The following is a 71,047-nucleotide window of genomic DNA, read 5'->3' on the forward strand; positions in this document are numbered from 1 at the left end:
GAATGTAGTTGTATTTTAATTTTCCTAAAATACTCTTATTCAATGTAAGTAGTTGTTATTATAAACCTACCCCATTTAATGAGAGTTGATTCTTTTTTTTAACATCAATTCAAGTTCCAATAAAGTTGTACCATATTTAATGTGAGGGTATTTTAGGAAAATAGCAATCTAAATTTACTTTTCCAATAAAATTAACTACTTTTTCTTAAACTGTGTAAAAAAAGAAACAGGACTATCAAAATGGGACGAAGGGAGTATATAAAAGAGCTTTCAATCCGATGGGGTTGATTGAATAGACATAACCAAACATATGTTCTTAATCTCTGTCTGGTACTGAAAAAGTCTCCCCAAGATATGCTTGTCGAATTCATCAAAGGTTAAATTGCTCCACATGTTTCTTGTCCTCTTTTCTACGTTTTGTACGTTGAAAAAATAAAAATCACCGACAAATGATTAAAACGGTGTGTTTGGATGGGAGATTATTTAAAATAATTATTATAACATTTTTTGTGATATGACATATATATATATATATATGAGATAAAAAGATGCGTTGAAAATTATGATGCAAGCAAATAAAATTTTTTTTTTTCAAATCAAGGTTATCTAAACACACAAAATGATTTCTTGAGTGTTCAATTAACCTAGACTTTTGACCAAAAAAAAAAAAGGGTTTGACCTAGACAGTTTCTTTGAAAATTCGAAAGTTAGCCCCCGAATTTGTATCACTATATACTAATCCCCTACATTCTGCTTCATAAAATGGTAGCTTTTGCATCACTGTTGAATTTTACTATTCAATGACAAATTTGAAAACGTTTTTGCTTCAAAGAAAATAATAGAAACAGCTGTTTCAATGGCCACCAGATAAAAGGGTCAGTAGCCGCGTCATATACAGGAGAAAAGTAGTTTATATATATATATATAACCAAGTTGACCAATCAATCAGACCTCGATGGGAGCATATCATTTTTTGAAGATATGTGCAATAAATAATTAAATATACATAACCCTGTCATGGATGTCTTATTTTAAGGGATGCCATCCCCTGGTGGCTATTTCTTAATATCGTTAGTTGTGCTTGGACGTCAGAAGCAAGTAAATTAGTCCATGTTGAATAGTATAAATAGTTTTGTTTATGGATATAATCTTGAGGTTGCTTGGGTATGGTTGAATTTGACCACAAATTGAGAAAAATTATGCCACTAAGAGTTTAGCAGTGCTATTTTTTTTTTTTTTTTTTTTTTTACGGAGTGGGTATTCGGACCTTTGATCCGACTAATTCCACTCTGACCCGGGAGAGGAGGCCCCACTCCACTCCGAGCACGGTAGCAAGGGGCTCGAATTCTGGTTGTCCAGGTAAGTCTATCATACCCTAACGAGGGGGAGCTGACCGCTCGATCTAACCCTTAGGAGCTCAATCACAAGAGTTTAATAGTACTAGACAAGTGAGTATTATTAAACTCTTAGTAGTTCAAATACACAACATTGACAAGTCCTTGTTTCGTGCTACAATAAATGATTTACTAGATGTGTCTTGTTTCCAAACTCACTTTTCAACTTTGGTTTTTTTTTTTTTTTTTTTTTTTTTTTGCCATATGGTCCCCTATAAACACAGTTCTTGAAAACGTGAATTGTATGGAAGGAGTGATATACTTCTTGGTTCCGGATTATTCAAAGTTGTTGCCTATAAATACCAAGCGAAACCCTCTTCCCTCAAATCATAACTTAATTGCGATAGAAGAAGTACTCAAAAACTGATAAAACTCTCTTCTAGTTTTATCCATCAAACTGCTCGATCTCTTGTTCGTTTTGTCTTGGAAAAACTCTTTGCATTCTTCAAAAATGTTTCAGAAGATTGTGGACGCATTGTCGGGCAACAACAAAAAGATCAAAGGAACTGTGGTTCTGATGAAAAAGAATGTCCTGGATTTGAATGACTTCAATGCTTCATTTCTTGATGGAATTCATGAGTTACTGGGGCAAAAAGTTTCTCTGCAGCTCATCAGTGCTGTTAATGTTGATCAAGGTACGAGATGACTTAAGCTTGTTTTGCAATTGCATCCGTGCATTTTCTTGAGTCTTGAACACCATGACAATTTACAATACCATGGAAGTTATAACATCTTCAGTTCTTGAATGAAAATATCATCAGCAGAACTTTTTTAGTATTGCAAAAACTTGAAAAAAGTCAAGCTTCCGGCCAACATATTTGCATTAAAGTGAAGATCCAACCACCTTTTAATTAATTAGTAGTTTAATGACTAGTGATCTTGTTTAACTTAGAAAAGATCCTTAGAATTGAATATTTCAACTAAGGCAACAGTAGGCTTTCATTACGACCATGACACATTTACCCGCATACTCTTCCAGTCAACATCTTAATCATTCATGATCAATTATTTCAGCTACCAAAAATTTTCACTAATGTCATACTAGCATGTGTTCTGGAATTTGGAGACCACCAACAACTGAATTTGAGAATGAATTTAATGCATTTTTCTTGGTACATGTACCTTCTCACGGGTTACAATTTATGTTAAAGGAGGTCAAAATTACATGTAAGGTGTGGTGAAATTTTGCAGGAACACTGAAAGGGAAACTTGGAAAGGCAGCATATTTGGAAGATTGGATCACTACAAACACTTTTCTAGCAGCTGGTGAAACAGCAGCTGATATCACATTTGATTGGGATGAAGACCAAGGAATTCCAGGAGCTTTTATTATAAAAAATAATCATCCAACTCAATTCTACCTTAAGACATTGACACTTGAAGAAGTTCCTGGACATGGCCGAGTTCACTTTGTCTGCAATTCTTGGGTTTATCCAGCTGCAAAGTACAAAAAAGATCGCGTATTCTTCTCGAATCAGGTAACTGCTTGCAAACTTTTATCATTCAATACCAGTACCAAGTGTGTATCCTTCATCATTTTCACATAGAATCACATAATTCTGCTATCACTAAAAAGGGCAAAAGTAGTAGAAAGCTCAGTCCATGTTGTACTTGTTTCAGGCATATCTTCCGAGTGATACACCAGAACCACTGCGCCAATACAGAGCAGAAGAATTGGTGAACCTGAGAGGAGATGGAACTGGAGAACTCAAGGAATGGGATAGGGTCTATGACTATGCTTATTACAATGATCTGGGAGATCCAGACAAAGGTAAGGAATACGCTCGCCAGAATCTTGGAGGATCCCAAGAGTTTCCTTATCCTCGAAGAGGAAGAACGGGCAGACCACCATCAAAGACAGGTTAGAGCATTTGCACTATGAATCTGCTATTAGGTATTAATGATAGTAAAACCAAAGCTTAGGACGCAGGTCTATACTACAAATCAAATCCTGAATTAAGAGCTTTATCAAGTATATTCTTTTCCATTTCTTTCAATCACATGTTTTACTCATGACAGATCCCACCGTCGAGAGCAGGCTGCCACTGCTTACCAGCTTAGACATTTATGTCCCAAGGGATGAAAGATTTGGACACTTGAAGATGTCAGATTTCCTTGGTTATGGACTGAAATCAGTCGCTCAGATCCTTTACCCTGCATTGAAGAGCCTTTTTGACAGCACCCCTAACGAATTTGACAGCCTTGAAGATGTGCTTAAATTGTATGAAGGTGGAATTAAGCTACCAAAAGGTCCTCTGCTCCAAAGCATTACTGACAACATCCCCTTTGAGTTGCTTAAAGAAATACTTCGAACTGATGGTGAGGCTATCCTGAAATTCCCAACCCCGCAGATTATCCAAGGTAGCCTATCATCCACAACTTCCTCTTATCTGTTTTCCATCTGTCCGAAATGTATTGATGATTTTATAAGGATGTTTTATATACATATATATCTTGGAACAGAGGACAAATCTGCATGGAGGACAGATGAAGAATTTGGAAGAGAAATGCTTGCTGGACTGAACCCCGTCATTATTAGCCTCCTCCAGGTATCTACTTGTCAAGAAAATAGATACTATAAAAACTTGAAAGTAGAAGATGATCTATACATCCTTCTATTTCTTTCATTTGGTCCATGATCTTAGTATAGATCCCTCAAATGTTTCGCAAGCATAATGTTTCAACTCTTTTCCCTGCAGGAGTTTCCTCCAAAAAGCAAGCTCGATCCTAAAGTCTACGGCAGCCAAGATAGTACCATAACCAAAGAACAAATAGAGGATAAGCTGGACGGATTGACAGTTGATCAGGTAACAAATGAAACAATATGTTTCTCTAGACAAACGTGTGATTTACATAGTGCTTCCTTAAGAGTGGCATACGCTATTCAGCGACTCATACAGTTCATGTATAAAAATTCTTGAACAGGCACTCAAGGCGAATCAGCTATTCATATTGAATCACCATGACACACTTATGCCGTATGTGAGGCGTATAAATACAACAAGTACGAAGCTCTACGCCTCAAGGACTCTGCTCTTTTTGCAAAAAGATGGAACCTTGAAGCCTTTAGCTATTGAGCTAAGTTTGCCCCACCCAGATGATGATAAACTTGGTGCTGTCAGTAAAGTATACCTACCTTCCGAACAAGGTGTAGAAGGTGCACTTTGGCAGTTGGCAAAAGCTTATGTTGCAGTTAATGACTCTGGCGTTCATCAGCTCATTAGCCACTGGTAAAGAAAAATGACATATATGGCGACACTTTAGATTTAGATTATCACAAAGAACTGGTTTTCTGAGAAGTATATGATATTGATGCAGGTTAAATACGCATGCTGTCATTGAACCATTTGTCATTGCAACGAATAGGCAGCTAAGCGTGCTTCATCCTATTCATAAGCTACTACAACCTCACTACCGTGACACCATGACTATCAACGCTTTGGCTCGCCAAATCCTGATTAGTGCAGGAGGAATTCTTGAGAGTACTGTTTTCCCTGGAAAATTTGCGATGGAAATGTCAGCAGTTATTTACCAAAACTGGGTATTTCCTGAGCAAGCACTTCCAGCTGATCTCGTCAAGCGGTGAGTGTGATTCCATTTTCTTATCAAATTGCACTTTTTGGGTCCAGATTATCCATCGCAAAGCTGTAACAACTTGTACTGGAAAATTTGGACAAAACAAATTATGAGTTGTCAATGATGAATCTTGCTCACATGGCTTCGTAATATTTTGATTCGACAGAGGAATTGCAGTTGAGGACTCCAGTGCCCCACATGGACTGCGTCTATTAATTCCAGATTATCCTTTTGCTGTTGACGGGCTTGAGATTTGGTTCGCCATCAAAACATGGGTGGAGGAGTATTGCAACCTCTACTACAAAACAGATGAATCGATCCAGAAAGATAGTGAACTTCAGGCCTGGTGGAAGGAACTCAGAGAAGAGGGACACGGTGACTTGAAAGATAAGCCCTGGTGGCCTAAAATGCAGACTCGCGAGGAGCTGATAGAATCTTGCACTACCATAATCTGGGTAGCTTCCGCCCTTCATGCATCAGTCAACTTCGGGCAGTACCCTTATGCTGGTTATCTCCCAAACCGCCCAACCGTAAGCCGAAGATTCATGCCTGAGCCTGGAAGTCCCGAGTATGAAGAACTCAAGACAAACCCTGATAAGGCTTTCCTGAAAACAATCACTGCCCAGTTGCAGACATTGCTCGGTGTTTCCCTGATAGAAATTTTGTCAAGGCATGCTTCAGATGAAGTTTATCTTGGCCAAAGAGACACTCCTGAGTGGACCATAGATGGAAATGCTCTGGAAGCATTTAAAAAGTTTGGAAGTAAGCTGGCTGAAATTGAGGGCCGCATTATACAGTCAAACACCGACCCTAAATACCGAAACAGGACTGGACCAGTGAAGCTGCCGTACACGTTGCTATTTCCCACCGGTGACCCCGGTTTAACTGGCAAAGGAATTCCCAATAGTGTGTCAATCTGAGCAATTTCTGGGATGATTTGATCGGGGATCAAAGCACGTTCACAAAACTTCCATCTATGCTCTGGTCCTTGTGAGCATATTACTACCCAAATAAATAGTGATCTTAAGCGAATGTAATGTCGTTTTAAATAAATCTACAAGTGTGTGAGGGTTGTATGATAATGTTCCATCAGTTTCAGATCATCATCATCATCATTTCTCTGTTGTAATGAGATCTCTTGAAGGAAGAAGTTCGTAAAAGCGATAATCATGTGCAGAATTATATACTTGCGCTGTTTTCAGACGAAGCTTGCCATTTAGTATTTTATAAGATCCTCTCTAGTTATAGTGAATTAATATGCCTTTTCCTTTGACATTCCTAGCCACATTACTCACCTAACTGTATATCATGTTGCCATCAAGTTCTCCACTGCATTATGATTGGATTAAATGCGAGACAACAAAAGATTTTCAGATATGTTTCTAGAGGTCCATACCCCAATAAATATAATTACTCAAGAGTCTTCCTTGTTTGGATTGTAATTTTTAAAAAAAAAATTTTTAATATTTTTCGTGAACACGTTTCTTAATTTTTATTTTATCTCACATATATCAAATTGTTACAATACATTTGTTTTTAACAAAAACTTCAAAAAATAGCAATTCAAACGAGCTCGGTACAAATAAAATTCGTGTTAGTACTTACAAAAGACAAATTAGAAAGTGAAAATTATCCCTAAGCTAGTAGCTGTAGAATATACCAATTACAACAAAGTATTCTTTCCCCTTTTGAATTTCTAGCGTTTTAGAAAGACAAATCAAAAAATTAAAAAAAAATCATATCACACAGCAATTGGGATATTCTTTTTTAATTTTCTTTAAAAAAAAACGTATATCCCGCAATTGAGATATTCTTTTTAATTTTATTTTAAAAATAAGATAGGAGAATATCTCTTGGTGATTAACATTTTTTACTTTTTGGTTCCTGTCTTATTGGAGAGGTCCACGGTCCACGGTCCACCCAATCTTCCCTACATCTTTCAATTACAAATATTACATTGTCATGAAGACTAATTGGTAGAGTTGGATTTCTTTTAGTGTCACTTTCACCTTCTTATTCATTTTCCTTCACATGGAAAAACTATGTGATAGGAAGCAAACTTAGTACTTTTCTTCAATTACTATGAAAAAAGAGTATATAATTCCCATCTAGAAACAAAAATGAATCCGTGCAATCAAGTACGTTCAATTTTCCATTTCCTTTCTAATTATGATAAAATCAATAAAACTGATATTTGATTTTTTTTCCCTTTATTCTCGTACATCTATAGATCAGAAAAGAAACTTCTTTTTCATAATTTGACCAGAAAGGCAAATAATGAATAATAGTAATGTAAGTAATCACTAAAATAGTGTTTCGGCTAATTTTAATCTAACTTGTGTATAACTTTGCCGTTTGGAAAAAATCACTAAAACAGTCCAATTATCAAAAGTCAAAATTATCCTTAAAAAAAGAAAGGGAAAGTCGAAATTGCTGAAAAGGTCAAAATTATGATATTATCCCAAGTTAGTACTAGGATATATATTTTTTGTTAATCGTCAACATCTATTTTTCTCCAACTCTAACCTATTCTAAGGAGTGATCCAATTGGATCAAGGGAAATCGACGAAAACTGAACCATCATCGAATCATACGAGTGCGTAAGAGATGATCCAATTGGGCCAAGAGAAATTGACGAAAACTGAATCACTATCGAACCATTTTGGTGCACTACACAACTATATGGATTTGGAGAAGCCACATTAATGGCAAAGTAATGGAAAGTAATATTTGAATCTTTGATCTTCTACCCCACAAAAAACTAGCATTGTTTAATAACTCAATTCAACATTTAAACTTAATGGATTTAAATTTTAATATATTCAGATCGTTTAATGACTAAAAATTGAACATTTGAATTAATTATGTGGCCCTAGGCAAAACTTGTTCAAATTAAGTAATAAGCTATTTACTTATCACTAAATGTAATATGTACTCAAATGTATTATATTTAATTTTTAACAATTCAATAGTTTAATAGATTCAAACTTCAAATTTTAAATTTCACACTTCAGTTTTTGGACTTCAATTTTATCAAATGTACAATTACCAGTTGATTTAGTATAAGGAGAAATTGGCCAAAGTCCAATTATCAAAAGTCAATTATCTTTAAAAAAAGGAAAAATGGTCAATTTAGTCCCTAAATTTTTTCTACTGTCAATTTGATCCTTATTTAATTTTTTTTGGCCAATTTAATCCCTATACTTATTTATCAGTTTCAATTGAGGAACCCCGCGCCGGTGACACCTTGTAATTTCGATCAAGTTTCTAATTGAGCACTTAAACAGGGGTATTTCGAGTATTTCTGATGGTAATTCCGAGACCCCATCGACTCCCTCTCCACCCTTGACCAGCTCCGCCTCCTCAACCTCCACGACAACCACCTGAACGGCACCCTCAGCCCTCTCACCCACTGCCTCAACCTCAAGCTCCTCTATCTCTCCAGCAACGACATCTCCGGCGAAACCCCATTGGAACTCCCATCAATAGAAAGAAAAAGCCCAAAAAGAAAAATATTAATATTCGGTAATTTCCCTCATGCTTTTGCCGCGACGCATCCGCTGCTGCTTTTTGCCTTGCCGGTCTTTTAGCCTAAAGTGAGAGGACATGTAAAAACGGAAAATGTTGAAAATAATCAGAAGATGAATGCTCGTTTCTTGCAAAGATCACTTTCCAGTTTTGAAACAACAAGCAGGTGCTCACATTTTATCACGACCAAATAGCATCCCAGTTTGAAACAATCGAGGTTCTCTCAAAAAAAAAAAAATTTTTGCTTTCCTTTTCTTTTCTTTGTCGTCCCCCCCCCCATTTTTTTTTGTTTTTAAGCAATCTTTTCATTTCCTATTTTGTAGTAAGTTGTTTCTCCGGTTGAGTCAAATTTAAAATCTCATTGGTTTAGCAGAGAAGGCACGTCTTTTCATCACAAGGAATATTGGAGCTAATTCCCTTTTTTATTGCAGCCTTTGCAAATTTTTTTTAAAATAAAATGCAGGCTGCCGGGCTGACTTGCCAATTTAAACAAACAATGAATTGATTTAAATCAACAAGAAAGTTTAAACAAAGATGCAAGACCCCGAAAGAAAAAGAAAAAAAAAAACGGAAGTCCACAAAACAACTGGCTAATATAAGTGCATAAGCACAGGTCATACCAACGAGGCCAGAACGCCTGTCACTGCAACTAACTTCAAGCATTTGCTCCTTGCTTTTCTAAACCAGGTATATTAGAAGTTAATTAGACAGCGACCAAATGCTTCTGCAATATGCCACACCTACCAAATTAGTCGCTAAACTAAGTTAAAAGTGCTTGATAGCTTCCTTCCTGGTAGCCTATTGTTGCGGGAGGTACTCGAGGGATGGCAGCTCACTTGCTGGGAAGAGGAGGAGTAGTGAGTTTGTTTGGATAAGAGTTTATTTGGATGATTTATTTGAGATATTTACTGTAGCACTTTTTGTGATGTGATGTATGTGAGATAAAAAGGTGATTGGGAAGATAAAAAGGTGATTGGGATTTGTGAAAACAAATTTTGCAAACCAAATTTGGCTTGCCCAAACAAACTCAGTTATTCTGGTGGTGAGAGGAGGGTTTATGCCAATAATGGAAGTTTGATTGAAATTACAAGGTGAAATAACTGAAATATCCAAAATACCCTTAATGCCAACAATGGTTTATCTTCATCAGTGAAGTACTTGAAATACCTCTGCTTAAGTGTTCAATTAGAAACTTGATCGAAATTACAAGGTGGCGTCGTCGCGGCGTTCTTCAATTGGAACCGATAAGAAAGTATATGGATTAAGTTGGTCAAAAAAATTAAGTAGGGATCAAATTGACAGTAAAAAAAGTTTGGGGACTAAATTGGCTATTTTCCCAAAAAAAAAATGAAAAAGTCAAATTTTCTGAAAAAGACCCCAAGCTTTCGGGCTAATTGATCCGAATATTGATGAAAAAAAAACCCTTCAGACACTTGCGGGTCTGACAGTAGTCCGGTATAAGTATATGGGTGCCGGGCTGACACAGCCCGGCACCTGACACCAAAAAAAATTTTTTTTTTTTAAAGACACATGGGTGCCGGGCTGTGTCAGAAAAAGTTGGCTGCCAGGCACTCTCTGCCCGGCAGCCAGTCAAATAGTAAAAAAAAAATTTCGAAGGGCCTCAATGCAATTCAGACAAAGTGGCTCAACTGCAAAAGCTGGCTGCCGGGCACTCTCTGCCCGGCAGCCAGTCAAAGTGTTTAAAAAAACATTCGGCAGGCTATATTTAGGGTTTAGGGTTTTGGGGTTTAGGTTTCAGAAATGCATTCTTTTTTAGGGTTTGGGGTTTGGGGTTTAGGTTTCAGAAAATATTTATTTGTTAAAATTTATCATTTGTTTGTCATTTGTTTTGTCATTTAATTTGTTTTAACAAATGATGAAACGTGCATCATATATAAAAGAAAATGTAGTGAAATAGAAAATTTTAGTTTGCGTATATAGTAACTTTAGTTGTAAATAGTATTAGGTATTATAATCGGTTATAATCAGGTATTATGATTAAAATAACAAATAAAGGTGATTACCAATATAAAGAACTCACATTAATTTTTAAAAAACTTCTTGCCATTTCTTCTTGTCTTTCTTGCATATTAAATCAAATATTTGAATCATACAATTTGTTTATCTTACATTTATTTTTTCATCTTACATTTATGTTTATCTTACAGTGATTTTTTATTGCATAATTTCAAATAATTATAAAATCTTTATTTCAATTAAAACTTAATAGACAACTACTTCAAATGCCAAAAAAAATAAATGCTTACATATTATTCAATCGACTTAACGATATATAGTTACTTATAATATAATAGAATATTTAATTAATTATTTTAATTTACCAAATATAAGTATTGAACATTAAATAATGAATAAATTTTTAAACGGCCTTTTATTATAATTTTAATATACATAATATTTTTCATCCATGCATAATTTAATTTTTTGAGTGTCCAATATACTTCTTTATGCATCTCCGCATCTGCTTTGCTTCTGCTTATTGCGCGCAAGAAAGTGAAATTTTCACCATAGAAATGTAATCAATGTTTAATTTTTACCTCTACTTTAATTCCGTGGATTGAAGAATATTGTCAGAAATGCATTCTTCTGCCGCATTTTTTTTTTAAAACAAGCCGGCAGCCAGCTTTTCACACAGGTAGAAGCCAAACGCATGGCTAATCTAACCACTTCTTCTTCATAAAGCGCTATAGCTTTGAAGGTCGTTTCATAGCTTGCCAAATGTTCTAGTGCTCTAACAGCTACCCTTTGCTCTAACCTGGGTCATCTTTCCTCCAAGAAGCTCCAATAATGGTGGTATAATTCCCCAGCATCAACAGCTTTGACAGCATACTCGGCATTGTTTATCGTGTAGGAACTAATAATATGGCTAATCTACTCGGCATTCATCTTATAAACAGTATGTGGCCCATTTTTTTTTTAAAACAAGCCTGCAAAAGGGGCAAATCTGAAGCAAAAAAGTGTGAAAAATTCACGGGAGCTACATTGTCTGAATTGCATTGAAGCCTGCCGAATATTTTTTTAATATTAATTATGCAATTCAGTTGAGCCACTTTGTCTGAATTGCATTGAGGCCCTTCGAAATTTTTTTTTTACTATTTGACTGGCTGCCGGGCAGAGAGTGCCCGGCAGCCAACTTTTTCTGACTTTGCCAGGTGCCGGGCTGTGTCAGCCCGGCACCCATGTGTCTTTAAAAAAAAAAAAAATTTTTTTTGGTGTCAGGTGCCGGGCTGTGTCAGCCCGGCACCCATATATTTATACCGGACTCCTGTCAGAACCGCAAGTGTCTGAAGGGTTTTTTTTTCATCAATATTCGGATCAATTAGCCAAGCTTTCGAGGGAAGTTTCTCAAACGTCTTCACTGAAAATTCCACTATATAAATTAAAAACCACGCAACGGCATAAAAGACTGAAGAGCGGAAACAATTTAATCCAAGGAAAAAAGAAAATGCAAATGGGGGATTCTCCTGAGTCGGATTCGAAGATTTTCAGTGTCCGAATTGTGTCGATTGACTACTACATGGCCCCGCCAATTGCCGGAATCGACATTTCCTATAGCAGTTTTCAAGGTAATATTCTAGTAGCTTTCTAGTGTGTGTGTTTTCTTGTTTAATTCTAGGGCTTGGAATTGTGTAATTCATTTGGGAGGTCAATTCGTAAATTTCTCGGGGGAAGTGAATAGCTTATTCATGGAGTATTTCCAATCCTGAGGTTTTGATAGTTTCTTTTTTTCTGGGGTAGCTAATGAGGTTTTGAAAGTTTCGGAATAGTAGGCAGTATCTGCAAAATTTTTTATAATTTTGTTTCCTCCATCTTTGAACTGTTTGGGTTTTAAATGTTTGATTGAATAAAACTGGTATAACTTGAAATGTATAATCTTGAAGTTACCAAGCTACGCTGGAGTTTATCATCAAATTCTTTTTCTAAAAAAAATTTAATTTTTTTAATTCCCCCCACAGTGGTTTGTTTAAAATCTGGGATAGATACGCTTTGCACCCAAAATGTTAAGCCTTTGAAAATCAAGGAGTATAACGTCTGAATCATATAGAAATGTACAACAAATGTTATAAAGTAAAGATAATTGTTTCGTTTGTTTGAAATGTTTCTTCTTTTTAAGAGATTTTTGCACAATTTTGAAAGTATGAAATTGGGCTTCGTGGAATTGATTTTTGCATAATTTCAAAGCTTGAAATTGGGCTTCCTGAATTGATTTGGTGCATTATGCATATTGCGTGATTCGTATAACGTGCAATTAAGTTGAGATGTTATACAGGTGGAAAAGTAAATGAGGTTCCAGTTATAAGAATATATGGGTCAACTCCGGCTGGTCAGAAGACTTGCTTGCACGTGCATAGAGTAAGATGATTTCTACTGTTGAGGTTACAAATGCTTTTTGATTCTAAAAGTTCTTTGCTTAAAAAGAATAAGGCAATTTTCTTCATTTTAAGTAGTTTAAATTTGTTTAGCTGAATGTAGAAGAATCATGTTAGTTTGAGTAGTGTCTGTTTTCAGTTTGTAGAAGTGTTTATTTTACTATGTTAGCTCTAGAGTGGAGCATTGCCCTTTGTTTAGCATGAATGAGTATATTGGCTATGGTTGACGGCTATTTTGTAATTTGGAAGACTTTCTGGATATAGTGCCAGAGTTCTAGTCATCGGAATTAGGTTTGTTTTGCATGAATTCTTTATGTTGAGAAAATTTGGTTTAGAAACAAGAGATCTTAGATTGATGAACTCAACAGTCAGATTGGTAGTTATTTTTGTCAGGTTTTCCACCTATCCATGTCAAGCAAAATGCAGTTGTGTTGCATGTATCTCGTACTAGGATGTTTCGAATATAGAAGAATTTGGGAGGGTTTTAATTCATGGAACCATTCCTTGTAAGTGCTTATTGGGCACCATGTTATGTTGCCATGTTCTGGTAATTTCAACTGTCGCACAGTTTTTGATGTCAGTACCACTTTGTTAATTATGATTGTAGGTTATAATGCTTCAGTTCTGTTTCTGTTTTCCTCTAATTCACAACAACTATGTTACTTTTTTGTGTCCACTTTCTGTCATGCAGGCTTTGCCTTACCTTTACGTCCCATATTCAGATGTATCACTTCAACTAGACGAAGAAGGTAGTATTCACTTTAGCAGCTGGTATCTTCACATGGATAATATCAATTGACTTTTATTGTTTGACTATCTATTTTACTGGAAATTATGTGACAACTAACAGGAATTGTTCAACTAATTGCTTTAAAAACTCATAATTTAGGGCTTGCGTGCTGTTCAATTTTTGCTCCTTTGAGCTCTTTCAACTTTTTTTTTTTGGGTCTTGCTGTACATTCACTGTCATTGATGTTATGATCTGTACAATCTCTGAATGCTATATTCGAAGTTACAACAATTAGCATCAATATGTACAGTTGATTCTTTACTTGCATCCATAAGTCTCTTGTACTATCTTTTCTTTATTCCCTGCAACTATAAACTTTAGTGATTTCCTTGGTTTAATACCAAATATCATTCTGGGTAGAATTCATTAGTATAGTTATTCTTGATTCCTTAGGATATTGTCCTCATTATGTTTCATTGGTGGTGATCAACTGAGAATGAGCCAGGTTGTGGGGTTGATTGTCAGTCAATGTAGCTTTAGGCTTTTGACATTTGTAATTTAAACTTTAATGTTTATTTTAGCAGGTTGTTTAGCTGATAATCTCTCAGTTTAGCTGTACTGCATTTGAAGTTTTAACTTAAAACTATTCTATTTGTTCTTCATTTGCTTTTTTTTTTTTCCGGTCTAGACAGTGCTTCTACAAATGCCATCTCTCTTGCAATTGAGAAGGCCTTGAAGGTTTGTCATTTTTTAAGTGGATTATATCCTGACTTGATGATAGGTAATACTTGCTGACATCATGAATGTGTATTGTGTCAAATTCCTGCAGCTCAAAGGCAATGCTGGCTTGAAACGGCAGCATGTCCATGGTTGTAGTCTAGTTCGAGCAAAGAAGTTATACGGCTTTCATTCTTCAGAGGAGTTATTTGTGAAGATTTATCTGTATCCTTATCTCAAAAATATTATTTAAAAGTGCACTGTTTGTTCTATGGTGGTTGACTTATTTTTGCTGATCTGTATCTCTCTGATTATTGTTAGTGGTTTTGAAATGTTCTTTTATTTCATAGCTTACCCTGTAATGATATGTTCATACTGTTATTCTTATAATTGCTTTTATCATCTTTTGCTCCTTTGGAAAGTCTATGATTTGGAGTTAACTCAGGATCACCTTGACAGAAGTTTTAGGTACTATCCACAGGATGTATCTCGGGCTGCCACTCTTCTTCTGGTATGCATTGTTGGCCATGGAACTATGAGTTTAGATAATCGCTTGACATCATTTTTATTTTAATTGAACTATGTAAGTCATTGTCTTGAATCCTTTTAGAAATTGGTTTATTCGACAGTCTGCTTATCTCTTCAAAATATGCATTAGGCTATCATGCAGTTTTTGGAGAATTTTTTCCTACATTTATGATTATGTAAATTGGATGGTGGTGGATCTTCTGTTGAAGCAGCATAAAGGTGCATGCTTAGGCTTATATTTGATACAATTAATGTGGAAGTGGACCGCTTTAGAATTTCATATGGTTTTTAGGTTCTTGTTTCTTATCATCATTAGATTGAGAAATCACTATTTCAGGTATTTCCTGCATTGCAAGGTATAAATTTAAGCAATCATTCAGGTATAGGTCGACTGAATTTTTTTTTTTTTGGTTAGTGCATCATAAATTTTGAATCTTTCCTTGTGAGTTATAGGGGACAGATTGGTTGTTTGTAATACACAACTAATTATGGAATTTTATTGCTCTTTGTCCCATATGAAAAGCACATGTTTCTTGTACAATGACGTGCTGACATGTTGATAAGTTGTCCTAGTTTTTGCTATTTAAGAGAAGAATATATTTATATATCAAGATGCTAATCTGTGCACCTTTGTGTATATATGTATGTGAATGGTATGTGTGTGAAATGTGCTTATATTTGAGAGTGTTTGTTTTTTTGAATATGTATGTACATATATATTTTCTTGTACGTCATTATTGCCTATATGATTGGATTAAATTTGATGCAGGGAGGTGCTGTTTTGGATAGGATTGTGCAGCCTCATGAATCACACATTCCATTTCTTCTCCAGTTTTTGGCAAGTACTTTCTTCTGCCAATCAAGTGTTTTAGGCTGTCCTGATTTAGTGATTTTGTCAGTGTGTAATTTCCTAGAATTAATGGAATGTCAATCTGTATTTGCACTAATTTTTATCTTGACCTCCATCGCCCTTTCTGTAGTCCTGGTAAATCTTTTTGTAACTGCCTGTTTAATTTGTCTTTTGGTCTGTTTCATGGCTTGCATGTCTCCATTGTCATTCAGTAAGGCATTTTTCTGTTGTTATTTACCTGTTATAATTTGTTTGCCTCACACATATCCTTGTGAAAGTGCAACACTTTATTGAGGTTTCCAACACTCTTCTTTCTAGAGTAGTTTGATGGTGTCTTCATGTCATATTCATCTAATTTTGGTGTATATTCCTGTTATTTCTCACTGTCTGTGTTCCCCTCTTTTGAGCGCTAATTTCATACATTTCTGGAAAATCAGTCTGCAGCTTAACTCATGTTGATTTAGCTTTAAATATGTAAACATGCTTTTGAATACTACTATACAAGGAAGTGGTTCAACTTAGTGATTCCTAAACTTACTGTACCTACTATTTTTCTTTTGTCGTCCAATGAACCTTGATGTCTATTATTTTGTGCAAAAATTCTTAGATTGATTACAATTTGTATGGGATGGGTCATCTGCATGTCTCAAAAATTAAGTTCCGGCATCCTGTACCTGAAGTTTTCTCTCCCAAGAAAGCTGCTCACACTTTCCTACAGAGAGATCTGGCAGACAAGGCTACTGGCATTGCTGCAAATAAAAAGGTTTCTCATTTCATTCTCAAGCTTTATAAAAGTGAATATGTACAATGCTTAGATACTTTCTTCTGCTATTAATACATCTCATTAGGTAGATTCAGGTGCAGACCCTTCTTTAGCTTCACCAATTTGGACGTCTTCTACAATTCCAGATGATTGGACTTGGCAATCTTACAGCCAGTCTGATTCCTTGGTTGATCAAAATCTATTGTCAGTTAAACGGCAAAGTATGTCTGAACTGGAGGGAGATGCTGTTGTGGAAGGTCGGTGGATTCTGTAGTACAAAAAGTCTGCATTACTTTGTCTGATCAGTTAATTCAAGTAAATGTTTTGTTCAACGTTTTCAGATATTCTCAATCAGCTGTTTATATCGTATACATCCCTCTCACAGACACGTACAGATGTGAAAATGGTTCAGTCCTTAATACCTATTTGGGAGGTTTGTTTCCATGCCATATGTGATGTTGAATGCATACTCTTTATCCTCTTGGCACATTTATGAGTTATTTTCTTATTCTAGGAGTTCGAAAGGAATGGAGAGCAGGGGCCTGCAGTTCCACCTGATCCAGGGAAACCACTTCCAGAAGATGTCTTGAGGATACTTTCAGACGGGCTTGAGCTGGAAAAAGGACTTGCTGATCTGAGTAGAGGAGAATATTCATCTTTCAGCCAGGACTTAATTAAATCTTTGACTGACAAAGGAACTTTGGTAGACAAAGTCAACTTTTTAGTTGATCCAGATGAAGCATTAAAATGCTTGGAAGATGGAAATTTGCCCTCTCAAACTGATGATGGTGAAAACTATGGTAAAGGGCACAATGGGCATATGAAGCAGTTGTCTGCTGATCAATTACAAGATTCTAACCTTGTTGGGCCATCAAAACTGAAGGTAATCTTGTTTTCTACTCATATTACCTTGTACCATCGGGAGAAATTTATTAGCAGCCAAAACCACTTTTGTTTTCTAAATCTGAGTGTGTGAGTTAGTGCATTACACGAGTTGTTCAGTCATAGTTGGAAGTAAGGTTCACAGCCTGCTTTCAAGAGGTAATAGCATTGAGTCTACCACTGGAATTTGACAAAGAGTGGCTTGCAGATTTATAATTCTTAAGAGTTGTGAAGTATAGTTAACTTTTTGCTTTATCTCTAGAATTAGCGGGATGTAAATCCCTGAGGCTTGAGGTAATGACTGCATCATGATGGCAAATTTCTCCCATGCTGAATGAAGTTGTTTAAGGTTTCAACTATGGTTCATTTTTCTCGTCCTCATTTGTCAATTTTCCTTTTCAAAATTGCTTTTAGCATCCTTAATATAGAATTTATTTGATGTCATATTGTCATAATTTTTTTACCATGAACAGTTCTCTTGTTTTTTATGCAAAAGCTGTTCTAGGCCTCTGTTTACAAGTTTCTATTTCACATCTAATGTTGTACCAAGGTCTGATACAAGGTGATTTCATATTTGTGGAGGATTACAAAAGTTAGATGAAGTCGATTTACTCAGTTTGCTGCATAATTAGACCGAACTTTTCCATGTATGTGCTATGGGTATATGTACTTAGGTCTCGGTTTATCCAATTCTGTATGTTTATGATTTCATTTTGTTGGTAACAGCTTTGGTCTGCAAATTGCTTACTTTGCCTTCTTTGTTGCTATTTTGAAATTTATGGTAATTATTATTTTGTTAGGCTTCAGATCAGGATGCTTTGGGGCTTTTGAAGTGGCTTGCATCTTCTCAAGCTGCAGAAGAAATAAATTCTGATGATGAACTTGCTCACCAGACCATCCTGAGTTCCTTTTTACCAACATCAACAGTTGATAAGGCATTGGAGAAAGCAAGCACAGATTTCGAGAATCAGTCACAGCAAGAGTGTCAGGACATTCTTGATTCTGTTGAAGATGCAGTTGCAACTGAAGACTCAGATGATAAGGCTTCTAATTCTAATCATAATGTTTTATTCCAGACTTTACGTAATGAAGTAATTCCTCAAGTTGATGGCTCTCCTGATGATCCCAACTCAGTTCCATTTGGTGATAAGTCATCTTCAGAACCAAATTATGTAACTGAGACTTCGCAACTTGCTGGTTTAAGGCTTACTGAACGCAAAAGAAAAAGACCTCAGTGGGGCTTTTTACCTGTTTCTTCAAATCGAAACATTCATAATGGTATTTCTCTCCCCGACAATTCTGATATGACTGGTAGATATGATAGTGATTTAAAAGTCAGTGTTGGAACTTCTTTTCATGAAAAAATTGTGGCAGACAAATGCCCAAATTGTATACAGGGTGATGCGCATGGACTTAATAACTGTACAGAGTCCTCTAGTGAATTAATTGGATGCTCCATGAGGGATTTAATGAGAAAAAAACGAAGCCATCGCAGTGAGCTATCTGAATGTAGAGCTCCTCAGGTTATAAAGGTTATTAGTGACAAGGAACAGAAAGAAGAGATTTTCGTTTCCAAGAAACTGACAAATGACGAAGAATGCAATAGATCTCAGATTTCCTACTCACCCAGATCTGCAGTTACAGATAAATTAGGAGAATTATGTGAGTGTCCTGCATTGGCAGAGTTCGCTAAGGTGAACACTGATGGATCTGATCTTTTTGTGCATGGTAGGTAACCTCTTTCCTCTTGATGTGATGCATCTTGTCAGATTGTATATCAGTAGTTGGACAAGTATGTTCTTCTATATGGCTTGATGCTGATAGTGACTCAGCAGAATTTGCAGGTCTCTGCACAAGGGGGATGAGTTGTTCCTCTAGGTTGCCTGGGGAACCTAAAAAAGATAGCCCACTTAAGGAGGCTATCAGTTCATGCTGCCAATCCTCCAACCATGTCGGATGTCAAATCTTTGAGAAAAATTATTCGATGTTAGACTCTGGTTTGAAGAGCAAGGTTTCCATGCATGAGATCCCTGAAATGGCAAATGACAGCAAAAAGGACACAGGGGTGTCAACTACAGTGAATCTATTGCAGACTGAGCCCCAGATTAACAGACATGTAAAATCCAGGGGATGTTACAGTTCAAGATTGTCTGCTAGTAGCATGATAGCACACCCTGTGGAACTAATTGGTTTAACTTTGTGTCAGAAACCCCCAGTGATAGAGTGGACTGATGAACCTGATGGAGATTCTGCATTGTCACCTTCTATTTCTCAGGACCCTCATGAGCTGGTGGAAAAGGAGGAAGGAATATCTTTTCTGGCTGAAGTTGCAGATGACGTTCTTCCTTTCTTCATAAATGACAACCGAGAAGAAAAAGAACTTCGAAACCTAAACTGCCAGGAAGCAGGATATAGTTATCATCAAGATTCAATCATCGGTGTCCCTGTTCACTATCAGAATGATGGCTCCTATCTATATATGTTGACTCCTGTTCAGTCACCGCCATCAGAGGAAAATGTCAAGAGATGGCTTTCTTTAGATGGCCGAAATACTTCAAGAGAAAAGGCAGCAAATGCATCAGTTCTGTCTATATCACCTAAGCATTTGTCTGATGATCTCATGGATTCACGGCGTCCTTTATGCCCTGCTTCTAATCTGTCTTCTCTGGATTCTGAGGCAAGGTCTGAGTCCAACCTTCATCAGTTGAATCACCATAACCAGGAAAACTTCAATGGACAAGTAGAGGCTCATAATGATGAGGTGAGAACAATCCAGAAGGATGCATACAAAATTTTGATGTCTAAGCCATCAGCTCTTTTTTCACAAGAACACTCTCAGTTATCTGGTCCTGATGTGAAATCAAAGTTGACTCCTTTAAGTCAGATGGGTTTTCGGGATCCAGCTAGCGTTGGTGGGAGGCAGCAGCTAACAATTGTGAGTATTGAGGTTCAAGCAGGATGTAGGGGAGATTTAAGGCCTGATCCTAGGTTTGATGCTATTGATATTATAACTCTTGTTTTTCAAGATGATGATGATGCAATGGTTGATTGTTTCATGCTTTTGCGGTCCAATACAGTTACAACTGAAACAAATCTAGATGGAATACCTGATTGCAAGGTTTTGCTTTTCCCTGAAGAGAAGCAAGTATTTAGCCATTTCACAAAGATTATGTCTATCTTTGATCCAGACATATTAATTGGCTGGGATGTTCAAGGGGGTTCCCTTGGTTTTCTTGCTGAAAGGGCTGCTTATCTTGGCATTGGTTTGCTAAATAACATATCTCGAACACCATCTTCTAGAGGTCTCAATACTACTGAGGAAGATATGCCAGATGATACGTCTCTTAAGGTGGCTACTGCTGATCCTGTGCCTTTAGATGGTGCTATCGTTGAAGATGAATGGGGCCGAACTCATGCCAGCGGTGTCCATGTTGGTGGTCGAATTGTTCTTAATGTTTGGCGATTAATGCGAGGAGAAGTTAAGCTTAGGATGTACACAATTGAGGCTGTTGCTGAAACTGTATTGAGGAAGAAAGTTCCATATATTCCTTGCATGGTGTTGGCAAAATGGTTTTCAAGTGGTCCTGGTCGTGCAAGATATCGCTGTATGGAGTATTTGTTAGTGAAAACTAAGTTGAACCTTGATATCATGAATCAACTTGATATGATAAACAGGACGTCAGAACTTGCTCGAGTCTTTGGTATTGACTTCTTTTCTGTTCTCTCTAGAGGTTCACAGTATCGAGTTGAATCAATGTTTCTTAGACTGGCACATACACAAAATTATGTTGCTATTTCTCCTGGAAATCTACAGGTTGCTTATCAGCCTGCAATGGAGTGTCTTCCTCTTGTGATGGAACCAGAGTCTGGCTTTTATGCAGACCCAGTTGTTGTTTTGGATTTTCAGTCTCTTTATCCATCAATGATAATTGCATATAACCTCTGCTTTTCTACATGCCTTGGAAAAATCACATCTTCAATGGCAAATATTCTTGGTGTCAGTTCTTATTCACCAGATATGAAGGTTTTGCAGAATTTGAAGCATGAAATACTGCTTACTCCAAATGGTGTTATGTATGTACCTTCAAAGTTTCGTAAAGGAGTACTGCCCCGCTTACTGGAAGAAATATTATCAACTAGAATTATGGTAAAAAAAGCAATGAAGAAATTAGCTCCATCACAGCAGGTGCTACACCGTATATATGATGCCAGGCAACTTGCCCTAAAGTTAATAGCAAACGTGACGTATGGCTACACAGCTGCTGGATTTAGTGGTCGCATGCCCTGTGCAGAGCTAGCAGACAGTATTGTGCAATGTGGTCGTAGAACACTAGAGGCTGCTATTTCCTTTGTGAGCAATCATAACAAGTGGAAAGCAAAAGTTGTATATGGTGACACTGATAGGTAGAAGTTTGATATTTATTTTATTCTATCTTTCAATCTTTTTATTTTTTATATATCTGAGGACGTCCGTTGAATAGATCTTTTGGCACTTAAAGTTGCAAGTCTTCAGATAGCAACGTGCTTATCATAATATGTTTCACGGTTTAAAAGTATTGCTGACCAAATGGTTTTTTGACTAGTGCAGCATGTTTGTTCTCCTTAAGGGACGTTCTCGTAGGGAAGCTTTCCACATTGGTAATGAGATTGTGTCAGCAATAAGTGCAATGAATCCAAATCCTGTTGTGCTAAAGATGGAAAAGGTCTATCAACCTTGCTTCCTCCTTACTAAGAAAAGGTATGTTGGCTACAGCTATGAGAGTCCTGACCAAAGTAAGCCAAAGTTTGATGCAAAAGGTATTGAGACAGTAAGGAGAGATACATGTGACGCTGTATCCAAGACAATGGAGCAGTCACTGAGACTTTATTTCGAACAACAAGATATTGATAAGGTAACCTATGTTTCTGGAAATCTTTGGTTATTTACCAGAATTTTGATACTTTTATTGGAAATTGAATAAATATTGCAGGTTTTGTTGGGGATTAAATTAGACAATTTGCCTTCTGAGAAATTGGCTTTAAAGTTAATCTTATAGACATTGAAGAGAAATTGACTGCTTTCTTCTGCTTTCTCTGTTTCCTTCTTCTCATGGTGCTGTTTTTCCTTACCTTCTCAAATTCCTTCTGCTCAGCCTCTCCTCTTCAGGTCTTCCAACCAAAAACCCCATTTAATTTTTATGCAAAAGCACCAAGGTGCCACACTGGTAGTACTACTAGTATTGCGATCTTCCATTTCCTCAGCCCTCGTCTCTTCTTGTCAATTTTAATTTTCCCTCTTCTTCTTCTGCTACTACTGTTGTTTCTTGGCATTGTCTTACTCCTGACGATTATGATGAGGATGTGAAGGGCTTATATTTCTGTTACCACTTCACTTTGGATTTGAGGGCAGTGGGCCCACAATACCTAAATTATTCTGCCTGCTCTCTACATTAGCATCTTTATCTATCTCAATTTCAGGCTGCCGGAATTTGGCCAACACAGCAAATGAAAGAGCGCATTATGCTGGTGGTAGTTTGAAAGACAGCAAATTATTAAGATTGAGATGTGGCAGAAGCGGAGTTCACATGTGTGCTTTTGCTTCTGCTGTTTGACTTCATTTTTCTGTCTCTTATGTGCATAGATAATTTATGGAGAGGGAGGAGGAGTTTGAGAAGAAAAAGAATATTAGTAGCACAAGAAGCAGAAAGAAACAGATAAAGAAGAAGAAGTCAATTTCTTCGAGATCTACTAAGTCGATTTTTCACGAGCTGATCCAATATCATATCTTTAATTCCAATAATGATATAAATCATATTTGGGTAAATAACCCACGCTTCTCTCTTTGCCTAACAACATATCAAAAGTTTCCTAGATGAGAATGTCTCAGCTCAGCTGACTGATGTATATATGTGCTTGACCATTTAAGTTTTGAACTAAACTAGGGTAGTGCTTGTTGAGAATAAACGCTTCCTCTGGCGCATTACAGGTAGAAGTGTTATTACATTGGCTTACCCATTTTAATTTTCTATGGTGTGACCCTCTAGCTTTTATGGTTGGCAATCGGCATATCATGACCTGTCAATTCCATTCCATTAAAAAATGTAGTTATTTTTTGTTTTCAAATTGATCAATAGGAAATGGATTATACATGATTTGCCCTAATAAGATGTTCCTGGTACACTTGCAATGGTGTTTATGTGAATTCTTACTATGAGAAATTTAGACTTCCTTGACTTGAAGATTTCACCTTTTATTTTTGGAATTTATTAGTAATCTGTTACTTTTGTATTATCTGTTCATCATAGGTTAATGCATACCTACTGCGTCAATGGACACGGATCATATCTGGCAGAGTCTCTCTTCAAGATTTTGTTTTTGCAAAAGAGGTCCGGTTAGGCACTTACAGTTCACGGGCGTCATCACTTCCCCCATCAGCAATTGTAGCCACTAAAGCCATGAGGGCTGACCCGAGGGCAGAACCACGCTATGCAGAGCGAGTTCCTTATGTGGTGGTTCATGGCGAACCTGGTGCACGACTGGTAGATTTGGTTGTGGATCCAATGGAACTTCTTGCGCTTGATTCTCATTACAGATTAAATGAGGTCTATTATATTAGGAAACAGATCATTCCAGCTTTACAGCGAGTTTTTGGGCTCGTTGGAGCTGACTTGAACCGATGGTTCTCTGATATGCCGCGTCCTGAAAGGGAAGCTGTTGGTAAACGTCATTTTTATGCTCCAAATCAACATCGAACTAGAATTGACTTTTACTACCTATCACGACACTGTATCCTCTGTGGTGCACTAGTACAAGCATCAAGCTATCTCTGTCATAACTGTTCTAAGAGTGAGGCAACTGTTGCAACAGCTTTGATAGGAAGAACTGCAAAACTGGAAAAGGATATCCAACATCTTGCTGCTGTAAGTATTAAAATTAAGTTTCATCTGCTACTGATTTATGGTTATGAGAGTGGCAAATGGTGCTTGAGGATCAGCGAATGTTTCAAGGAATCCAAGGATCTCCTTTTATTCTATGTGACACTGAGATCTGTTTTTAGTTTTACTGATTGTGCTTGCGTTGTGTCTTCTCGATCCTCGCTTCATCAATCGCTCTCTCTCTCTTTGCATTTAACCTGGACCTGCATGTTTTCTTCTAGCCTACGCATCTGGTGATTGTTACTTGCTGTACATCAAGTACACACACACGCAAAGACAATCACAGGCATATGTGTATATTTCCCTTGTAGCTACAAGTTTCTAACCAGACTGACTACGTACTTTGGTTTTGCTTGTAGATTTGCCGGCATTGTGGCGGTGGGGACTGGCTTTTAGAAAGCGGGGTGAAATGCACCTCTCTCGCATGCTCTATTTTCTATGAGAGAAGGAAAGTTCAGAAAGAACTGAAGTCTGTCGCTGCTGCTGCTACAGAACTTGGTTTATACCCAACTTGCACGGCTGAATGGTTTTAAAAAAAATATACATCTGCTGCCTCGATACATCACCTGTGAATATGTTTGTATATTTGTGTACATATGCTCCATAAGTTATTGTTTTTGCTTTCCCCATCTGTAGCGCGAAGAGATGCCTATTGCCTCGCATCCTTCGCTTGATTAGTCTGTTGTAAAAGTTACCGTCCCGTAAGGCTGTGACCATTGTTTCTTGGTCTAGCTCATAGCCTTGTACTGTTGTAAATTATTCAAACAATTGGACGTCTGCAACTGCCAACATATATGATCTCTTTCATCTACCATCTGACGCAATGATGTTGATATTTCTTTAGCATTTTTGGATCTTGTGCATTAGAACTAGGATAAAATCCACCTTATGGACCAAAATTCTTCCAAGTACGGGCAAGGATGTTGTCTTGCTGATGCCTAGAACTTTTAAGCATAACAGTGACAATAATACTAATACATTTAGGTTGCATAACGGTTTCCAGTTGACCCCAAATATCCAGATTTGAGCCATGCGGCCAATCAGTATGCAGATGGTAGTGAACTTCTTACTGGCATCAAATCAGTCAACTGACTACTCGACTTGGGCTGATAAATGGTTTTGGATTTTGATGTACTGTCTTAACAAAGTGATACTTCTATGCGCTACCATGCTTGCGAAACGCGAGCAAAAGAATTTTTTTTTTTTTTTTTCCAAGATGGCAACTTTCATTTCTTCAACAAAACGTATTACAAAGACACAGGCAACTGCCTCACCAAATCTGGTTGAGCAGTCTCAAGCAGCCAGACTGAGAAGTTCTGCTTCCATTCAGTTACATTTGTCAAGTTTATAGCAATTTTTCCTGATTTATGGCTAACATAGTTGTTCTCCCTCCTAGTCCTAGTAAAGGAGATGCAACATTCATCAAATTCATATTTTAACCTTCTAATATCCTTTATCACAATAGCAATGATCAAATCATCTTCCTCGCCATTCACCTTGTCTACCACTTGCTTGCAATCTGATTCAAATTCTACTTTCTTCCATCCTTGTTGGTTAGCTATTATCATTGCAGCTCTGAGTGCTAATGCCTCTTCAAGTTTTGCACTAGAGTAGCTTGTTCTGATGATAAAATCTTCTTAGATGACAAAATCTTCTTGTTCTGAAATCACTTGTCAAGGTTTAACTCTCAATGTTACTATTCTATTTCTAGCACTCAATTTTCCTGTTTGTGAATGATAAATTCGTTTTTTTTTTCCAACAAAACACATGTTAATGTTCAACTCTCATTGTCGCTAATGTCATACTAATTTTTCCCTTACAAAATAGTAGTAAATTAATACACTCATTAACTATTATTAGAATAATTTATACTCAAATCAAATGTAGGACTGTCAATAGAACCGGATCTGAGTCGGTCCCAAACAAGATTGATTAACCTTATGTTTAATAGTGCAACGGATCTTCTGTCCCAATCTTTGTACCACTTTCTATCCCACTTTTTATTATATTACTATTTTTCCTTTATAAATATCATATTTTAGTTTTTTTTGTTTGTTTCCTTAAAATCCAATATTTATTAACTGAGTCAAAAATAAATACAACAGTCTCAAAAAAGTATATATATATATATATATATATAATAGAAAATCAAAAAATAGAACAAAAAATTCATAAAAGAATTCTCATTTTTTACACATTTTGATTTTTTGAGTTTGTTAAATTTTGTGTATTACTCAATTAATAGTTATTGAATTTTAAGAAAATAAAAAAGGACTAAAATATGATGTTTATGGAGGAGAAATAGCAATACAATAGAATGTGTAGGATAGAAGATCCATTGCAATTTCATAGTGGAGTGTAGAATTTAAACCTCATTATTAGACCTATTTTTATCGTGAGTCGAGTCTCAATTTTGCTTAGTTCAAACTCAATTAATGCCTAGCCCAAGTATACTGGTATAAAATTTCATTGTACATGTTATAGCATAAAATTTTGAAAGTTTACATATAAAATTTGTAATAATTCATAATTATTAGAATATATTAGATATAATTATTATTTATTTATGAGTTTGCGTTGATCCCCATTTGTGCCTGAAACTCTTATTGAAGTGTGAGTTGAATTTGAATATTCTAATTTAGATTTGAGTACAAAAGTTCAAAAATAAAAAAAAATCTTCTATTTTTTGAATCGTGTTCTTGTCAAAACCTAAAATATGGAGTCAAATTGATAACCCTAATCAAATGAGAGTCAAGTTAAATCCACTTAAATACTAAAGCATTACTTGATAAAAAGAAAAACCGCCAACGACGAGTTTGGCACGAGTTTGGCTGGCAACCACACACAGTAGCATCCCGTAGGTCACCAGTTTAAGTCTTCTACTATCTCTACCTGAATGCATTAAATCCACATACTAATTAATTTCTGAACATAACCTTTTTCCATTCTAAAGTTAAAAAAATTATGAATCTACAAATATATCATTCAAGGATAATGCCCTAGCAATTGATCAAAATTATAGTAAAAATCAAGTTTGACATGGTAAAACTAAAAAGACACAAAAGGGGAAAACACAATTTGTGACACATTTGATCAGGGTTTAACAGGCTCCTCTTTCCCTCTATTCTTTCTCTGGGTCTCAGGGTTTAACTTCCTCCACCACCAGCCAAAATGCTCCTCCTCCGCAGACGCCTGAAAAACGTGCATTTTCCGGCATGTTTCTACCTCCACCACCACCACCCTAACAGAATATTCTATAAGCTACCGTTCTCTTCTTTATCCTCTGCCCAGTCCCAGACCACCACCTCCTCAGACCCCACTCCAAAACCCTCTTCTCTATCCGCTCGTATGAGCTTTGTATTCGAACAAATCGACGCTATTGAGAAGGAACGCTCCCAGAAAGACCAAACCCTGCAGCGAATTCGTGCCTGGCGCGAATCCAAGAAACAACAACAACAACAGCAACCCACGACAGACTTAAGTCTGGCCGAGGCCGAGTTGTCAGAAAAGAAATTGGAATTGATGGAGGAAAATGAGGTTAGTCATAAGAATGCTGGGGGATTGTTGGATGGTAAAATAAAGGAAGTTGAGCTGGTCCATCCGTGGCCTGAGTGGATTGAGTTGATGGAGAGATTAGTGCAGCAGAATTATTTTGATCATAAGAGGAGAGATGAAGATGGTATGATGGAAACTGTGGGGTTCAATTTATCTGAAATGGTTGAAGAGGAAGGATTTGATTTTACTAGGGATTTCAAGACTGTTCAGACTGCTGTTCTGAATTTTGGACGCGACCGGTTTGATATTTTGAGGTCTGCTCTTGTTAATTTTCTTTGATATTGTGGAATTTTGTATGATCATGTGGGGCACTGTTATAGCGTTTGATAAAATGTGTGAATGTAAAATTATACAAGTGGGATGATTGATCTTACTATGGAAATGTGTTTGTTCAAGATGGGAAACTGTTTTTAGATACTTTAGTTTCTGTCAATTTTGTGTTTTTACAGAATGTGATAAAGGAGGATTCTTGTTTATATTCTAGATTTGATAAGAAAGTGGAAGATTGCTTTTGATTTCTGATAGACGATTTGGGATACATTTTGCTACGATTCTGAGTTCAGCTAAGTAGGAGGGCCATGGTATTTTTACTGTGTCACATAGGTTTATGCTATGAATGTTGAAACAGGGATCAAGTTTTGTTTTCAGATATGGATTTTGTAACAAGGGGGAAAAAATGTAAAGAGAACATTTTGAAACTAAATTTTAGTATAATTATGTGATGGGGTGACAATGCTTTGCGCACTCTTCTTTCGATAGCTTTTGATTATTTTGATTTTTGATGTGAAGAATTACTAGCTGCTATCAAAGTTTTATATTCTAGCAATTTCTTTCAAAGGTGAAGACAGACAAGATAATTTATTTTCTGTTTTTTGGTTCTATTTTTTTATTGCCTACTTGCAACATTTTTTTTCTTGGCACTGAAAGTAGCGTCCTCTTTTCTTAGGTAGCTCTTAAAATTATGCAAATATATGGAGTATAGTGTTTCAAGACAAACCACTTGTAATTTTTCTACTGATGAAAGCAAAAGGTGTAATGATATGTCTCCTTTTTTTTTAACTGTTTAGAAAAGTAAGATTTATTTCAGTAATTGCTTGTGTTCATTCTTAAATTGCAAATATCTCAGGTCATTGTCAAGACAGGATCTTCAAATTTTGGTTGGTTATGGATGCCCTAGTGCGGACAAGAAGGTGGTTTTTTCTGCAAAATTGTTGAGGAAACACGTCCACCTGGATGAGGGAGATGTAAGTTGGGAGTTAACTTTTTAGATAATGAACTCGAAGACTTATTGATGTGTGCATGTCAGATAGCGAGTTTAGTCTGGCAAGAAAATTTTTGTTTCGCATTGTTTAATTAAACTTGAATTTTCTCACAACTGGTTCTTGTCGAGGCAAAAATTTTATCTTCCTTTTATTAGTCTTGATATACAGACAAAGGAAGCTGAAATAAGCACCCTTTTTTGGCATATCGTTCTATTACAACATCATGTAATGCCCTTATGCTTCAGAATGTGGGTTTCTAGCAGACTAGTTTTCATTTGTTTACAAGCAAATATAGAGAAGGATCTCACAACTATATGAATACTGTAAATTATCCTCTTTATACAGCAAAGGCTTGAGATAGTTAAATGGTTAGTATTACTATTTCCTCAAAAGTTGATATTATCACCTTCTATAGTGCAATCACGTGTGCATAAATGCTCTGGAGTCTAGAAAACTACTAAAACAGTTATAGTATTTAATTTTTTGATATATAAGCAAACAATCATAAAGAAGAGTCTGTAGTCAAGTTACAGAGGTTATTCTCTGAGAACAGGCAAAGGCTTGAGGTAGATGATCTCAATGCAGTGAAAATCCTAGAATTTTAGACCTCTTATGTCATCTTGACACCGTTCATAAATTTATCAACTTTGAAAACCTGTGTTTTTGGTTGTTGTTTCTTTTGTGGCTGTTTGGTTTACCATGCTTACCTTTTTTTGCATTTGCTACCACCTGACTGCCTGATCAGCTGCATTTTGATGTGCATGTATCAGAAATAGAGGACAATGCCCCACTAAATTTGCTTAAGCATCTTTGTGCTTAAATCGAGTCTCTATCTGCTGTAGAGGGTTTAAGTAACTGCCTAAGCTAAGAAGATTGGAATATGATCCTTCAATTACCTCATTGAGAGCAAGAAACATGTCTCCAAGTTCTTGTGCTTTCCCCCCCAATTCAAGTCAATATTACTATAATGTGCTTCCACTCTTTTCTTTTTTATTTAAGTTTGGATAGTTATTTTAACTATGAGATTGGAAAAAATGTGAAGACAATAGAAAAGAAACCATAGCTCATTTTGAAGTAAACTTGGTGGTGTAAGTACTAGAGTTTTCAATATGCTAATAAATTTCTGTTTACCAATAGATTGTTTTTTCTTTTTTTTTTTTTTCAGGTTTGTAGTTCCTGCAGTTTGAGAAGTTCTTGTGAAAGAGCATATCTGCTTACAAATAAAGAGGATGAAGCCAGGACCATGGATGCCATGCGTATATTATTGACATATGGCTTTGATGCAGTAAATGGATCAGTTGCAAATAAGTCTCTTATGAAGATGAAAACTCTGAAGACTGTTGTACGCAAATTAATTCATGATGTGGTAAAGTTGAGTGCGGTACCAATAGATCCAAATCTTCCACCTCCTGTTATTAAAAAGCCTCCACCTAAGGTGAAGCAGCCACCTCCCCCTCCAAAGAAGCGCGTAGGACGTGATGATATTGAAATGAAAAAGGGCGATTGGCTTTGCGTAAAGTATGTTTCCTTCTTTCCTTCAGTGCTTTCATGTGCTATTTTTCTGGGTTTTGAAATCAATCAAGAACACAATGATGCATATATGGAGACCCTTTTTTGCGAATTTCTTGCTCTGGATCATCCTTTTTCTTTTCATTTTCTCAGCTGGATGACATGTTGGAGGAACTGTTTATGTTGTTCTATACATTCTTTGGTAGCAGTAAATCCAAATTTGTGGTTATTATGTAGTTGGTGCATAATGAGGTGGAATTATGTGCTACTGGGAAATGAGGCGCAAACTCGTCTATTTGCTTGTCTGACATAATGATGTATGACCTTTCATGGTTCATGTCACCACATAAAGTCGCAGTTTATCTTATGTTTTCTTCAGTGAAAGTATTTGGCACTTCTTAGTAATATATCCTGACTTTTCAAGCTAACTGATAAAACTTACTATGAGGGAAAATCTGTAATTTGGACGCCAGTTGCCTGCTTAAGTGAAGTAGAATATTCTGCCATGTGTTGTGATGAGTCGTAGGGGCTTCTCGTCATAATCTAAAATAAAGATTCAGATCAATTTACCGTTTGGTTGCTTTCCTAAGAATCAGAGTGAATTTTGAGTGATGAACTTTACTGTGTTTGTTTTGTATTTGCAGGTGTGACTTTATGAATTTTGCAAAGAACACAGTGTGCCTGCAATGTGATGCCAAGCGTCCTAAGAGACAGCTTCTTCCAGGAGAATGGGAATGCCCACAGTATGTATCATGTCTGCTTTTCCTGCTCCTCTTTAGTTTTGTCATCTTACACTCTCTGATCAATTATTTGCTTATCCTTGATGGAATAAATTTTGTTCATTAGTCTAATCTCTACATGTTCAAGCTTGTATCTGAACTGTTCACCAATTTTCTCATTTTACTTTAAGAAGGAAAACTGAAAATGAGTATTGCTTACAGATCAAGCCTGTTGTGTACAGTACAATGGCTTTTGATGGGATGCGTTATTCCTTATTAATGTTGATCACATGCTTTTGCAGGTGCAATTTCTTGAACTATAGGAGAAACATGGTGTGCTTTCATTGTGAACACAAGCGCCCGCCAGATGAATTTATGGAGAGTCAAGTGCAAGATAGGCAACACAGTCCAAGGAGATTGGAGAATATTTCAGGCAGGCCAGAGATTTCCAATGCATGGAATTTTGATTTTGATGACAATGAATCTGATGGGGCAGATGTTGCTGCCTTTGAGTATGCAGATTCTAAGAAGATGCATGAAGATTTTCCTTCAGATAAGCAACTACATGCAGGGGTTGCTAGGGCATCCGAAGATGGATTGCACAAGGGTTACAGGTCTGCTAGAGATACTGATCCTGTCAAACCCGGATTTGGATTCAACGATTTTGATGATGAAGATGATGATGTGGAAAATTATGAACTTGATACTCGGAATAATGCACAGAAGGCTTCTACTGTAGATTTTTCTGAGCTTGATGTTGACTCGTATTCAGAAGATGAAGACAGAACAGGTCATGATTGGACTCTTCGTCGTAAGTCCAATGTCCACGCACAAAACAAGCCATCTAAATCAACACGTAGGGGAGTAGGTTTCTCTGGCTCTGATCCTGAAATAGATTTTGGTACTGATGATGAGCTTCCTATTCATCCGAACTGGAAATCTAGTCATGTCAATCAGAGAAGTAAAAGAAGAGGTGGCATGAGTTTTGGTTCAGATGATGATCTTAGCTCTGGCACTGAATACACCAATAATGATTTTGGATCCAGGGAGATGAAAGGGAATAAATGGAAGTCAAGTAGGAGTTCAAGAAAGCAAAATAGTTACGACAGTGATGATGAACCATTCTCTGATTTAGAATCCAACAATGACGGCCATTTTGACAAAGATAAATTTGGAAGTAGGAAAGCAAGCCTAAATAGCCAAAGAAACACATCTAATGGCAGAAGAAACCGGGACATGGGTAATCTTCGCGGATCTTCCCGAGATTCTCCTAGAAGATTTGAAGATACTGATTATGGCCATAGAAAATATACCAGAGATGGTCGTTCACAGAATTTTAGAAGCCCTGAAAGAGAAGGATCTTTTAAGCAGAGACGAGATAAAAGATTTGTAGATGATGACAATGGCTACAGAAGTGATCCTAGAGGTGGTCGTTCGCAGAATTTTAGAAGTTCCAGTAGAGAAGGGTCTCATAAACAGAGACAAGGTAGATATGGTAACTATAACAAATCGGGGGACAGTTACTTGGATGATGAAAGACACAGGAGGCCCCGTGTAAACGTGAGATAAACTTCATCGGATGATCCGACTACGGCTACACTTTTTGTTACTTGTTGATATTCATTTTATCTACTGATAAAAGGAAAGATTATTTGGTTGCTTTAACTTAGAAGGACATGTTGGAGGTAGTTGTGAAGGTAGAAGTTTGCCTACGAAGTTAATAGGCCGAGATAAAATCAATGGGGAGTAGCATTACCCTGAAATGTATATAGATATTGTCTTTTGTTTGGGCTATGATGCCAGTTTATCATCAATATATCAATGCCAGTTTTCTGTTTGGGCTCTAATGCCAGTTTGTCGTCTCTGTTTCTGCTCCATGCACATCTGCTTTCTAACATGTCTTTCAATTCAGACTTCGCATTTCTTGGAGCCATAGTAAACATAGCAAAATCCAAGGCCTCTGATTTTCAACCTCAAGTGGAAAGTCCTTGCACCTCCCAAAAGGCCAAGCAAGAGTTCATTAAATGATGCCAAAGAAGGTGAACCACCGGAAACGGGGCGTCATAAGTTGGCTTCTGTTCATTTTTCAAACTAGACGTAGCTTTTACAATATTTTATGAAAATTTGTAGGACGTGAGTGTAAATTTGAATTTGTCAACTCATACAAAATTGACGGTTACGTCAAAACTATACAAGTTTACACCAAATGTAATAAGAATTACATGGATAGGTTTGTGAGGCCTCAGATGCATGAACAACCACCAATCAAAACAACCCTATAACCACCAAAAGGAGTGCAAGAACATCTGTAGATGAAGCTTCAGAGAAGTTCAGAGCTTGAAGTTCCTCAATCCTAGCCTATTCAAGGAAACTGTTGGATGGTGCTAGCAATATGTACATATAGCTTTTAGCTTAATCGGATAACGTTCAATTTTTTTTTTTTGTCACTCGTCACTTTATCTATAGTATCCTACACCATCCTAGTATAAGGGGGAGACCCAACTTTTATGTTCTCAAAATATAACAAGAGTATAAAAGTGATGGTGTTTACCGTTTAAAGGTTAAGTTGTTACAGCCTTGCAGGAGACTAAACGCATCAAACAATTAACTCATTTTTTGGGAGAATTAATTTGACTATTGCAGATTTGTCAAGTCTCATCCCAAGTTTAGGACATTCAGATGTTTCCTTTTTCCTTTTCCTTCTTATTTTTTACCCCTTTTTGGCACAGTGGTGCGTCGAGTCAGCTGCTGCCACTTAGAACTAATTCACCTCTCCAACTCAGGAAACCGTCCAATAAACATGAGCAGCCATGAAAAATCTCGCATGGAGACATTTTCCCATATATATTTCTTACTTAAAGTTGTGTGTTGAATAAAAAAGTTTGTTGTACGTTCTTCCTATGTGGTTTCAAATTTTCAATGCATCTATTGCTCTATTTTCTATCACCAATCCTTGGATGCCTATTAGGTAAGAAAATGCAATCTTTTCATGTTTTATTGGATCAGAGAACTATCTGTTCTGAAGAAAAATACTAAGAAAGTTATATCTCCTTGATTATCACATGCATACACAAAAATTAATGATCACAACTGAACTGGGGTTAGGTGAATAATATTGACAAAAGATTTGTCTCACCACCACAAAATGGTTTCTTATAGATTATCCAAACTTTTACATAGGATTTTCCAGCGTAGATTAGTGAAGCAAACTGTGAGTGTAATCAAGATATCGAAATCCTAATTAATGCGTTTCTAAGGTCACATAATCCTAATCTTTAATCTACAAGATTGTGAAACACATTTTGTAGTGCAAAAATTTCACATATTCTAGTGTTATGACACATTGGCGCATCCCAAAAGAGAGACTTGGATTTTAAAATGTTATTAAACATAAAAAGCTAGTTAGTGAACGTATAAGTTACAGTAGGTTGTTGATAATATATAACATATTATCGACGTATAAAATTTGATAATTTAGCCTGTAATAAAAAACTCTGGAATCAAAATTCAACAACTATTCCTACATTTCAAACTTTAAAGATTGAATATCAGTCAGTTTTATCGGTATCTAGTTCTCGATCTAAATTAGGTTTATGGCTGTCACCGAGACATCCTCAGTAGAGCTCAATATCCTATATGACACGAAAAATTGGCAGGCCAGAGCAGTTTCACTTCTCAAAAAGATTTAAAAAAAAAAAACTGCAATGCAAATTTAAGAGCATAAAATTCCAAATATGAGGATATACTTATAAATTTAGTATTGGTATGGTGGGATATATTTAGTAAAAAAGCTATTTTCAATTGTTTCCAAAGGTTTTGAAGCAATAGTAATAAGAGCAACTATAGTGGGATATATTTATTGTGCTTGGAAAATGCTCTCCTTTTACTCTTTTAATCTTTAATTTTGTTTTAAATTGGTGCATCGAGTTGCATGATAAGAGAGATACTTCATTTCTCTAATTAATGAAACGTTCTCATCCAATAGACATGAGCAACCACAAAGAATTTTGCAGTGAGATTTGCACTGAGGCAAATACCATGACAAAGGGCTTATTCTTGGTTGATTATTTTAACTATTACAGATTCCAATTTTGGATAATCAATTTTTGTGATACTCTCAATGCGTCTTTTTTTTTTATATTATTATTATGATTATAGGTCTTTTTAGTTAATAAAAAAAACTAAAATCTATAATCATTCAAAGAGCTATTCAAAGAGTAACTTTTGCTGGTTCTAATTATATTCTTTCACTAGACTTGGATTCCAACAAAAGTTCAATTCTCCAATGTCCAGTTTGGATTAAAAAAAAAACTGTATAATGGATTATTAAAATATTTTTATGTTGGATATTTTCAAAATTTGAACAGTTGTAAGATGGGGGTTAATTACTCAGAATATGGTTGAAAAAAAAAAGAAAACTCGAACATCTATTGCTCTGACATTAGTCTGGTGCAACCCGGCACCCAAAAGTTACTCAAAATTTTTTTTTTCAGCTCTGACATCCCGGCAGCAGAAATTTTTTTTTTTTTATAAAGTTGTCGGCTGCCGGGCTGACAAGGCCCGGTAGCTGACAACTTCTGCAAAAAGCTGGCTGCCGGCCGTCCAATTTTTTTTAAAAAAAAGTGTCAGTCAAACATTTCGGCTCTAATCAAAGGCAGAAGCATTTAAGCAATGGGGGTTATAGAAGAATGCATTTAAGCAGAAGCAGAAGCAATAGGTTACGTCTACGGTGGAAAGTTCATTTCAGGATAATTATGATAGACATTGTATATGACTATTTTGTTTTTATATTGCATAATAAATTTATATTTATAAAATTATATTGTACATTAAAAATTACATAGCAATTTTAACAAATAATTTTTCAACAATTTGAGAACTGCATCTTATTGTAAAATGAATGAGATTTTTTGTTTAAAACGGCCTTTGTTTAGTTTAACATCTTATAGAAATAATTATTGATTTAACAAATCTGTTTTCATCTATTTCTACTATTCGAATTTTGAAACGTCATTTAATTAACTTAAAAGACTGTCGGATTTAATACGTCAAGCGACATAAGTTTTTAATTAAAAAAAAAGGGTGAAATTGTTGTATTGGAAAATGGGTGAAATTTTCAACATTATTTAGTGAATTTTGTACATGTCAAATATTGTGGTAGATTTTATTTTTTAATTGAGTTTCATATTTCAAATAATTGAGGCGTAAATATAAAAGAAAGGGTTGGGATATCAAATGTGATTAAGATAAAGGAACATGTGCAATTTTGGTCCCCCCAACGTTTGGTCTATCAGTTAAACTAATCTGTGATATTTTGACCAAAATAATTATGATAGCAAATTTTTTATTTTAGCCAAATTTAGGACAACTAATACAAAACTATAATATATAACGGTCAAAACAAGTCAGAATTAGTCAAAAGTTTTACTTCGTATTTTTTGGTCCCTTATGTTTTAAATAATTATATTTCAAATGACATAAAATGTGAATTAGATTGAATCCATAAAAAATGTGGTCTAATTCTCATTAAAATCCTTAAAAGTAATCCACATTGTCAAGACATATTAGCCTAAATAGCATCTTTTCGTTATGTTAATTATCAACAAATGATAACACATACATCATATATAAAAGAAAATTTAGTGAAAAAAAGAAAATTTTAATTGGAGTATATAGTAACTTTAGTTGTAAATAGTATTAGGATATGAGTTTCAATCGGTTATGATCAGGTATTATGATTATAATAACAAATAAAGGTGATTACCAATATAAAGAACTCACATGAATTTTTAAAAAATTTCTTGCCATTTCTTCTTGTTTTTCATTCATATGAAATCAAATATTTCAATAATACAATTTAATGTATTTATATTTATGTTCATCTTAAATTGATTATTTTATTGAATAATTTAAATAATTATAAAATTTTTATTTCAATTGAAACTTGATAGACAACTAGTTGAAATGACAAAAAAAGAAAAAATAAATTATTATTCAATCGACTCAATGACATATAGTTACTTATATTATAATAGAATATTTGATTAACTATTTTAATTTACCAAATATAAGTATTGGACATTAGATGATGAATAAATTTTTAAGAGGGCTTTTATTATGATTTTAAAATATATAACATTTTTTATCCATGCATAATCCGCTTTCTCTAGTGCCCCAATATACTTCTTTGTGCGTCTCCACATATTACAGTTGGCCTCCTTGCATTGCTTCTGCTTATTATGCGCAGAAAAATGAACTTTTCACTGTAGATGGGCTAATTGCTTAGAATATGGACGAAAATAAGATTAATCGAACTTTCCACTTTCCAATGCCCGAATATACAAGATTAATTGCGTCTCCACATGGTAGAGTTGGCCTCCTTGCATCTTCACATGGTAGAGTTGGCTTCCTTGCATTATGCGCAGAAAAGTGAAGTCTCCACACGGAATGCTAAACGAGATGCTAAAGCAAGCCTAAATTCAAGCAGGCTTTTTTTTTGTCCAAACTCTCTGGCTTCGAAAACCTCAAATTCAACGTTGGAACTTTTTTTTTTTCAAAAAGTGGACTGGCTGCCGGGCTGTGTCGGCTACCGGGCCTTGTCAACCCGGCAGCCGACAACTTTATTAAAAAAAAAAAAAAAAAGTTTTTCCGCTACCGGGCTATCAGCGGTGTCAGAAGGTTTAAGTAGAATTTTGGGTCAACCCGGCACCCATAGATTCGTACCATGGGTCTGTCAAAGCCATGGATGTCCGATTAATCTTTTTTTCGTCCATATTCTAAGCAATTAGCCTACGATGGGGGCTGTCTTAGAAGCCAACATAAGACCCATCACTGTCTGGTTCTGCAATGCTTAGAAGTTGTTCAAGTCTACTTGGCACCTCTTCATGTATTTGACAGTTAATTACCATCTAAATGGTATTTAAACATTCAAAAACTGTCTGAACACTAGCATTGATGTTCAGTAATCTTTTGACCAACATAAATACACAAATAAGTGGTGAAAGGTTACAACTCTTGATCATTTTCAATCTCAACTCTATAAAGGTCTAGTAGAGATGGTTTATTGCAGAAGATCATTTTCTTACTACTAGAGTTCTTTGCAAAAGCACACCATTAATTATTCAAGTAGGTTTGTCTAATTTTGTGTAAAAGTTAAGATAAATACCCTTCAAATTATCCTAAAGGATATTTGTCCAAATTCTTTGCACACAAAATTCTGGACAAATAAACCCTAAAGAAAAGTGATCATGAGCCGCGATTTAAAGTTTTTTGTATCATTTGCTTTGTAATTTTTAGTCATTTTCACCTGTATTATCCCCAACACTTTAACCAACGAAATGCATAAACAACAGCAAATAGAATTAATGGATAATACAAAGAGCTTTAACCAATGAAAACACAAAGATCGCTTCCGATGCATGCATGCAAGAAACCGTCCAATGTTGCCAAATGCGAATGAACTGCCAAAAAAAAAAAAAAAATGGCATCGTCTATACATTGTTGAATTTAACAAAAACCAAAACCATGCAAATTTTAAAGACTGCAATTAATAATAAAATCTGTACTGTAAATTCAAGCAGCTTCTCCTCGTTGGAATTTTTTTTTTTGGGATATTTGACCGGACATATGATAAATTGATAATGTCATTAATGTTTAAGTAGTGAGATAACATCTATTTCCTTTTTTGTCCCAAGTCAGGTAGTTAAATTATGAGAAATTATCAACTAACATATATTCAGTTGAAGTATTTAATTGGCTGAAATTATAGTCGAGGGACCGACCATCATCTCACAGTCTTCGTAAAATATATAGTTGAGTAACTATACAGCTAGTGACGGAGCCATATGTATGCATGGTAAGTAAGTTTTTTTTTTTTTTGGTTTTGGGGGGGGGGGGGGGGGGGGGGCGGCACTTAACTTTGAAAAAATTATTTAAAAATTTTTAAAATTACATCTTATTTAAACCCCATTAATTTTAGCAAGTTCTCTTTTTTATCCATATTGACCCACAAACAATTAAAAGTTCATAAGTATTAATATCACAAGAATTTTGGATCTACTTAAAGTTAATTATGGAAGTTATTTGTAGAATAAATTCTTTCTAAGTTTCCAAATTCAAATAGGGAGAATGATTTTCACTTCTAAATTTAAGCATAATATGAACTTCAAAACATATTAAATTTAGAAAAAAATATATATATATGTTTAACATAAATATTCATTGATTTTAACAATACTAATGCTTCATTAAATGAACCCAACACCTTGGTGTTCAAATTTATTTAATTATTTTAATGATTTTGACATTGTGTTCAAGTTTGATTTATTTATTTATCAAGTTGAATTTGAACAAGTTTTTATCGAGTCGAACTCAGATAGCTTAAATATTTTATCTAGAAGATCAAATTTTATACTAATCAAGTCAAGTTCGAGTCGAATTTAAAAATTTACAAAACACAAATTAACTACTGTTCAAACTTAGATTGATTAGTTTCGTGAATCAAATTCGAACAAACTCTTACTAGAACCAAACTAAATTTGGATATTAGGTAGATGAATTGGTTTTTCAGTCCTGACTTCATTTCAAGCGCTATTAGGGATTGACCTGACCCTCTTACTTCAGGGTATTGGTTCCGCCACTGTATACAGCAGTTCATTTGCCCAAAAATATACTCAAGCAAACAACCCCTTCCTCCATTCCACATTGGCTGGAATGAGATCTCATCCTAGATTTCACAGCTGGGTAACCCATATTTATGGTAAAGAAAATCATTCAAAATGTACCCACTATGATCAACCATTGCATGTATTCTCTTTTTTCCCTTAGCTAAAGACTTGAAGTGTACGTTTTTTTTACCCCCACATTTGAACGTAACTAGAGGTTTTTAGAGATCAATCCTCGTTTAACGTTGAGCAGGGAGTACGAGGAATGTCAGCTCAACTTGATAGTACTTAGTCTAATCCACTTAATTGCAGGTTTCCCTTTTCCTTTGTTTTATCTTCTCTTTTCCCGTCGACCCCTACGATGGAAAGTCATTAATTTTACTGTCCACAGAAGACTTTTATTTGAACTGAAAACCATACAATAAAAAGAATAGAGCACTTGGAATTAATCTTGTCTACAATGGATGATGTTTTGCCCAATCTCTTTGTTAGTGGTTGTCCTTTTCCCTTGTTTTATCTGCTCTTTTCAAATCGATTCTGGCAATAGAAAGTTATTAGTAGTTTCATTCACCGCAGTCCACTTTGACTCAAAACTGAAATTTTAAAAAATGAATTACAAAAACAAGAAACATTATATATTATAACAAACAATTTGAAAAGAGTTCCATTCCATTGCCAACAACAAAAAGCAAAGATGGCATTCCTGAATTCTCTAACACTAGCTACAAGCAACTCCTGCATCATCGAATCAAGAATATGAACTGGTCATTCAAGATATACCCTATATAAGATAAATGTTGTATAGCAACGATCTGTAAACCGAATTCTCTTCAAAGTGCTTAAAGAGACGCCATACATCATGCATTTCCTTTTCTTCTTCTTTTCTTTTTCTCGTTGATATGGTTTAATTTTGCATTTGAAGAAGAGTTTGAATAAGCACTCCAAATATCAAACCCACTTCAACTCAAAAATTAAAGTAAATCCAGCCAAAAAAAAAAACCTTTATTAAGATATAGCTTATTGTTTAGATTTAGTACATGTCTGCATGATAAGCTAATAATTATTATTTGTTTTCATCCATTATTTGCCGGTTATTAATTGTCAATGTAATGGAGATAAGGCTTAAGTCCCCCTCCAACTCTCTTTTTTTTTTTTTCTAACTTTAATTAATAAAATTAAAGGCTAGCATCCTTTCCCCATATACGGGATTTGTCCAACAAAAAAAAAATGTCATGCAAACGAGTTGTAGTCATTGGGGGAGTACTTGTAATTATATAAAAATGAAAATGCATTGGTACAGAGTTCAAGCCGAGACCAATATAATCTCCAGAATTAGATGATGGTAAACATTTGATGAATGTGAGTGGGGTTGATGAACTTATGGTTTAGTATTTGGAAACTTTATTTTCGACAATCAACTCTTTTTTTTTTCTTTTTTTTTTCGGAAACAATAAACCTATTCTATCCTACACTAAGGGGGAGGGGGCGGACCTAAAGAGGTCCAGGGATAACCCGGAGGGGACTGAACCATCACCGGATCAGACGAGTGCACAGCACACCCGACTGGATTTTTAGAAACAAACCACTTAGACGTGGCATTTTTTGGTGGGAGGCAAGATTTGAACCCTTGCCTCAGTAACCTGCAGGTTTCACATATAGGAAGTGGTTTAGCCATAATCTTTTGGTTCTTTGATTTTGTTGTAAGCGGCTGTGTCCTCGCAGTTGCAATTATGGAGGCCATCCAAAAAAACATCAACAGAAGATGCAAGAACTTCTACCTGGAGGTTTCGGTCCTGGCCAATCCATTATGCTGTCTTTTTTGACAACTGGTGTAATGGACAATGTAAAGCATTTTAACCTCGGCCAATTCCAGAATAACATCTATAGTTCTAAAATGGCGGCCAAAGATTATAGGAGTGCACAAACCATCATGGTAATTATCAGTTTTTATGGCACTTTTGAGCAATGGCCACTATCGAAGATGCCAATTCTGCAGCTTAAGCACCAAAAGTGACCATGTAAACTCTTCCAGGTTGAACAGTCCAGGTTGGGATATAGGTTGTCATTCACCTTTTGATGCAGATTAACTAGGTTCTAGAAGTTGGTTTGTGGTTTGGTAATTAAACTTGAATTAACACTTCTTGCCCTTTAATTGTCTAGTAACTAACATGGCTGGCGATCATTAATAGAGCCTCTCTGAACGCCATGATTTGTTAATTCTTTTAAGTATTACATCATAACTGTTGGCTTTGGCTTTGGTTAATTGTCCGTCATCCTTTACATGCAGGTATGCATTCTTTTTCTGCATTTGTTTTACGTAATTTTTTTGGGAGAAATTTTTCCTATTTTTGGTTTTATGTATATTTTTTAATCTAATCTTAGGAAAGTTCTGGCTGCTGTGAATTTAATTTTTTTCTATGACTAGTATGCTCAATACAATAGTTTTTTGGTTGCATTTTGCAATAATAATTTTTGCTTTTGCCATTAGTCTGGTTTTTTTCTAGATATGTTTTCTAAACTCCTTTCCCTGGATTTTCTGTTACTTTCATTATATGAAAGTTCATTTATTGACTTTAATTACCATCAATCTCATACTCTATCGTGATAACTTTGATGATGATTGACCAATATGATTGGTTTCATGATTTGACTTAGAATATTTTGATTAAGGTACCACCCAGTTTGATTATTGATGTTGAGTTCTCTATAATTTTTTTTTTTTAGCTTATATAATGATGTTGATTAATGATTTAGATCACTCGTTTACATTATGCAAAATTTGAGAACTGCATAAATTGAATCACTTGTTACTTGCATTATGTCAAATTTATAATGAACCGTCTTCATGTACAAGAGTTGACACTGAATGATGTTCATGAAAATGAGTTAAGTTTTACTCATCATTCCAATTGCTTTGCTATTATGTGTTGTGGTATTTCAAATGTTTAAGTTAACTTTACAAAAGCTTAACTTTTATTCTAATTTTCCTAAACTAACAATAAGCCATATTCGGCTAAAGAAGTTGTTATAGTCCACGAAGCTAAACAAGTTATCTATCAATCTTTGGCTAATCAGAGTGTGTTTTCCCCCTTTCTTCCCAGTTAGGTTGGGGGCAGAAAGAAAACAAACTTTCAAGCCTATGCCTACGACTCAAATCCCTGCCAATCTGAGCTCTGCTAGAGATAATGCTGCTCTACATTCTCTCCGCAGACAAGTTTGCAAAATGCGAATAAAACCACCACAAGGAGGAGGACGACGAAGGAACTTCTCGCAGAAATATAGCTAAAAACAAGGAGAAGAAAATGGTGGGCTTGAAAACAATTAGAACATAAAGGTGTGAAGAAAAATGGGTCCTCTAAATTTACAGAAATTTTCTCTTTCTTTTTCCTCTCTACCGGTCTTGTATCCTAAAAGAGGTGAAGCTCAGAGTTTGAGCGAGCGCACCCAGAGAGACGCTAAAAATATATGACAACCACAATTGCATCAAGCAACTTCCAACCATAGCAGAGCTGCTATACTTGCTCTAAGTAAGTAATGACTACTTGGCACAAAGTACCCTTGCCAGACATTTGTCTAGTTGGCTAATCAAGCAAAAACTTGAACACATCACTCAATGAAATAATCCCTTCTACACGCTTGCTACCAGCCTCCACTATGACAAGTCTCCTCACCCCTGCAAGTGCGCAACAGGAAGTGAGTGAATGTTTATCACCTTGAAGTACTGGAGTCTATGCATAACAAATGGTTGTTTCAAAAATAAACTTGCCTATGACTCTGATTAAAGCACCCTAAAACTAAATGCTGGGAATAGAACAAGGGCGGAAACTGGATCAAAATAGCAAAAAGATAGACAACATGAATTAAAATTCATTTAGATGACTAGCATGTCCTGAATGCAGAACTTGCGCTGGTATAATCCACTGAAACATAAGAATGAGATAACGCTAGTCCAACCAGTTATTCATAACCTGTAAGCTTTTATAAATTCAGCCACCATAAATAAGAAAAAAAAAAAAAAAAGAGAAAATTACCAGGAAGTGCTAGCCGCTCCATCACCTTATGCAATGGATCAGATGGCAAACACATCTGGCATCTCTGCCCATTGTAAGGAGCATTCGCATCTTGGCCCAGTTGTAATGCCTATATGTGCAAGCCAAAGAAAAGGACCAAAAGACATGATTGCGTGACAAATACGCACTGAACCTTTTTTCAATTAAAACTTCCTAGAACACTACTGCCCGTCGAATACCATAATACAAGTATAATAAACAACAGGAAGCAGTAAATATCAAGGGAAAGATGACATCTATTTTCTTGTCAGCTTGGAGCAAGATTTCAACTTTCAAGTGCATTAATCAAAGATGGCTTACAGATTGATAACTTTTAATACTGCATGCAGTTCTTTTTCATTATGAACAAAATTTTTTGCACATTGCAAAGGACATAAACCCGTTCATGATGATTTATAATTAAAAAAAAAATTACAAACATTTTATAAAAGCAGTATATCAGCTGAAACCCCCTATCCCCGACTTTCTGCAAAGGGTTCTCCACACAGGAATTTCCTATCCCTCATTCTAGTTTCTACACAGTAGATACTCCCTTACAGACAATGGCAACAGTTTCCCAAGGTCATACATATTATTATTATATGCAGCCTTGCTAAAAAAATCCACTTGTGTTGTTAACAAAGGACTTCAATACTACAGCCATACGGGCATGGGCATGCATAACAGGTCAAAACCAAAAGAAATTTTTTATTAAAATGCTTGGCAACTCGTGCGAATATGTAAAGCTGTTCATGAGTAAGAGATATTCATCCCACATCCTCTGCTGTAAAATGATGTTAATGATTAAAAGATAAGCCCACTCCCCAGGCACCAGATGTCAATTAAATCTTCACAGTAAAGACAGATGTCATGGAGAAGAACCCATTTTTACAGACCCAGAGGACTTCCTTTTGGAGAAAGGAATAACTAAAAATAAAATAATTAAAAACAAAAGCACAACTCTGGTTATCAAGAAAAGTTATTTCCCAGCAATTTATAAGGAGTTCAACAAAAACTAGGAAATTCAAACTCTACAGCCTTCTAAGTTGAATATATTTCAGTTGTACAACACAATCAATCATCAGGTATAATCCACAAGAAAGCCATGAATTTTTTGACCAGAAGAATATTAAGCATTCTAAATTAAGGTTTTTGCAGGTCCCACTCTCCAAAAGACTACAAAGCAAAGAGATTCTATAGCAAGTTTTGTACAATTCCCCTCAAAAGAATACTGCACTATTTCTGTCAAACACTATTAACTTTAATTTCCAAATTTTCTTAAATTCTATTAGGACTAGCATCCCAATAAATCACGTACATATCTCTTCAAGGAGAAAATCATATCCTCTGATATGAAAAACACCCTCCTTAGTTACAACCACTCTGTCCAGCCTTGAATTTAATTAAAGTGAAATGCTTGTAGAGAATAAATGGAGTCTCATTCTATTTGTTTCCCTCTATTCTCTTATAGGACAATGTCATTCCTTACTCATTGACAACATAAGATTTCCACAGACATTTAGAAAACAAATTTCTCAACGAATACAAGAAAAACAAGTTGAGTCCTGCAGTGCACAAATTCATTTAGCAATTACCTCTTGAATACTCAATTCATTGAGCTGAATCTGTGCATATGCTCTGTCTTTCGCCAAAGCAGTAATATCACTATTACAAAAAGAAGCAAAAGGCAGAGCACCTATATTAGGAACTATAGGAATCAAGAACATTATAATAAAAAACAACACAATAGAAGATATCCTGCTTCCAAATCATTGTTGTGCTTTGACTTTTTGGATCGCTAGACTGTGTATAAGCTTTTCTTCTATAATCACCTCACTTAAGCTTATTGAATAGTATAATCATTCAATAAGTGTTTTAGGACCTCAAAAATATCATTTAGTACTATTGTGCCCAATTTCTATTATCTCTAAGTTGATCACTCCAAAAGTCAATAAATTATTACAGAATATTATTTTAAAAAAAAGATCCAAAGATATAGATAGTCAAACCATGTCAATTACAGTAGATGGGAAGGAATATTCTGGAGATACTGTTTTGAAAATCAAAAGATTACCTACGGCAATATATATCCTGCAAGGAGTCATTCTCATCCACTATAGGTATTGAACTAACTTCAGCTGCAACATAAATGGGGTATGATCAGAATAATATTCATATGAACAATATAAAATATTTAGTATGAATTAGGTGAAACTGACGTTTTAAAAGATATGAGAGAAGGACAAACCTTATTTATCAGTAAATAAGTTTCTCTAGACAAAGTTCAACTTACACAACAAAGATATTAACCAGAGAATGAATAGAATCAAACCAGAAAACTGGCATCACAGGATAAACTAACTAAGAAAATTGGTGAAATGACCGCATGCACCAGAAACAACTGGAACGGTCATTCTTTTCAAAAGCAAAAAAGAAACTAGTAATTAGACCAAGTCCCTAAGGCTCCTGCTGCTGTTTGATCTTAGAAGGGCTCTATATGGTCAGAAATAAATATCAATAATTATCAAAGAGCAATATGGTAACCCGAAGCAAAACATCAAGAGTGACAGAAATTAGAGCCCTTTAAAAATTAATATCTGGCCAAAGAACTGCTTCAATCAAATTAAGTAAAATCACAACATCCAGTTGAACAAAGGGAGTCACCTTGAACTAGCAAAGACAAGGCAGCATTAAGTGATGCATTTGAACTCAGCATTGCCAATGGCTTTCCATCGGAATCACCAATTTTAGGTACCCAAGTACCCAAAGGAAATGAAGAAATCGGTTGCTGAAGAATAGGCAAGGAACTGGAAGAATGTCTAAAATGTCGGCAAATACCTAAATTTGTTCCACTAATTAGTTACAGAAGACATGCCCTGTATCAAAACATTATTTAATAACTTACATTTTAGTATTCCAGATAGAGAAGCCAAATGGAGAAGTTGAGGAAATGAGCCATCCTGTGAAGAAGAGTGAATAATGGGAACTGTTGCAACTTTGTTTTCCAGAATTTTGACAGCCACATCTTTTAAAGAATCATAAGGCCCAGCCTGCACATTGCATGAAATGTAAATTTGATAAGAACATGTAGAGCAAGAACAACTAGCAATCATCAAAGCCAGGAGAAATCTGACCTAAATACATGCATGTGTATTCATCTATATATATGCCTACACGTGTGTGTGTGCATGTGTGTCTGTATGAGTGTGTTATTTCTATCAAAGCCAAAAAGAAGTCCTAGCTCTAATCAATAGAAAGCAAGCCAGAAAATAAGCAGATATTAATCATAAACATCCTGGTGAATAGTAAGAAGGATCAAAGCAGCCACCACAAGATTTTCATTGCAATAGTAAGAAGGATCAATAGTCTTCAAACTTGACGGCTTCCAGCTCAAAATGCAGAAACTGAATTTATGATCAAACAAGACTAAAGTCAAAATTCCTTTCTTTAGAATTAGATTCTCAACATTGATGATTGAATCAAGGAAACAAAGCGTTAAAGAAAGGGAATCTTTTACTTAGACCATGTCAATAAATAAGCATGTTGATCATTCCTGAAAAAATCAATAATTGGAGTCTGTAGTTCCCAGTTCCCACATGAGAACCCAGATGAATAAGACACAGAGAAAATATGATCAAACTCAACTAGTTGCCCATGCAGTGATCAGATCATAAAGGATTTTTCTTACATGCACCAAGCGTCTCCGATATGGTCGCAAGTTTCCATCAATTTGCCTCATAAGATTCAACTTTCCCTCTTTCCATGCTGATATACTATGTGTTTCTAGCTCTTCCTCTGTCAGATTGGATCCATGATTTCCAAGCTGTATATGATCCAATAACACATTTATGAAGCTTAGAGGGGAATGGAACATAAAGCATAAAACGATTCCCAAAAAGAAAAATGAAATCAGACAAGAAAAAATATATGAGTAAGAACGGAGACACAGGACAAGTTTCAATACCATGGTTTGTACTACTGAAAGGAATGAAGTCAAAAAAAAAATCAATAACATTTAAAACCAAGAAAAGATATATTTACTACATGTGTAGGGAAAACATGTCCTATGAAAGTCAATAACAAACCAGATAAAAGGTGGAAAAAAGGAAATAAATTTGATCGCCTTCGGAGATTGAAGATACCTCAACTGCTGTAACAACAAAATGAACTTAATGCCTCCTCATGTAGTAAATTATTACACAAAAGAATTTCAAGCAAGTTTTCATTCGTAGCCAAGCTTTCTAGCATCATTAGTACATTTTTAATCTTCTTGAACAATGACAAAAATAAAAACTAGGAACAAGAAGGGGGAAAAAAAGAAGAACCAATACCTCTTGAAGAATCATAATGAAGTCCAATGCGCTGAGAACACCAACAAACTGACCATTGCGGAAGTCCCATAATGGAGCAACAGAGATTCCCTGTCACAATTTCAATCATACCAGGGAATCAATAACAGAAAGGTATGAAGATATAGCAATTCAAAAACAATGTTTGGCTGCCAAAAAAAAAAAAGGAGGTTGCACAAAATAGTCTTATTGTCTCTTGCCAATCTGATCTGATGTACCCAACAAACTTAACAAATCAATTAACTGAATGCAATTTATAGTTATTTGGCCGAACCAATTGATCTTAACTTTTACAGTATTATATGGTTACATGCATCTTAAATTCTCACCATCCTGTTACTAAACCACTCTTCCTTCTGCCTAAAGTTTGGTACATTGAATTTAGCATAGTTGGAAATGTTAGGCATACTCTTGCAACCAGAGTACAAATTTCCTTGTAAATTATGGGAAAGAACCAACATGCACATGCATGGACAAATATATTACCATGCCGATGAGCATTACTAGTACCTCCAACAGTTGCAAGTCCCCAGACAAAAGAAAGCTATTGGAACTTCAGATTATGCAAGTTCAAGTATCTAACTAACTTCAACAGGCAACCATTCCTAATATGAAACTTACCTGCTCATAGAGAATGTGAAATGCTTGCTTCACTGGTAAATTGACATCCAAAGCAATGACCTAAAAGGAAATTGAGGTCAAACACTGAAACTGCACAACCCTCTGGTCTTGACTTCACAATTTGCAAAATAAAGCATCTAGCGTAAGAGGTTCAACATCCAAACCTTGCCAGAATCAGGAAGCAGCTCATAAGCATTGTGCATTGCCAAGAACATTGATATTCGATGCCTAGATAGCTCTATATCATTCTGTGTTATAGCTGGAACTCTTTCCTGCAGGGTGTTACCTCACATTGTCAAACTACTATCGCCAAAAAAGCATAAAAGTCTATCAAAGCTGAAAGTTACTGCACACAACCACAAACCCCTACATTGACTATTTTGATATGTATAAATCATATGAGAGAGAGAGAGCAATGCTGGGACAATATCAAAAGGAACAATAATATGAAAATTCACTTTCTGTATAACTTACCAAATATTACCATTTCATATTCTCTTGAAACTCTTTTTACATGCCAAAAAACTACAGAAGATATTGTTTTTAGAGTCTATGAGATGCAATATGGTTACAGTGATTCGTCATGATCTTATTGTATAATTAAGCCGACCACAGAACTAGCACTAACCAGAGCGAAGAAGGGAAGACAGGCATCTAATATGTGATCAAACCATTACGAAAGGGTTCTTACCACACGAAGAAAAGGATCATTATCAACATCCATATTAGATCTTCCAGGCATCTCAGGGCTAAAAAATGTAGGAACCATGTCAGATTCACTGGGCAAGAAAATAGTGTTCACAACTCCATAATTTCCGCTTACGAATGGTTGGTGCTCATCATGGCGCCATTCCCCATCAACAAAGAATTTAAACTGTACAAGATTAAGAAGAAACATATTATCACTTCCAGAACTATCAAATATAAAGAACAAGACCCACTAAACTGTGACAGGTCACCTTTTTTTTTTTTTTGTGGCATTGACACTGAGGTAAAATGATAGTGAAACAGGATGAAGCCACAATTACAAGTTAATCCACAATATGCAAGAGTTGCCACTAGTTGATCAGATACAGGATTCAGATGTTTTTGTTGGCTTTAACATATGCCTAATGGATACAGTGGTAGACTTTCTTTGAGGTGGATTCACAAAACCTTTTGACACCTTGGGAGAAGAAAGGGCTACTAAACTAGCATTTTTGCTCTTACAAAGGAAAGTAGCCTATCATCAGCCTTAGGTAAAACGATCTTCAAGTTAAAAGTTCAACCAAGAAGTTTTAGTAAACTGCTTCACACTTAAATTACGTTGTCATCTTCATAAAATACTTGCTTGACCATTCTTCTTTCTCAATCAAGTAAAAATAATGAGCTCAAACCCTAAAACAGTGATGAACACTAGCTGCAGCTACTTCAACATGGCAAAGCCTCTCTAATAGTTTCTTTCACAGTGCTTTGCATCCCACCAATATTGTAATAAATTCTCTCAATACCATTGTTCACCTTAACCATACTTTCATTTTCATGCAAAATACGTGTTCTGGTAGGTATCTTTTTCTTCAAGAATGGGGAGATTCACTTGTTTTATCATTTAAATCTAGCGGAACTACTTTTCTCCCTAGAATATAAAAAATAATACGTTCTTTTTGGCCGCTTTTTTAGGTGCAGTTCATTATGACTTCCTACAATTATTTTCTCTTCCCTTTTCTTCTCAATAAACTGAATTTCAGTCTATCACACACAAAATCCTCATACATGTTGGTGTCTGACAGCAATGCAAGAGTATGAATTATGCCAAAAAAATCAGCAAAACAACAGCCTATGAATTGATCATCACCAGACAAATGTCAACAAATGGAAAGGCCACAATAAAAGGGAATTCACAGATGTCAAATCTACAACTTAGTACTTGAACAATTGCACTTTAAGATAGAAAAAGAATATGCATGATGAATAGGTCGCATAACATGTGTCAATAAGACTGTGCATTATGAAACCAGTCAGCTCTTTCTGAATTGGCCGTTAAACATGATTACCATGCTTGGGAAAAGGCTTGGGAAAAGGCCCATAAAACATAAAATCAAGCTTGAAATTGTAATCAAATGGAAAACATCAGCATTCCATTTATGTGTATATTGATCAGACACTAGACTGACCTGGTGATATCCTGGTGTCAAGTTATAAACAACCTGAAACACTGTTGGGCAACCCTCCATTGGTGACATTGGTATGTGATTTGTCCACCTGTACATTGACAAAATGTCAATAATCCACATCATTCCCAATTTAAGAGAAAAGCACTGTTATCTTTTTTTGTGTCTTTATGTCAACTCTTAACCATATAAAATGATTTCAAAGTTACGAATAGTAGATGGAAAATTTTCAAAATTAAGATTAATAACTGTAATAGGAAAAACCTACAGCCTGTAGAAAAGAGTTATTACCGCCATAATCATGAGCTATTAGTTCAAGTAATTAATTATGAGCAAACTTTTAGATCTATTGAAAACAGATGGTAACCGTAATGCCACACTGAATACTTTTGATATGCGGGTAATAAGATATATCTTCTAGGAAAGAGTTACTCCGTATTACTATAATCAGGAGGAATAAATTGAAGTAATTACAAATGCCAAAATACAAGCTTTTAGACTCTTTGAAAAGCACTCATTAAATCAAGTAAGCATAAATTACAAATGCCAGAATATAAACTATGATACCAATAGCAAAAAGGGATCAAATTAAAATCAAAATCCCATCAATTGAACTGCCTCACCTGGTGAAAGAACCACTCACAAACACCCTCCTTCCACCATGCGGCCACACAAACCTTGTTGGTACCAAAATTGTATCTCCACCTTCAGCACCCCTACTGTTAGTCAGTCCATTGCCTCCACCTCCCCCAAACATTTTCCCTCTAGCTACAGAACTCCCAGTAAATTCTTTCAGCCCCAAAAATAATTAGAAGGGAAAAAATACTATATCCCCCTTTAGAAATCACTCCATGCACATTACAACATCAAAATTTTCAAACAACCGATAAAGGAAAAACTTTTTTCACGGGATCCTCCACGGAAGCAGAGGACCCCCACCTATAATTGATACATGCAAAAAGGAAACGCCCCAATAAACCCTAATTCAAACTTCAATTACAAGCTTAACCCCAAACTTCCCCAATAAAATTTTCCAATTTCTCACTCCAACTTCTTCCAACCAACTAGAACTAAAAACCCTCAAAAAGCCCTATATTTGTCCTCTGATCTGAAGCAAAAATCGAGGATTCTGGATCCAATTCAACATAAATAAAACCTAAATTACAAAATTATGTAGAGTGCTCGATGAAATGGCGATAAATTTTTCTTGAATTGGAAGCTGGGGAGAGAGAAAACTAGGTTAAATTTGTAGAGTTGAGTTTCGAAAGTATCGACATTGGTGGATCTCTGGTGAAAATTGGGGAGCAAAGAAAGAAGAGAATCATCAATGAAAATGAAGTGTATACTCTCACTCACTTAAATTATAAAGGAAACAACAAAAACAACAACAAAAAAAAGTCACCAAAAAAAAAAAGAAAAATTGATGAAATTGAGAAAAATGTGCAAATGTGCGCGTAGAAAGGATCGAAGAGATTACGTCTGCCCACGTGTACGTAAAACGACTTTTGTTCTCTCTTTGCTCTTTTTTTTTTCCTTTAGCTAAAGTGGGAGAACTAAAGATTATATATATTTTCTTTTTTTTTTAATTTCGGGTCAATCAACGTAGTATTCAATATTTATTTTAATTTTAATTTCACTAGAATTTTATGCAATTGGAGAAATTGTTTTATAGAAAATTATTAATTATTGAATTTTACAAGTTCTTCTACCTTACCATCAGTATTTAATTTTTTTTCTTTTTTTAGTGTAAGTAAGAGTAATCGAATGCAAAATATTTTAGTTACGCTCTCGTTCTCGAGTCATCTAATACATTTCTTTTTTTTTTTGTCGTCACTATTATTATCTCTAATAATGATAAGGTTATGAAATTTATTACTATATGATTTATTCGATTGACATGGTATCGCTTATCGAAAGAAGCATTAAAATACTTCCTATTCCACTAAGAATGTTCTCCAAATTTTTCAATGTGCAATAGACTAAGAAATTTGTACACGTTTGTATAGATATGAAAGTAAATAGGCATGGCGTATATGTATACTTTTTTGTTAATAAATGGTACTACGAATTTCCACTCTCTAATTTAAAAGCTTCAACTTTAAATTTTATAGTTAGCCAAAGAAAGAAAGGCACTAATTCCTGCAGTAGTTATTAATATTGTCACAGAAGATGTGAGCGGATAGGGCTGTATTCGAGTCGAGTCAAGTTCGAATAGTGACTTGAGGTAAAAATAACTAAACTCGAGCTCGAGCTCATCGAGCTTTTAGAATTCGAGCTTAAGTTTATTTAAGTGTAATCAATTCAAATCAAGCTCAATTAAGCCTAATCAAACTCACATAATAAAAATTAATATTTTATATATAATTTTAAATAAAGAATATTATTGACATTTCACAATGATAAAAATTAAAATTATATTTAAAAAACTCGATTAGACTCGTCGAGCTTTCGAGTGCAAAATATTGAAACTCGAGCGTGACTCGAGACTTCTATCAAGCAGCTCGAGGTCAAAACGAGCTTAAGCTCGAACCGAGCTGCTGACCAAGTAACTTGCGAGCTCGAGTCAAGCTACTCGGTTTAGCAGCAGCTCTAGATTAAACTACTTCAGTTATAAAGAAAAATCACTATAATGATCAAGAATATACATAATTGTTGCCTGCATCTTCAAACATATCTTATTTTAGATTGTCTTTTATCACGACTTACATCTCTTCAAGTTTTCATCAATTTGTTTTACAATTGATAATTTATACTAACTATATATTTGTTCAAGGCAGCTCATACTTTTGTGTTTCCATTGTTTTTCTCCTAAATTATCTTAGAGTTTGACTCTAACAGTTTTTTTATTTTTTCTACACTAGGCCCTTTGAAGATGATTCTTGTTGGGTAAGGGGACAGAAGTGGTTGCTAGTACAGACTATTTTCAAATGGTGTAAAGTTTTTAGAGCAGGTTATTTCGTGAAAAAACTAGAAACATATTATTCAGGTACGGTTCATGTGGGATCATGGTTCGAAGTCTCGGCCTCTATTGATACGATACCGTGATGAAACGATACCGAGATACTTGACTCGCCGAGAAATCGGCCGAGTTATTACCATGACGGATTGATTTAGCCGAGTCACACCGAGTTATCCCGAGTCAAAATAAGAAATCAGCCGAGTCATTCCACGATGGATTGATTTGGCTGTTTCTTTTGCTAATTTTTTAATTATTTTTATTTAGCATACTTTTTTATATTATTAATAATTTTTAGAATATTAAATATTTTAAAATTTGCGTCTCATCGAGATCTCGATCGATATGTCAAAACCGACGTGAAACGATTCGCGACAGCAACCGTGATTTTGAATCATGTGTGGGATCGCACATGTTCGTAACATTGTCCTCACGTGTATTTGGCCTTACATATGCGTTTGGCTTTACATTGAAAATTTTGTGCCTATATATGCCATTTACGTCACATTAAGTGACGTGCATTTGGTTTTACCATCAAACTCTTTTGTGTTAGTTGGGACTTTCAAGCACTACCCTAAGAAGTGAGAACCTTTCCCTACTCTTAATCCTTGCACTTGTCGCTAGGGGCTATTTTGCCTTTTTCATTTTATTAATAGACAACTCCTATAGTACTCCTACTCTATATTTTAAATTTTTTTTTTTGTTAATCGTCAATTTTTACGTTACTCATAAAATTACTCTAACCTATAGTAAAGAAAGAGAGTCAAAAGAGATGAGAGAAAGTGATTCTCACATTTAAACCAAGGTTATGCACAACTACGTATCTTTTAAATTTTATTACAGATACGTGCAGCGGTTTAGTATTTACACATGTATTCATTCTTCCATGACTTGCATGCCTTGTGAGTTGATGCTCATCATGCTTAATTAGGTGCGAGAAAATTGTTTTGAAAAAGTAAGAAAGAGTTGCAGAAGAGATAAATGAATACCAAACTCTTTTGTACTTCTGGAGGGAACTAAAAGAAATAATTGAAGCAAGAACATTCAAAAGAAGGGATTCAAGAAATTTGTGAAAAAGGTTAATAAATATTGCTTTTCAGAACCTTTCTTTCTCACTACCATTATATCGTTAACCGTATACATTCATAAATTGTTAAAGCATTTTAATTGGGAAGTACTTTGATTACATTAACAAAAAAAAAAAAAAAAAAGGGGTCCCAAAAAGCTTCTCAGTTTTGCTTGCCCAATCAAAAAGGACCTCACAGGGATTTGACATACTCATCCATGAGTCAAAAAGTTCCTTGTGTGACTTGACCTACGATATGAGTTCTCTCAGTCGAATGATAGTGTCGGTAACTAAAAATCAATAGTAAGTGGAAGCCCTTAATCTAATTGTACTGTGATTTGACACACACAAATTTTCTGACACACTTTCCAATCATCTTTCACTTCACGGTGTCAAATCATTAAGGTACATTTTCAGTAAAAACTCCTAAAAATAATAACCCAAACAAGCTCTTATTAGTTTTCCAAAATTGTTATGGTTCCAGATGTTCAATCTTCCAAATCTACAGATCTAGGCTAAATGCTGTGCTAAGCTAGATTGAGTGACCAATTTCTTAGAATAAGTAGAGAAAAAAAATTTTCAGTTTATGCAAGAAATCAATATCAGTTTCAGTTTTGCACCTCACATTAAAAGAGTACATAAATTGTCAAACTCAAAATAAAAATTAATTATGCTGCACTTCATGAAAGGAGTGGCATATGTTATAAAGGCAAATCTTCTGCACACTAACACTGACAGTAGCTATGAGCAGTTTCCCAGCCAATGTGACATTTAGCATTTGAGGGGGAAAAGCCACCAGCATCATATAAGAGGAGGATACTGTGTATGTAATACCGGCATACCATTGTCGGCGGCCTAAAAATGTCAATGGCATACCATTGTATGATCCTCTTAGCTATTCATATCAACCAAAACATGTTTTTCACAGTATTGTGAAGGAAATAGTTTTCATTCGCAACAACAAAATGGAGGTTGCAGTAAAGGTATTCAAGATTCTAGTATCTGTATAGGAAACAAGAAGATGTATAAATTCGTAAATCCTAACACCAATGATGGCTATGCTCATCAGTTTTGTGTATTTGAGTAACCCTTTTCGGTGGACAGAAAACAATGCCGAATCACTAATCGACAAAATTTCAGCTGCTAGTGATGCAGTGCTTCACTAGTGAATACTCAAATCAGCACACCTAGAGAGCAACTCCTGCAACACAACCAGAGAAGTTTAGAAAGAACATGGCTTCTTAATTTAAGTTACATTGCTTATCAGGTAGCTTGGACTTGTATGGAATTGTGGATGAGCAGCGAGAAGGAAAATATTCATGTGAGGTAAGACCAGTTAAACTTCAATCTACCACAAGTAGGGTCTGATAAAATAATGATCCATTCCCATATATGACAGAAGAGTATCCCGGTGATGAAAGTGATCTACCTACGGTTTCAGCAGAATGAAGGTCAGCTTCTCGGAAAACCACATCTATCTGTACACATTAATTCTTCCAGTGACCTTCCTCTAAAGGAGTTAAGTTTATGCACCACAGTACTTGACATGTCAAGTCTGTTACAAATGCAATGTTTATTCTCCCTTTGAATGAGTGTTCAAATTCGGTAATATTGGATAATAGTTTCAGAGGCCTGCCTCTTAGGTCGGAATTTCTTAAGTAAAGGGCATTGAAAAGGTTATGCAGGAAGTCATACAGCTTTTCCCCAGAAAGCATGCAACTTGGTAATAATCATGGATCCAGCTAATTAGAACTAAGAAGTGAGTGTGTAGTAGCATATAGTTGGAAACTCAACCCAAAAGCTGTTATATACTAATAAATTATTAGAGGTTACAACCACTATCCTCATGTGAAGGACCTAAGGGGTAATTGTTGTATCCTGGTAGTCCTCATCCATGGAAATAATAGGCAAGCTAAATGTATTTGAACAAATTGTACAAGGACTGGGGAAGTTTCTATGATTGCAGATCCTTGACATCTTGACTCCAAGCTTATCCAAAAATTATACTAAAGAGGTTCGGAACACTGGTGAAATTCAATAAAATGGGTAAGAGGCTGCAATATAGTAGTGCATAAAAGGAAGTTAAGTTTCACTTTCCCGGTCATAGGAAATTTGGCCATTGGCAAATAAATTTGCTACCAAGAAAAGGAGTAAAGTGAATCATGCCTGGTATGTTGTCAAGTCCTGCTTCTCTGCTCTCCTCTTCTCGATCAATCTGTTTGCAGTTTGATCTATCAATTGCGAGTGCGCTGTCTGTAAAAGAGCAAAATATCCAATTAACACATGAAAGTACCATGTAAGACTATGCACATATGCATTCCCTTTTTTGGTTAAATAATGTAGCCATGCAATCACCAATTTTAGCAGCCATTTAATAGAACAGGCTGTTTCTCTGATTTCCAAGAATGCACAAAATTATGCAATGCAGTTTGAAAATGCGAGCAACCTTAAGAGCTTTTCCTCATTTCTTTTTCAGTTTTATTCACTCGCCCTTTTTGGAAAAGAATGAACTATCAAAAGCAAAAAAGTAACAAGCAAAACAATTGCCAGAAGAATGGAGATTATCTAAGAAACTCACAAAATAGATAGCTGCTCCTAAATACAAAAACATTATAGAGCCTCAGATAGTAGCCTAGTGGTTATGCATGGCTCAAATGTCTCAAAGAACTCTGCTTTCCTTATCAAGCTCAGGAAAAGAAGATGTAGGTGATCTTCTATAGTAAAAAGAAAAATCATTCCTGGTGACTTTGATTATGAATTAAGGGGAAGAAACAAACAACTATAGATGCTGAAAACTGGACAAACAAATGCCATCTCAAATTTAGAGCACCTAAAAGTGCGATTAACATGAACGACAACTCTAAGAGGACAAAGCCGGATCATCATGAGGCTCAAAATCAGTGCAACCTTGGCCACAACCACAGCCTAACATTGACCCATGAAAGTTAACATTCAGCAGCCATGCACAATTCTGACAACTGACACTGCCAGCTGAGTCAGAAATTCAAACTCTCTCCTACAGACAACTTGCTAAGTTTATTCAGGCCTTTAGTTTCATTAAGGCCCATAAAAATTACACGTAGTACATTGACAGGTAACCACATCACCATACATGTAGACCAGATAGTATTAAGCACAAATCCTAACTTCATGGTACCTAAGAATTGACTGTACAGAGAGTAGAATCTTGTATTTGGACTAAAACATGGAAAAGTGACTTTTAACATTACTAAGAACCAAACAACACAAGAAAATCTCAAAATAGGAACTTCAACTGCACTTGATGCTTGATGTAGCAACAGAAAAATAAAACAGGATTATTCCTGATGCTACAGAAAAGCTTACCCACAACACCTTCTCAACTGACGGCGGGCAGAGAAAACGATGAGCTCTTGCTTTCTCCTCATTTATACATTGCTCAACCTAACACACAGCCCAACACCCAAAAAAGAAAACAAAATAAAAGGAAGTCAATAAAGAACGACAAATATAGCAAAACTGAAAGACAGAGACAAACAGACCATGTGCAAAATAATCATGCAACACAAATTGTTTTACACTGGGTGTAGATTATGACAACCTTTAGAACGTAATCTGTAGAGGAATAGCAGAGTAACCACTGTGATGCCAGGCGGGAGTAGAAGTTTGCAGTATCTGCAAGTATTAGAGTTTCAAAATTGTGATAGTAAGATGCTTTTTCCTGATCCTGAATTTCTATAAAGAATGTTGAGATATTCTTCAGCAGATCGGTATCAATTGATTGCCCATTACGGTCTTGTGCAACCTGTAAGTCGATAATGCCTAAAGCCTTTCAGACCTATGTACGTGGAGAATGTTGTATTCAAAAGAAAAAGATATATTAACCTACAAGGGAAGCTGCAGCAGAAAACATTCTTTGGTGGATATGCTTGCAGATCTGATTTCATAAACAAGATGACTTCATGAGAGAAATCCCAAGTCTGAAAATAAATGTGCAAATACAAATGAAAAAGCCCTGCAAGAGCAAACTGAAAGCATCCAAAATACGGCAAACATACAAACCAGATCATGAAAATGGAAAGTTGCGAGATCTTGAAGTGGTGCATCATTTTTACGATATGCACACTGACGATCAAGGTATAAAAAGAATACTCCAAGACACTTTGTCATTGCCTTGTAATTAGTCCACATACGCAGGAGTTCAACCAGCAAAGGTGCACCATCTTTATCATATAACGATGGCAGAACCTGGAAAAATAACCAAGTAGAAGAATCAAAGAGTCCAGACCATGCATGCATTATACAGCTGCAGAGTGAAAATAAAGAAAATTATTATTTAAAAAAAAAAAAAGAACTCCAGGTGAAGCCCAGAAAAGGACTGGACTGGTATCCAATTTAGCTGTTCTGAATGCCTTGTTGTACTAATAGCTTCAGATAGTCTTCTGCATAAGTGCTTCAAGAATCAAAGGAATATGTAACAGAGCAATGGGTTACCAGTAGAAGAATTTCAATGGGGCAACTAGGCATAACAAACTGGCATCCAACACCTAGTTGCTTAATAGTTTTTGTAGTCTTCTGCTGGAGTGCTCAAAAGTTCAATCGTCTTTTCTAGCAGAGCAACTGGCTAGCCACTAGAAGAACTAAATGGGGAAAAGATTCTCTTTCTCAGACATAGAAGGTGGCTTTTGGAAAGAAGAAAGTTTCAGCTATATACTTTTTCTTTTGAGTAAAAGCAGTTCAATCTGAATTCACATAGTTCCTCATTAAAAAGTTCATTTGGAAATTTCCATATACCAGGCATGTAATAAGTTAAATAAGCCCCAAAAGAATATGAAAACTCTCCATAACATAGTATATTTGAATCATTATGTTGTTCCCATTGGTTTTAAGGAGAAGGAAGCAAAAGAAACTTCATGGTGCCAGTTGGATATCTGGAAGATGTAGGTAAGAGTAACCTGCTAACTTTGCAAAATGTGTGATTTCTTTCATTGCAGAATTGCAATGGTAAATCTCGAGGAAAATTTTGTTAAGATACAGTTTAAATAGAAAAAGGACAAACCTGGTGCATGAGCTTTTGCTTTACTAAAATCTAGGAAGATCACACTAAAACCATCAAAAAGTTGCTACTAGTGTAAGGAGATGATGATAACTGCTGCTTAGAGGGACAAAAATCTCACCTTTAACAGCAAACTCTCTTCCAAAGCTCCCTTAAATCTTTGAAGGAGCTCTGCTGAATAGTCATTAGGCGGCTGCTGAGTACACATGGAATACACACAGCTATTACAAGTCAAGAATATTCATCCACTTGAGAATGGTTTCACAAGGTTTTTTTAAAAAGTATCTAGCCTTATGTCTTACCAACATAGTTTAACTAGAAGAGAGGTCAGCAACCTGATCACTTAAACAACATGAACTTCCGGCAACTATTGGCTATATACACTTATAGTCTATGCTTCATAAATAATGCCATGAAAGTGCTTTGAAAAATACATCAATTCCGTGCTCCCATAATCAAGAAGTTTAGAAGCAAATTCTATCTACATTCAGAATATTAGCTACCACTATCAATGCTGTCTGTAGTCGACATGATGACCAAGGGCAAGTACATTTCTGTCATGATTCTTTCACTAACTCTGGGTTTAGTCTACCAAATTCGAGCTAAAAGAATAAAGATGTCATTCATAGGATGACAGATCTCCTACAAGTTGCAAACCACAGATTAACCCCCCCCCCCCCAACCAAAAAAAAAAAAATCCTAATCATCCAATTCACCTACGACATAAGCTTCCTGTGTAACTGAAATCAGCAGGCTCTATCACCATATTACGGGCATAAAGGGTGGCTTGTCCCTTCCATCCCACTATTATGGCTTCTCTGAAGAACAACGGCTTCAACACCATAAGTCTAACCAAGGTCTGGCTTTTAATGGTATCAGAAATGGAAAGATATTTCAAGCAGCAAAAGGCAACCAGACATAGGTGCGTGTTCATTATTTACGTGTTAGAGTAATAAAAGCTCTCTTAGTTTACATGAATAGCAAATCATCAATTTTGTAACAACTCCATGTGCACTTTCAGCACTGGTTGATTCTTATCATTTAGAGCACGCGCAAGCCTTAATAATAGAATTGTCAACAAGACGAAAAACAACAATACAAGGCCCCAGCAAATATACAGTAACTACGCGGCACTATGCACCGTCATCAATAACTGCAAATTACAAATGGGTCCAATAACTGCTCCAAACCAACAATAAAGAATAACAAAAAGGAAGTAAAAAACTCAAAATTCAGCATAACTCCTTCAAGGATACTCATAGTACTTCATGTATTCTTCAGATGTGAACAAGGCCTTAGGTGGGTATCCATCCAAAATCAATTTGGCCTTCGATATGCCCACCTCCAATCTTCTCATTCCTTCTTCAAGTGTTACAACAGTAACATGCCCCATTTTTTCAGCTATTACAATAAAAATCCCTGCCAAAAAGAAAAAAAAAATCCAATTAATCCCTAAAACCAACTTCTTAACAACTTCAACCATAGCACTAAACAAACCCAACAGATTTCTCCATTCCCTAAATTAGAATAACAGAGAAATAACAGTGGCATTCAAATACACCTATAGACACATGCATGCTGTAACATTACTTAACAACGTTGCTACAATAGTTATATGTCTCATACAGATACTGGAGTAAATTGAGAGTTCATCGCTAGGGTTCGTGATAAACAACGGGTTGAAAATGAAGAGGAGAAAAAGCAAGAAATATGAGGTAAAATCAAATTTTCATACAAAAAAAAAATGTGGTCAAAATTTTAAGAGGAAGAACTAAATCGGGGAGGAATAAGCAAGAAAGGATTTTACGAGAATAAATTGCTAGAATTTACTGGGAAAGCAGCAACCTCATCGATTTTTGGTTCGGTCTGTTTTCCTTTGCTGATGAGCAAGAATGCATGAGAAGGTGCACAAAAGCAGAGGCCGGAGGGAGTAAAGGCAAACATGAGTTGAGCGTGGTCACTTTAGTTATGATGATGTAGGGAATTGGCAATTGAAGAGGGTAGAATAGTCATTACGTGCACATGGGCAATACTCTTTCAGATTTTATTCCCCTGTCAATAGATTTATTGCGCCGTAGGCTCCCCATGAAAAGAAAAGAATCACTTGTAATTATTTTCTTCTTTCTTATGTTATGGGTCTGTTTGGATAGTAAGTTATTTGGGATTATTTGGGATATTTTTACTGTAGCACTTTTTGTGATGTGATGTAAGTGAGATAAAAAGATATTGGAAAGATAAAAAGGTGTATTGAAAATTGTAAAGATGATGTAAGCAAATAAAATTGGGGAAATATGAAGCAATCCAAACAAACGCTTTTTTCTATTTGGTGCTCGACAGGCACACTATAGGCAAACTAAGAAAGGAAAATAAATCCATATTAATTCATGCTTTAAAATTATCAATTATCCCTTTAATTGCAATAATTTTGCAGAAAAAATTTATCCTTTTATGAAAACAATAACATTATATCCACTGCTGTCTAATCTTATGGCATCAAATAGCAAACTCATGTAACGTATGTATCCTATCTTCTGACAATGTCGCTTTTATTTTTCCTCCTTGGCATTGTTCTTGATTGTTATATCACAAATTTCTTTCTTTATTAGTTGTTATATGCAATAACATAAATGATGAACTATTGACTTTATACATTTCAAGCAGTTTGGAAAAATTTAGATAGTATGACACACTAATAAGTATTTCAAGATAATGATCATAATATAACGTGAACTATAAAAGCTACGAGACCTAGCTTTTACCTAATATAGCTTTAAAGGAAAAGAACTATAAAAGTTCTTCAAAAAAAAAAAACTATAAAAGTTCTATTTTAAAGGAAAAGAGAAATGGAAAAAAAATTCTTGCATTTTTTGAACAATTATAAAGAATCTAAGCAAGTCATTATCAGCACCAAAATTAATACCAAGATTACTAACTAGTCGACATTTGGAAGTGTTATCATTGTGCATTCTAACAGTGAAAAATTATGAATTAACACAATAGATCTCCAAAGATTTTCAGTTTATCTATATGGCATTACATCGTACGCATGGCAAGAACATTTTTATAGTTATTATGACTATTTAAGAAATTCCAAATATATTAAGAATTTCCTCAAAGTAGACAATTAATAATAAATAGAGAAGAACTATTATTCACCTTAGAGATTGTGGACAAGTAGTAAAATTTAAACTATTAAAAATAATTGTGAATTCATCTAATGTGAATTAGTAATTAAGCTCCTAATATTAGTTATTAACATTTTAATGGGGATTGTGCCCCTCAAAAAAGAAAGAAGATAAGAGGAAAAGTTTAAGCATAATTCGATTTTCATATTTGAAGTGTGACGGCCCCACCTCCCTCTAGGACGTACCCTAGGGTTCGGCGGGTCGCCTGCCCAATTCTCGACAGGACTCACTCACTTACATCAAATAAAATAGGGTGCAATCTCAATAATAAACGAAATAACAGTTCCAAAGTTTGGAACATACAAATACATTTATTTCTATCTCAACCATCTATACAATTCCAAATACATCAAAAATTTGGAATTCTAAATACATTCAACCCTAATCGAGTGACTCGTGCGAGTACAATTACAAAATTCAAAAACTAGACTACGCTAGTCTGTACTGGTCTCACGCCTCGCTCGTACCCCTTGTAAGGAAAACAAATGACGTGGAATGAGCTAAAATCCCAGTGAGGTTCCAAATAGCAAATCGATTATTGTTTATAAGTACAAGTTTCAATATAGTAAAGTAATTAGTATGAAAAGTTCATAAAAGTAAGCAATAACACTTCAAATAGCAAATTTCAAAAAGAGCGAGTGTAAAGTTTTTCTTTTAAAAGAAACAATAATACGATAAGTACTAATCATTCCAAAGTATAAGGATACGGATGGCTCTCAGGAGCCAAATTCCCATTGCATCACCAGAACTTGATCAAGTAATAGTTGACACTCCGTCAACTTTTAAGTAAGTAACCAATCTAGTAGAGCACCCTTAAACTACTCTCCGTCCACCATCCAAACCCTTTACTAGGTCCAAAATCCTCAAGAAACACTGGTGGTAATACTCAAGTATACCTATTAGTCGAGGAGATATCACTCCATTTAACAAAACAAAAAGACCCAGGGTTCGTTACCCAATCGACCAAGGCCTTGCCGGCTCGACTCGAGTAACTCGCCACAGGGTTTCTGAAATTCCAAGAAGTGCGCACCTTATACACAAATATCTATTGCAACAATAAAGTACACTCTTGCCCGATCAAACAAATTACATATCATTAAATCACAATGGTCAAGTATAGAAAACAAGGGTCCAGTTCAATTAGGTATTTAGAAGCACTCACAAAAAATGTAGTGCTTTTAGTGATCACGTCCAAGTAGTACTCCAGGTTTGGAGTCCAAATTTGCGATAAAATATCGTTTAAGAGTTTTGAAATTCGACTAAGATTCGAAACTTAGACGTTTCGTTTACCAAGCATCAAGTAATTGAAATTCATTTGGAGCATATTCGCAAAACTCTTGTTCGTTATTCAAACTGTGAAACTTGGTAACAATTATATTTTGAAATACCATTTGAGTCGAAGAAACGAAGAAAACGTCTTTCTATTAGTCGTAAATTTCATTTTTCCAAGGGTACAAGTTTCTGCCAGATTCTAACTTATAAACCTCTATTAAAGAAGATTTGAATACCTTAAATGATCCAAATTAGTTTCATTCTCAACCCTTACTCAAGTCGCGCGTACGACTACCTAGCTTTCGAGTGCAAATTTGGGTAGCACGCCCTTTGTATTTACCTATTTTTCAGTCATTTATGGCTTCATTATTTTCCTCAATCAACCCCCAAAATTACACACAAATAATCTCATTACAATAGCCATTCAATAAGTTCAATGTCATACAATTACAAAATCAAACTAGAAAAGTGACCGGAAATAAGGTTTAAAACATAGAACAAAAAAACAGGTTCGACGTCTCTTAGCGTATTGGTCACAACCGAAGCTATACTTATCGGATTGGGGTAATGTTTATACCGTTTCGAAGCTAAGCCAAAGGGCTATAACTTTTATGAAGACAACTCAACCCAGTTTGTGAGAACCCGTAAAACCCTAATTATTTTTCTAGGGTTTATTTCCCCTTAATTGCATGTTTTCTGCATTTTCTGGCTTAGAAATATTTTCTTAGTGGATTTTATGAGCAATTATAGTTTTAAAATGATTTTTCTAGCATTGGAGAAATTTTAGAAAATTAAGAGTAAATAGTGGACGTGGGACCCACTAGTGCGAAAAGTTCGAAAAAATTCGGCCAATAAGGTTAAGTTTCGGATACTGTGTAAAATTTATCGGGTGTTAAATGATAAGTAGAGTGTGTGAAATGATTGATGTGTGAGAGGAAAGAAAGGATAGGAATGCATTTAATAAGGTGCCACATGTCACCTTCTTATTGGTTAGGACTTAAGAAACACTATTCATACTTTTGACCATTTTTTTGACTAAGTGTTAAATACTTCAAAAATCATAAAAATTCACCATTTCTTACCTTGTGTTGGCCGGCCATCCCAAGCTCAAGAAGGAGGAGAATTTCATCATTTTTCAAGCTTCCAATTGGTCCAAAATCCACCAAATCAAGTGTTTAAGTTAGTTTTACTCCATACAATCTTTTCTTTTGGTGATATTGGTTGGTTTATTGAAACTTTTTGGAAGAGCTAAGGTGGCCATCATCTTCCTCTCTCTTGTTATTAGGTGAGTGATGCTTCAACCTCTCCCCTATAGTTAATGATGGTTATTTTGTGCTTAATGGTGGCATGAGTGTTGAAATATATGATTTGTTTCTTGATTTGAAGAGTTTTGGAGAAGTTTTTATTTTATTGAGAATTTTTCTGGTTTAATATGAATGGGATATTGTGGCCTTGTATGATGAATTGTAATGGTTGAAAATGACCCTAGTGAGTGTGAATTGATGATAAATGCAATCAATTTTGGATGGAGAGTGAAATTTGGAAAGTTAGGGTTCTTAAATCCCCAATTCTGTCTGATTTTGGATCATAGGGTTAGAGGCCGAATTTGACTTTGCTCAAAACATAAAAGTTGTAGGTATTGATGTGTTTGAGGTGCCTGTAAAATTTTCGGTCATTTGGATTAATGTAGAATGAGTTATGACGAAATTACTGTAGCTGTTCTGCTTTGGACAGAATGCGAAAACTGCGATAGTAATTGGCTATTTTGACTGGAATTGGTTTGGATTTTGGAGTTGGTGTCTTCTGATGAAATGTAGCTGGATGACTTAGCTAACTTATGCCTTTGGAATTTCGGCATTTGGACTTGTATGGACTGAGATATACCGATTACAGTTTTATGTGTTTTGCAAACCTGTTTTGGTAATTCTGGTATAGTATTTGGCATTTTCGAACTAGTTAAGCTAGGAACTGGATTGAGTGACCTTCTACATTGTTGTAGCCCTGTTTCATAGCTTCGAAACGGTGGGTCTTACACCCCCATCCGATAACCGTAGAGAATTTTACACCATTACCGCATAATAAGGGCAAAACAGTTTTCTATTTGGGGCCAAGACTAAGGCCATTTTCTAATTTCTGGTTTGCTATTATGCTCATTTATGCATATGAAACCCTATTGGGGTTGTGTTTAGCATTGCTATATGACTCGTTATCGAGTCTCATTGCATTTGTTGCGTGATTCTAGGGCGTGACGGTAGCTCACGACGTCTTGGTGACCACGGTGTATGAAACACCACTTTCTCACTTGGTGAGTATACTACTCACTAAATTGTTACTATGTGGCTTTGCTAAATGTTTATGTGATGCCTTGAAGGCTTACTTGCATATTGGAATTGATTAAGGTGAGGGTGTACTTGACCGCCCTCACCTCTTTTGATATTGTCATTGATTGGCTACCGTTTTATTGCATTACTGAACTTGATATATTGGTTGGTGAATTCCATTTCATGGAAACTGAATTGATGTCGTTTGGACGATGTCCAACGGCCTTACTGCATTACTGAGCTCAACCCCGTTTGGTAGTCAATTGGATCGAGCCGGCGAGAGCTTGGTCGTGAAGATTGAATTGCCACGGGGACTGTACTGGGGGACCTTGTGGTAATGAGACCCTTGGTTCCGGTAAACTCGAGTATTACCAAAAACTACTGAAATGAAGTGCGGGCCCGGTTGGGGTATGTTAGGTGGAAGGATTGGAAGTAAAGGGTGGTCTACGGTTTGGTACTTTTAACATTGACGGAGAGTCAATGAGGTTGGATCAAGATTGCAAGCGTGGAAATGGGCTCTTGAGAGCCGACCGTATCCTTTTACCGTTTTGCTTCATTGCTTATTTGTGCACTTTAAATGAAAGTTCATTCTTCTATGACTTTGATTGCTTATTAGGTGGTATACCACTGGGTTTTAGCTCATTCCGTGTTATTTGTTTTCCTTACAGGGTTATAATTACTTTTGAGAATGGATTGGATAGTCAATTGCCGAATTGAGCATGTAAATGTCTTTTGTATTGCTCTTGAAGTGAAACCCTAATGTATAACGGGTTCATTTCCTTTTGATAGGCAAATCGAATGTGTACTTCCTTAGTGAATGGTTTTGGCTTGCCGTTGTGGCTTGTAAATGGCTAATGTTATGTTGTATATGTATTTCGATGCTTGGTTGGGTTTCGGACGGGTCGGTTACTATTCATGGCCGACTCTGGAGTTCGTTTCTTTTATTTTGGGAGATTTTGCCCTTTTGCCTTGTTGCGCGTGTTATAAGTTTCAAAACGTGATAGATCGCTTTATACTGCACCGTTAGTCCTGGCCAGAGCTGGGCAGGCAGTCCGCTAATCTCTTTGGTTCGCCTTAGGGGAAGGTGGGGCTGCACAAGTGGTATCAGAGCCTAGATTTGAATTAGCCTGGGTGTAATAGAAGTGCTCGATTTGAGGATTCCATTGTTTATGTCCATTAAGTGTATTTATGTTATTTCTTCCTTTGCTATAGGATGGATGCGAGTGGAGATCCGAGTGACCGCCCGGCGGGAGATCGTCCTCGTAGCACGTTGCCGCCAATTAAGTATCAACTTAGGCAAAAGGGGGTCGTGGTGCGTTGGAGCCCGGCCAGCCGCGTTCGACAGTGCGAGTGCCGTAGCAACTACGCCTATCCGAACGCCCTAGTGTTGGCGGTGGCTAAGGAACGTGAGGAGTTTGCTAAGAATAACACTAAGCTTGAAGCTGTGGTTGCTACACTGGAAGCCGAGGTGGCTCAGGCTAAGGCAACCAATGAGAAGCAAGCCGCACGTATCATGGAGCTAGAGTATGACGTGCGTGAGGCCGAGGATCGAGTCGATGACCTATGTGATCAGTTGAGAGATGCACGCGAGTGCGAGACTAAGCGAGCTCGCAAGGTCAGGGGTCGTGCTGAGGCGATCCTTAATCTGTGCGATGACGGACTCGAGGAGTTTAGTGATGAGGCCTCGTATGCTGGGGCCGAGGCTGGGGAGGAGTCTACCCCATCGCCTGGGTCTCAGACCCCAGCGACCGATTAGGCCTTGATCTTAGAGGCTTCTTTTGGATAGGTGGTGGTTTTGGTATGTACATAGGGATAGGGATAGAGCCTTAGCTAACCGTTTTGGATGTAGGGTTAGCTACGTGTAAATTTCTTTTGATAGGCCTATCCTCGGGAGAATCGTGTATGTACGTACGTGTTTTGGCCGTACTTGACTGACTGATTGTAAATATATGTTTGGCTTGTATATATGTGTGCTTGTGATCTTGTTTGAAATGCATCAATATGTGTTATGTGAAAAGTTATGTGTTACTTACATGTTTTGTTACCGCTTTGATTTAGTACTCTTGTCTAGACAAAATATACCCTATGGAAGGAACACGAAGTGATCGGGGACGCGGGCGCGGAACTAGACAAACCGCACCGGTTAGGGAAACGGGGGAACCCTCTACTGGACCTAACCCTGGACCGCAATTAGACCCCAATGTACAAATAGCTGCTGCCATGCAGCAAATAACCAACCTACTCGCACAAGTAGTGCAACAACAGGGCCAAAACCCAAACCCTAACCCTGGGAACCCTGGTAACCACGTTGAGAGCGAAGATAGAGCACTAGAACGTTTCCAAAAGTTCTCTCGGCCAAAGTTTATTGGAGGACCCGACCCTGATGTGGCTGAGAAATGGCTTGAGAAAATGGTGGATATATTCGCAGCCCTACACTACCCGGACGAACGGCAGGTCACATTTGCCGTGTTTCAACTCGAGGGAGCTGCCCGTTCCTGGTGGAACGTGATTAGGCAGAAATGCGAACGGGAACAGACACCGAGAACTTGGGTGAACTTCATCCGAGAATTTAATGCTAAGTTTTTCCCTCCTCTAGTCCAGGAGAGAAAGGAGGACGAGTTTATCCGGCTCCGGCAAGGGGCTCGGACTGTGGCGGAGTACGAGAGTCAATTTACCCGCCTGTCCAAATTTGCGCCTGAATTAATCATGACCGAGCAACGACGCGTGAGGCGCTTTATTCAGGGCTTGAACGTTGAGATCCAAAAAGTCCTCGCGGCGGCTCAAATCACTACGTTTAGCGAAGCTATGGAAAAAACCCAACGAGTTGAGAGTGCACGGCTTCAGGTCCGAAACTTCCAGGCTAAGAAGCGTGGTTTTCCTGGGAGTACGTCCGGACAAGGTGAGAAGAGCACTCCTTCTAAGTTTGGACGAGGCACGGGAGGTGGTCGACAATCTGGATCAGGCAGAGGGACTCCGTTCAGGGGCGGCCAAGCTGGGCGAGGACAAAGGGGAAACATCAAGAGTGGCTCGGCTTCGGCACCCCGTGGTCCCTGTGGTCACTGTGGGAAGCTGAACCACACCGAAGACAACTGCTGGAGGAAACAGGGGAAATGTCTGCGGTGTGGAAGTGCGGACCATCAACTAGCTACTTGTCCGGTCCTAAAACAGGATGGAAAAGGAAGTCAACTACCGCCGAGAACCAATACTGGACCAGCCAAGGGAGACGGATCCAAACCTAAGATGCCAGCTAGGGTATATTCCTTAGAGCCTCATCAGGTCCCAGAGTCTTCCGAGGTGGTGGAAGGTACGATCCCTATTTTCCACCGCTTTGCCAAAGTTTTAATTGATCCTGGTGCCACGCATTTGTTTGTTAACCCTGATTTTATGTGTGGCATCGATATAAAACCTGCTAGCTTACCATATGACTTAGAAGTTAGTACACCTACGGGGAATCAACGGTTGGTGACTAGTAAGGTTTATAAGGGTTGCGATGTATGGGTAGGTGAAAGAAGATTTGTAGGAGACCTGATTAGCTTGTCCATTAAGGGGTACGATGTGATTTTGGGTATGGACTGGTTAGCCAAATATAACGCCCAACTGGATTGTAAAACGAAAATAATTGAATTTCGCATTCCTGGCGAGGCAACCTTAAGGTTAGATATAAGGGGTAGGTTAGCCTCATCTGCTCTCATTTCGGGCATTCGGGTTAGGAAACTGATAAGTAAAGGGGCGCAAGGATTTTTGGCCTTCTTAATTAACACCCCTACGGATAAGTTAAAAGTAGAAGACGTGGCTATAGTGAGGGAATTTTCGGATGTTTTTCCTGATGAATTAGTGGCCTTACCTCCGGAAAGAGAGATAAAATTCCGTATAGACCTGCTGCCTGGAACCGCACCTATCTCGAAAACCCCTTACCGAATGGCACCTGCAGAACTAAAGGAGCTTAAGTTGCAGTTACAAGATCTTTTGGAGCGGGGATTCATCCACGAGAGTGAGTCTCCTTGGGGAGCTCCTGTCCTATTTGTGAAGAAAAAGGATGGAACGTTGAGGATGTGCATTGAT

At 36.2% G+C, this 71,047-nt stretch overlaps 5 protein-coding genes across 15 annotated transcripts; 3 read left to right on the forward strand and 2 right to left on the reverse strand.

Annotated features, from left to right (window-relative positions):
* Positions 1-1,713: 1,713 nt before the first annotated feature.
* On the forward strand, positions 1,714-6,173 carry LOC113727628 (probable linoleate 9S-lipoxygenase 5). Its single transcript, XM_027251892.2, has 9 exons — positions 1,714-2,029; positions 2,586-2,872; positions 3,015-3,255; positions 3,414-3,755; positions 3,858-3,943; positions 4,094-4,201; positions 4,320-4,624; positions 4,713-4,976; positions 5,137-6,173. Exons 1-9 carry the CDS (start codon positions 1,846-1,848, stop codon positions 5,888-5,890), a joined length of 2,571 nt encoding a protein of 856 aa, XP_027107693.1. The 5' UTR covers positions 1,714-1,845; the 3' UTR covers positions 5,891-6,173.
* A 5,634-nt stretch (positions 6,174-11,807) lies between these two features.
* On the forward strand, positions 11,808-25,084 carry LOC113727629 (DNA polymerase zeta catalytic subunit). Of its 9 annotated transcripts, XM_072076288.1 has the most exons (17): positions 11,814-12,085; positions 12,790-12,872; positions 13,581-13,638; positions 14,308-14,357; positions 14,449-14,561; positions 14,805-14,847; positions 15,634-15,702; positions 16,322-16,477; positions 16,563-16,734; positions 16,819-16,910; positions 16,992-17,360; positions 18,160-18,637; positions 18,734-19,087; positions 19,195-21,763; positions 21,948-22,251; positions 23,644-24,258; positions 24,633-25,084. In XM_072076288.1, exons 1-17 carry the CDS (start codon positions 11,965-11,967, stop codon positions 24,804-24,806), a joined length of 5,820 nt encoding a protein of 1,939 aa, XP_071932389.1. In that variant the 5' UTR covers positions 11,814-11,964; the 3' UTR covers positions 24,807-25,084. The 9 variants fall into 9 exon arrangements, with proteins under 9 accessions (XP_027107695.1, XP_027107694.1, XP_071932389.1 ...); XM_027251894.2 differs by having other exon boundaries at positions 11,808-12,085; positions 18,160-19,087; positions 19,204-21,763; XM_027251893.2 differs by having other exon boundaries at positions 11,812-12,085; positions 18,160-19,087.
* Positions 25,085-27,329: 2,245 nt separating this feature from the next.
* Positions 27,330-33,165, forward strand: LOC113727631 (uncharacterized). Its single transcript, XM_027251900.2, has 5 exons — positions 27,330-28,082; positions 28,955-29,072; positions 30,256-30,608; positions 31,244-31,342; positions 31,621-33,165. Exons 1-5 carry the CDS (start codon positions 27,445-27,447, stop codon positions 32,885-32,887), a joined length of 2,475 nt encoding a protein of 824 aa, XP_027107701.1. The 5' UTR covers positions 27,330-27,444; the 3' UTR covers positions 32,888-33,165.
* A 10,122-nt stretch (positions 33,166-43,287) lies between these two features.
* LOC113727632 (sucrose nonfermenting 4-like protein) lies at positions 43,288-52,057 on the reverse strand. The gene is made up of 13 exons (XM_027251901.2): positions 51,774-52,057; positions 51,154-51,241; positions 49,692-49,874; positions 49,165-49,272; positions 49,001-49,060; positions 48,362-48,451; positions 47,719-47,853; positions 46,936-47,080; positions 46,695-46,868; positions 46,105-46,168; positions 45,626-45,695; positions 44,013-44,121; positions 43,288-43,654 (listed from the first exon to the last, which is right to left on the reverse strand). The coding sequence occupies exons 1-13, from the start codon at positions 51,905-51,907 to the stop codon at positions 43,563-43,565; spliced, it is 1,452 nt and encodes a 483-aa protein (XP_027107702.1). The 5' UTR covers positions 51,908-52,057; the 3' UTR covers positions 43,288-43,562.
* A 3,977-nt stretch (positions 52,058-56,034) lies between these two features.
* On the reverse strand, positions 56,035-62,160 carry LOC113727633 (cullin-1). Of its 3 annotated transcripts, none has more exons than XM_027251902.2 (9): positions 62,053-62,160; positions 61,464-61,626; positions 60,329-60,428; positions 59,214-59,399; positions 59,041-59,088; positions 58,753-58,956; positions 58,518-58,595; positions 57,339-57,425; positions 56,035-56,373 (listed from the first exon to the last, which is right to left on the reverse strand). In XM_027251902.2, exons 2-9 carry the CDS (start codon positions 61,598-61,600, stop codon positions 56,335-56,337), a joined length of 879 nt encoding a protein of 292 aa, XP_027107703.1. In that variant the 5' UTR covers positions 61,601-61,626; positions 62,053-62,160; the 3' UTR covers positions 56,035-56,334. The 3 variants fall into 3 exon arrangements, with proteins under 3 accessions (XP_027107703.1, XP_027107705.1, XP_027107704.1); XM_027251904.2 differs by having other exon boundaries at positions 56,103-56,373; positions 58,753-58,826; positions 59,041-59,131; XM_027251903.2 differs by having other exon boundaries at positions 56,103-56,373; positions 62,038-62,138.
* Between the last annotated feature and the right edge of the window lie 8,887 nt (positions 62,161-71,047).

This window comes from Coffea arabica, chromosome 2c, assembly GCF_036785885.1.
Source record: "Coffea arabica cultivar ET-39 chromosome 2c, Coffea Arabica ET-39 HiFi, whole genome shotgun sequence".
Classification (NCBI taxonomy): Eukaryota; Viridiplantae; Streptophyta; class Magnoliopsida; order Gentianales; family Rubiaceae; genus Coffea; species Coffea arabica.

Coding starts and splice junctions, on each gene's coding strand:
- LOC113727628 (XM_027251892.2), top strand. CDS start 1,846: ATGTTTCAGAAGATTGTGGACGCATTGTCGGGCAACAACAAAAAGATC. Junction 3,944..4,093: donor TCATTATTAGCCTCCTCCAG/GTATCTACTTGT, acceptor TTTTCCCTGCAG/GAGTTTCCTCCAAAAAGCAA. Junction 4,977..5,136: donor CCAGCTGATCTCGTCAAGCG/GTGAGTGTGATT, acceptor TTGATTCGACAG/AGGAATTGCAGTTGAGGACT.
- LOC113727629 (XM_027251893.2), top strand. CDS start 11,965: ATGCAAATGGGGGATTCTCCTGAGTCGGATTCGAAGATTTTCAGTGTC. Junction 12,086..12,789: donor TTCCTATAGCAGTTTTCAAG/GTAATATTCTAG, acceptor GATGTTATACAG/GTGGAAAAGTAAATGAGGTT. Junction 24,259..24,632: donor ATATCCAACATCTTGCTGCT/GTAAGTATTAAA, acceptor TTTTGCTTGTAG/ATTTGCCGGCATTGTGGCGG.
- LOC113727631 (XM_027251900.2), top strand. CDS start 27,445: ATGCTCCTCCTCCGCAGACGCCTGAAAAACGTGCATTTTCCGGCATGT. Junction 28,083..28,954: donor GACCGGTTTGATATTTTGAG/GTCTGCTCTTGT, acceptor CAAATATCTCAG/GTCATTGTCAAGACAGGATC. Junction 31,343..31,620: donor GGAGAATGGGAATGCCCACA/GTATGTATCATG, acceptor ATGCTTTTGCAG/GTGCAATTTCTTGAACTATA.
- LOC113727632 (XM_027251901.2), bottom strand. CDS start 51,907: ATGTTTGGGGGAGGTGGAGGCAATGGACTGACTAACAGTAGGGGTGCT. Junction 49,875..51,153: donor TGACACCAGGATATCACCAG/GTCAGTCTAGTG, acceptor AATCTTGTACAG/TTTAAATTCTTTGTTGATGG. Junction 49,273..49,691: donor ATGATCCTTTTCTTCGTGTG/GTAAGAACCCTT, acceptor AACACCCTGCAG/GAAAGAGTTCCAGCTATAAC.
- LOC113727633 (XM_027251902.2), bottom strand. CDS start 61,600: ATGGGGCATGTTACTGTTGTAACACTTGAAGAAGGAATGAGAAGATTG. Junction 60,429..61,463: donor GAATACATGAAGTACTATGA/GTATCCTTGAAG, acceptor GACTTGTAATAG/CTGTGTGTATTCCATGTGTA. Junction 59,400..60,328: donor AAGAGAGTTTGCTGTTAAAG/GTGAGATTTTTG, acceptor TTATTTTTCCAG/GTTCTGCCATCGTTATATGA.